Source organism: Manis pentadactyla, chromosome 2, assembly GCF_030020395.1.
Source record: "Manis pentadactyla isolate mManPen7 chromosome 2, mManPen7.hap1, whole genome shotgun sequence".
Taxonomy (NCBI): domain Eukaryota; kingdom Metazoa; phylum Chordata; class Mammalia; order Pholidota; family Manidae; genus Manis; species Manis pentadactyla.
In genome coordinates this window covers 43,358,707-43,426,427 of record NC_080020.1, presented here as the reverse complement: position 1 = coordinate 43,426,427, position 67,721 = coordinate 43,358,707, and the positions used below count along the sequence as shown (strand labels likewise).

The window sequence follows — 67,721 nt, the reverse complement described above, 5'->3', positions numbered from 1 at the left end:
CAATTTTATTTTTTTAAAAAGTCTGATCATTTGGAGTGTTCTAGATCTATTTTTCCAGTTTGAAGTATTGTGTTATAGTTTGCTTCTCCTTCATATCATTTTGAGAGGAAGCAACAGGGTTCATCAGTTCATGAAGTGGTCTTATTTTCTCTTTCTTTCATATAATAGCTTTCTGTAGCTTTAGTCTGTTTTTGCCTATTTATATCATGGAAATTAGGGGTGATTTTATATGGTTCCAAGTCAAAGGGTACCCCCTTCTGTCACTGCAGTGAAGTACAAGCTTTAATGAGTAGTTTTTGTTGTCAGTGATAGGGGAGTTGGGAGTAGAGTTCTAAGGACTCTCATTCTGGTTATTTTGTCTTATCAGGTCCCACATGTCCCCTTTTGCTTCTTTTCCACTTACTTTTCAATCTGTAATAGGATACTCAATAATAAATTGCTTATTGATTTCAATTTTTTGAGTTATATACCCATATTCCCCAACCAGCACAATTTTCCCTATTATTAAAATGTTGTACTAGTGTGGTATATTTGTTACAATTGATGAACCAATACTGACACATTATTATTAAGTAAAATCTATAATTTACATTAGAGATTACTCTTTTTGTGTTATACAGTTCTATGGGTTTTGACAAAGCATGTCATGCATCTACCAGTATAATACCATATAGAATAGTTTCACTGTCCAAAATCTCATGATCTGCCTAACTATCCCCTTTCCCTCTCCACTTTCCCCTTAAAAACTTGGCAGTCACTGATCTTTTAGTTATATCTATACCTTTACTTTTCTCAGACTATCATATATTGGAAGTCATACTATATGTAGTCTGTTAAGACTGGTTTCTTCATTCTTTGTATTTGCATACATTCAAAGCTGCTCCTTAGGGTCAGGCTTCTTATTTAGTATGCATCTACAGGCTGATTGTGTTCCACTCCAGAGACCAGGGAAGCCTATGTACACTTTCTCTGTACTCTCTCTAACTCACTCCAAGTCACCAGTAACTCCATGGAAGGAGCTTGCACACAGGTCTGGTGCCCCAGGTTTTATGGCTGCAGCATAAGAGCAAGTCCCCTGGAATGGCTGGCTCTGAAAGTCAAAGGGGCTTGCATTCACTAGTCCCACAGGACTGCAGCAAACAAAGAAGTAGTTATTAATGGGTGCAGGAACATCTTAGCCTGTGGCTATATGCCCAGTCCCACTGCAAAGGGAGTAGGCAAAAAAGTTCATCTCCTTGTTTCTCCATGGAAGGGCCCTAACTACATACTATCCCAGCTGCTGCCCAAGGGTCAGGCTTCCAATAAACCTGCATCCAGATGCTGACTGTGATTGTACCCCTTGGGACACTGACAGGTCTTGGCACACCCTCAACTGCTGGGAGCCACAGGAAAAAAGAAGGCAGTTTGGACATTCAGAAAGGTTTGAGAGACAAGCAAGAATTCAGGCTGGGCTGATGGATAGGGTTCATCTCCTACACAAGAACACTCTGTTAAGACTGGGAGAAGTGGGTTTTTAATCTAATACACAGAAACTGACACATGGAGTGAAGGAAAATGAAGAAAGGGAGGAATATGTTCCAAACCAAGGAGTTAGACAAAACTCCAGAAAGAGGTCTTAATGAAACAGACTAAGTGATTTGCCTGATTAAGAGTTCAAAAATAACAGTCATAAAGATGCTCACTGAGGTTGGGAGAGAAGTTCATGAACAAGGAAAAACTTCAACAGGGAGACAGATGATGGAAGAATATAGCAAACAAATTACAGAGCTAGAGAATACATTAACTAAACTCAAAAATTCTAGAGAGGGGTTCAACAGCAGACTAGATGAAGTGGAAAAAAATGATCAGTGAACTCAAAAACATGGCAGTGATATTCACTAAAATCAGAGGAGCAAAAGGAAAAAGCATAATGAGAAAGAATAAAATCATTTAAGGGACTCATAGGACACCGGCACATAGACCGAAGTTCACACTTTAGGGGTTTCAGGAGAAGAGTGTGATAAGGGGTTAGAAAGCTTATTCAAAGAAACAATAGCTGAAAACCTCCCCAACATGGGGAAAGAAACAGACCCCCTGATCCAGGAAGCACAGAAGATTCCAAAACCATAAACATGGAGACACACACATCAAGACACATATTAAAATTAAATTGTCCAAAGTTAAAGACAAGGAGAGACTCTTCAAAGTTGCAAGAGTAAAAACAACTTGTTATGCACAGGGGAAGTACTGTAGTACCATCAGATTTTTTAGCAGAAAACTTTGCAGGCCAGAAGGGAATGACATGATACATTGAAAGTGCTAGAAGAAAAAAATTGCCAACCAAGAATGCTCTACTCAGAAAATTTGTCCTTCAGAATGAAGGGTAGATAAGAGGTTTCAAGATAAGAAAAAGCTGAAGTGGTTTATCACCACTAAACTGGCATTATAAGAAATGTTAAAGGGAACTTCTTCAAGCTGAAATGAAAGGTTGCTAATTAGTAACAGGAAAATTTGTGAAGGTATAAATCTCATTGGTAAAGTTAAACATATAGTTTAATTCAGAATACTCTAATGTTGTAATGTTAGTGGGTAAAACACATAACTCTACTATGAAGTTAAAAGACAAAATTATCAAAATTATTTTAAAAACCTAAAGTCATAATAATGGGTACACAAGGCTAAAAAATGTAAATTGTGACATCAAAAATATAAAATGTGGGGAGGAGACAGTTAAAATGTAGAGCATCAGTATGCTTAGAAGTTAAGTAGTTATCAGCTTAAAATAGACTGCTATAAATATGTTTATGTAAGCCTTATGGCAATCACAAAGCAGAAACCTATAGTAGATACACAAAAGGGAAAAGAATCTAAGAATACCACTACAGAAAAAAATCAAATCACAAAAGAAGAAAACAAAGTGGAACAAAGGAATTACAAAACAGCCAGGCAACAATCAAATGGGAATAGTAAATCCATACATATCAATAATTATTTTAAATGTAAATGGACTACACTATCCAATCAAAAGACAGAGTGGCTGAATGGATAAAATAAAAACAAGACCCCCTATATGCTGCCTACAAGAAACTCACTTCAGCTTTAAGGACACACACAGACTGAAAGTGAAGGGATGGAAAAAGATATTCCATGCAAATGGAAACCAAAAGAAAGCAGAAATAGGTATACTTATATCAATAAAATAGACTTTAAGCCAAAGACTGAAATAAGAAACAATGAAGGTCATTATATAATAACAAAGGGGTCAATCCAATAGAAGGATAAAATTTATAAATATGTATGCATCCAACACAGGAGCACCTACATTTATAAAGTAAATATAAATTTGCTACAGGGAGAAATACAATAATAGTAAGGGATTTCATTATTCCACTATAAAAAAATGGATAGATCACCCAGACAAAAAATCAATAGCAAAACATTGGACTTAAATTGCAATGTTAGGCCAGATGTACTTGACAGACATTTAAATAACATTCCATCAAGCAATAGAAGAATACATATTCTTCAGAAGTACACATTCTCCAGGAAGATTCTGTGTTACATCACAAAACAATTCTTAATAATAAATTTAAGAAGATTGAACTCATAACAATCTTTTCCAATCATAGTGGTACAGAACAATAAATCACTTATAAAAAGAAAACTGAAAAATTCACAAATATGTGGAGATTAAATTATATGTCAGTGAACAAGTAATGGGTCAAAGAAGAAATCAAAAGAGAAAACAAAAAATATCTCAAAACAAACAAAATGGAAATATGACATACTACTTATAGGATTCAGCAAAATCCGTTTTAAGAGGGAAGTTCTAGTAATATATGCCTACATCAAACACACACACACAACTAAATAACCTAACTTTACACCTAAAGAAACTAGAGAAAGAACAAGCTAAACCCAATGTTAGAAGAAGGAAGGGAATACAAAAGGTCACTGTAGAAAAAAGAAATGAAATAAAGACTAAAAAGCAGAAAAGATCAATAAAATTAAACTGCTTATTTGAAAAGATAAACAAAATAGGCAAATGGTTCACTACTCTTACCAAAAAAAGAAGAGGAGTCAAATAAATGAAACGAGAGGCAAGAGGAATGAAAGAGGAGACATTACAAATGATACCAGAGAAATACAAATGATCAAGGAGACTACTTATGAAAATTATATGTCAACAAACTGGAAAATCTAGACAAAGTGTACAAGTTCCTGAAACATACAGCCTACCAAGATCAAATCATGAGAAACAGAAAGTCTGAACAGACCAACAACTAGTGAGGACATTGGATCAGCAATGGAAAAATTCCCAAGAAAGAAAAGTTCATAACCAGATGGTTTCACTGGTGAATTCTACCAAATATTTAAATAAGAATTAATGCCAATCCCTATCAAACTCTTCCAAAAAACAGAAGAAGAGGGAATACTTCTAAACTCATTTTATGAGGCCAGAATTACACTGATAACAAAATTAGACAGGTCACTACAAGTAAAAATTATAGCTCAATATCACAGATGAACATACATGCAAAAATCCTCAACAAAGTATTAGCAAACCAAATTCAACGGTATAGTAAAAGGAACATTACACTATGATCCAATGGGATTTATTTTCAGGGATGCAAGGATGGTTCAATATCTGCAATCAATGTACACAACATTAACAACATGTAGGATAAAAATCAAATAATCTTAAGTGCATAAAAAGCATTTGACAAAATTCAGCAGCCATTCATGATAAAAAGTCTCAATTGGATAAAGAGAACATACTTCCACATGATAAAGACCATATATGACAAGCCTACAACTAACATCATACACAACAGTGAAAATTGAAAGCTTTTCCTTGAAGCTCAGTAACAAGAAAAGGATACCCACACATACCACTTTTACTCAACAGAGAACTGGAAGTCCTACCCAGCACAATTAGACAAGAAATAGAAATGAAATGAATCCAAATTGGAAAGGAAGTGTCTCTATTTGCAAATGACATGATATTACATTTAGAAAACCTTAAAGACTCCACCAAAAAACTGTTAGAATTAATTACTGAATTCCATAAAGCTTCAAGATACAAAATCAATAAACATCTGGTGCAATTCTATGTACTACATAATGAACTACCAGAAAGAGAAATTAAGAAAACAATCCCCTTTACAATTATATCAAAAAGAATAAAATGCCTAGGGATAAATTTGACAAAGAAGGTAAAAGACCTGTACATTGAAAACTATAAGATATTGATGAAAAAAATTGGAGACACAAATAAATGGAGATATTCCATGCTGAATAATTGAAAGAATTAATATTGGTAAAATGTCCATACTACCCAAAGTAATCTACCAATTCAATGAAATCCCTATAAAATTTTTTCAAAGAAATAGAACAAACAGTCCTAAAATTTGTATGGAACCACAAAAGAATACAAATAGACAAAACAGTTTGAGAAAGAACAAACCTGGAGGCATCATGCTCCTGATTTCATAGATCAGTGGACAGAATAAAGAGCCCAGAAGTAAACCCACATACATATAGTCAATTAATTTATGAAAATGGGGCCAAGAATATACAATGAGGAAAGGACAGTCTCTTCAATAAGTGGTTTTGGGAAAACTGGACAGCCTCATGCAAAAGAATGAAACTAGACCACTGTCTTACACCATACACAAAAAATAAATTCAAAATGGAATAGAGGCCTAAATGTAAGATCAGAAACCATTAAACTCATAGAAGAAAAAAAAGTGGGTAAGCTCCTTGACATCAGTCTTAGCAATGATTTTTTTATATTTGACACCGAAAGCAAAAATCAAGTGGGAACTACATCAAACTAAGTTGTTCCAGGTGAGCTTCTACGCAGTAAAGGAAATCATCAACAAAATGAAAAGGCAACCTACTTAATGGGAAAAAATATATTTGCATGTTATATATCTGATAAGTTATTAATATACAAAAGAGATAAATAATTTATTAATGGGATTTGGGTTCTGTCAAATTCCTTTCCTGCATCTGTTATGATCATATGATTTTTCTTCTTTGGCCCACTGATGTGATGGATTAATTGATTTTTGTATATCAAACAAATCTTGCAATACTGGAATAAATTTCATTTGGCCATACTCTATAATTATTTTTTTATATTGTTGGATTCATTTGCTCATATTTTGTTGAGTATTTTTGTATTTCTGCTCATAAGAAATATTGGTCTGTAGTATTCCCTTCTTTGTCTGGTTTTGATATTGGAGATGATGTTGGCCTCACAGAATGAGTTAGGAAGTGCTCCCACTGATTCTTTTTCCTAGAGGATATGTCAGAGAGATAGTATATTTCTTCCTTCAATATTTTGTAGAATTCACCAATAAAAATATATGAACTTACTTTTCTTTTGTTTTTGAAGGCTATTTATCACTGATTCATTTTCTTTTAATAAATTTAGGTCTACTCAGATTACCCATTTATCCATATGTGGACTTTGGTAAATTGTGTCTTTCAAGGCATTAATCCATTTCACCATTTATCAAATCTGTGTGCATAGACTTGTTCATAGTATTTCTCTACAAAATTTTAATGCCCATGGGATCAGTAGTAATGGCCCCTCCTTCATTTCCAGCATTCATAATTTGTGTTTTTTTTTTTACCAGTTTCTTGTTTTTACCAGTTTCTCTATTTGTTCTTTCCAAATATCTAGCTTTTGCTTTCATTGGTTTTTGATATTGATTTCCTGTTTTCAATTTCATTCATTGTTGTTCTATTATTTATTTCTTTCTGTTTACCTTGGATTTATCTTGCTCTTCTTTTTCTAGTTTCCTATATCTTAGATTATTTAAATTTTCTTCTAATATATGCATTCAATATGACAAAATTTCCTCTATCCACTGCTTTTGCTGCATCTCATAAGTTAAATTGTTTTCATTTTCATTTAATTCAAAATATTTAACATTTTTTGAAACTTCTTCTTTGACTTGTTATTTAGAAGTGTATTGTTTAATCTCCAAATATTTGGGAATATCTTCAGTTCTTTTTCTGTTAACTGACTTCTATCTTAATTCCACTGTAGTCTGAAAGAATACTTTATATGATTTCTATTTATTTACATCTGTTAAGGTGTATTTTATAACTGAAAATATGGTCTGTTTCGATAACTGTTCATATGAGCTTAAGCATGCATTCTGCTATTGTTCTATAAATGTCAATTAGGTCCAGCTGATTGACTGATGGTGCTGTTCAGTTCAAGTATATCCTTACTGATTTTTTTTAGCTGCTGGCTATCTAATAATGATGGAGGGATGTTGATGTCTCTAACATGATAATAGATTTGTCTATTGAGGTTTTCTCAGTTTTTGTCTCACTTACTTGGTGATTAATGCATACACAATAAGGATTGTAGTATCTTCTTGGGGAACTGATCCCTTTATCATTATGTAATGGCTCTATCTCTGGTAACTCGCTTATTCTAAAGTCTACTTTGTCTGAAATTAATAGAGCTACTAAAGCTTTCTTTTGATTAGTGTTAGCACAGTATATCTTTCTCCATCCCTTTCCGTCTATCTATGCCTCTAAAGTTGGTTTCTTGTATTTATGTCTTATTTTTATTTACTCTGTCAGGCTTTTAATTGGTTTAGAACATTCACATTTAGTGTGATAGTTGGGCTAATTTCTACCATATTTGTAAATGTTTTCTATTTGTCACACTTGTCTATTTTTTCTTTTTATGTCTTCTGCTTTTCTCTGCCTTCTATGGTTTCAATGGATCATTTTATATGATTCCATTTTACCTCCTCTCTTTGCTTATTAATAACACTTTAAAAAAAATGTTACGGGTTGACTTAGAGTTTACAATATACATTTACAGTTGATCTAAGTCCACTTTCAAACATTATACTAATTCGTAGATAGTACAGACACCCTATGAGAGACTATTTTCAATTCCTCCCTCCCATTCCTTAGTTCATTGCTGTCATTCATTTTACTTAGCCATAATCTATAATCATCCAATATATTGTTCCTACTATTATTTTGAACACTGTTTTGCTAGATCAATTAAAAATTAGGAAAATAAAAGATTTATTTTACCTTCATTAACTCCTTGTCTAAATACTCTTCCTTTATGTCAATCCAAGGTTTCTTTCTATATGGTTTTTCTTCTCTTTGAAGAGCTTCTTTCAACATTTCTTCCAAGGCAGGTCTACTAGTAACAAATTCTTTCAACTTTTGTTTGTTTGTTTTTGAGAAAATATTTCATGTTCACTTTCAGAGAAAAGCTTCGTTGAGTAGAGAATTATAGGTGGGTTTGTTTTTTCCCTTTCAATACTTTAAATATTTTACTCCACTCTCTTCTTGCTTGCAGACTTTTGAAAGGAAGTCTAATATTACTCATATCTTTATTTCTTTATAGGTAAAGTTTTTTTCCCCCTCTGGTTCCTTTCAAGATTTTTAATTTCTTTCAATTTCATTTTTATAAACCTAGATTTTGGGGAGTTTATTCTGCTTGGTATTCCAGTTTGGCATTTGTCATTACTTTTAGAAAATTCTCAGTCATTATTAAAATACGAATATTAAGTACATTAAATATTAATATTAAAATATTTGTTCTGTTCCTTTTCTCCTTTTATCCTCATTCTAGTCATCTCATTACAGTCATTGCATACATTTTGTAATTGTCCCAGAATTCTTGGACATTCTGTTCTATTTGTTGTTGTTTCTCATTATTTTTTCTCTGTGCTTTTCAGCATTTCCTTTTGATTCTTTGAGTTTCCATCTCTCTGTTGACATTACCCATCTGAATGAGAAATTCTTAATTTCTATCCACTTTCTCCATTAGAGCCGTTAACTGTAATTATTTTAAATCCAGGTATGATAATTCCAAACCCATGTCTTAGCTGAGTTTGGTGCTGATGCTTACTTTGTCTGTTCACTCTGTGTCTGTCTCTTAGTATGCCTTGAATTTTTTTTTAATTGAAAGCCAAACATGGTGTATCTGATTAAAGGAACTGAGGATGGTAGGCCTTTAGTGTGAGGTTTTGTTTATCTGGTTAGGAGTTAGGATGTATTTACTGTTTGCTGTAGCCGTGGTATCAGACCTAAAAATTACTCTAGTATCCATGGTTTTGCCTTCCTTTTCCCTTCACATTCCAATCTACAAAGGGAACCTTGACCTTCCTTTTTAACTGCTCCCTGAAAGCAAAGCCTTTCAAAGATTACCATGTCATAATGCATATAATTTACATCCCTTACTTCTATTAAATGCTCTGATAAAGAAGGACTATATTTTAGTATTTTCACATTTTAGGGTAGACTTTCTCTTTCTGTTAATAAGTCCTGTTCAGTCATAAGTCTTCCACTAGCTTCTTTCTTCTCTCCTCAATGTAGTTATTCCTGGATGGCCTGTACACAGTGTAGAGATATGCAGCGGGAGCCCTGAGAGTTACACAGTAGGAGTTTGTTTATTTTTCTACCTACAAATAATTTGAAGTTTGGCACTGACTTTCTTGCAATTACAACGTATGGGTTTGTGTTTCTATTGCAGGTTTTATTTGAATTTCCCTAAGGATTAATGTTGAGCATCTTCTCATGTTCATTGGTCACCCGTATATCTTCTTTGGAGAAAAACCAATTCAAGTTTTCTGCCCATTTAAACAAAATTGGGTTGTCTTTTTGTTGAGTTGTAAGAGTTATTTATATATTCTGGATATTAAATGCCTAGCTTATACAGGATTTGCAAATATTTTTGCCATTTGGAAGATGCCTTTTTCTCTCATTCTATGGGATTTTTTTTTTTTTGCTTGATAGTGTTCTTTGATATACAAATGTTTTTACTTTTGATGAAGTCCAATTTTGTCCATTTTTTTTTCTTCTTGCATGCTTTTGATGTCGTATCTAAGAAAATTATGGACAAATCCAAGGTCATAAAGATTTACCCATTTTCTAGTAAGAGTTTTATCATTTAACACATATGTTTGTTCCATTTTGAGCTTTTACATATTATGTAATGTAAGGATCCAACATCATTCTTTTCCTTGTAGTTATCAAGTTGTCCCAACATCATTTATGGACGTGACTACCTTTTCCTCATTGAATCGTCTTGGCTCTCTTGTTGAAGATCAGTTGACCATAAATACGCAAGTTTATTTCTGAACTCTCAACTTGTATTCCATTGATCTAAATGTCTACCTTCAGGCCAGCACCACACGGTTTTATTTCTGTAGCTCTGTAGTAAGTTTTTAAACTTGGATGTGTAAATCCTTCAACTGTTTTGTTTTGACTCTTGAACTCCCTGAAATTCCATATAAATTCTAGAATCCACTTTTCTGCAAAAAAGGCTATTGGGATTTTGATAGGGATTGCATTGAATCTGTAGATGCTTTGGCGAGTATTGTCATTGTAACAATATTAAGTGTTTCAACACATGCACATGGGATGTCTTTCCACTTATTTAGGACTTCCCTAATTTCTTTTAAAAATGTTTTGTAATTTTTAGTGTGTGCAAGCTGCAGTTCCTTAGTTAAATTTATTCCTAAGTATTTCATTATTTTTGGTGCTATTTAACTGGAGTTGTTTTCTTAATTGTATTTTAGCATTGTTCCTTGCTAGTGTATAGAAATACAAAAATCTGATTTTTGCCTGTAGACCAGTATCCTGAACTAGATGGGTATCAGCTAGATCAGTATCCTGAAACTCCACTGAAATCATTAAATAGTTCTAATAATTTTGGGGACAATTATTTAATATTTTCTACATATAAAAATATTATGTCATTTGTGAATGTAGTTATCTTCACTTCTTTCTTTCAAATTTGGATGCCTTTTGTTTCTTTTTTGTCTAACTGCCATGGCTGTAACTTCCAGCACAATGTTGAATAAAAGTGGCAAGAGAAGACATCTTGTTTCTGACTTTGGGGAAAAGCTTTCAGTCTTTCACCACTAAGTACGATATTAGGTGTGAGTTTTTCATAATGCCCTTTATTGAGGAAATTCCCTTCTATTCCTTGTTTGTTGAGTGTTTTTATCATGAAACAATGTTGGATATTTTCCACATGCTTTATTCTGCAACAATTGAGATGATCATGTGTTTTTTTCCTTACATTTTCTTTATATGGTGTATATAGTGGGTTGAATAGTAGCCCACAAAAATTCACGTCTACCTGGAACCTCAGAATGTGATCTCACTTGGAAATAGGATCTTTGTAGATGTAATTAGTTAAGGATCAAGATGAGATTGTACTGGATTAGGGTGGGCCCTAAATGCAATGACTAGTGTTCTTATAATAGGAGAGGATACAGAGACAGAGAAATGAGGGATTTGAAAACAGAACAGAGACTCAAGTGATGCATCTGCAAGGGAAAAAAATGGCAAGGATTACCAGGAGCTACCAGAAATTAAGGAAGTGGAAAGGAAATTTTCTTCCTTCGCACCTTCAGGAGCATGGCCCTGCTGACACTTCGACTTTGGACTTTCAGCTTTCAGAACTTTGAGACAGTAAATTTCAATTGTTTTAAGCCATTCGGTTTGTGATAATCCATTATGGCAGTTCTTGGAAACTAATATAGTAATATTACATTGATTTTCATGTTGATCTACTCTTGCATTCCTGGGACAAATCTCAACTGGTCATGCTGTACAATCCTTTTTATATGGTGCTGGTTTGGGTTTGCTAGTATTTTATTGCAGCTTTACGCCCATATTCATAAGGGATATTGATCTGTAGTTTCTTCTCATAACTTTTTTGTCTGGCTTTGACATCAGGGTAATACCTCACAAAAAGAGTTAGGAAACTATCTCTTCTATTTTTTTTAGAGTTTGAGAAAGATTAATGTTAATTCCTCCAAATATTAAAGTTTATTAATGAAGCCATCTGGTCTATTTGATTTGAATTTGATTATTCACTCATTTTCTCTTTGTTATAGCTCTGTTCTGATTTTTAAATTTCTTCTTGAGTTAATTTTAGTAGCTTGTTTCTAGAAATTTGACAATTTTGTCTAGTGTGTCTAATTTGTTGGCATACAATTGTCAATAATATTCTCTTATAAACCTTATTTCTGTAAAGTGAGCAGTATCACCTCCAATTCCCTTTATTATTTTAATAACCTGAGTCTACTCTCATTTTTCTTTCATCACTATAGCTAAAAATTTGCCAATTTTGCTGATCATTTCAAAGAATGAACTTTTGGTTTCATTGATTCTCTTTTGTTTTTGTATTTTCTATTTCATTTATCTCTGCTATAATCTTTCTTTTCTTCTGCTAGCTTTTTTTCTTTCTCCAGTTCTTCAAAGAAAAAGTTAGGATTTTGGTTTGAAATCTTTCTCTTTCTAATGATGGCATTTATGGCTATACATTTACCTCTAGTGCTGATTTTCCTACACTCCATTTTTGTTATGCTTTCATTTTCACTTGTCTTGAATTATTTTTAAATTTCCCAAGTGATTTTTGCTTTGATTCACTGGCTATTTAAGAGTGTGTTGGTTTATTTATTTCTACATATTTGAAAATTTTCTAGATTCCTTTCTCTTACTGACTTTTAATTTCATTCCATTGTGGTGAGAGAAGATGCTTGGTCTGAGTTCAATTTTCTAAATTTATTGAAACTTGATTTGTGGCCTAACATATGTATGGTCTGTTCTGTAAAATGTCCCATGTGCACTTAAGAATGTGTATTCTGCTGTTGGTGGTGGACTTTTTTATATATATGATGCACATATATGTTAGGTCTAGTTTATAGTGTTATTCTTCTGTTTCCTTATTTCTATTTAGTTGTTTTTGCCATTATTGAAAAGATGTTGAAGTATCCAACTATTATTTTTGAATTTTCTATTTCTCCCTGCAATTTTTTTGTTTTTTGCTTCAAATATTCTTGGGTTCCGTCAGGTGTATGTTTATAATTGTTCCATCTTCTTGATGGATTGACACTTTTACCACTATGTTATATCCTTCTCAATGTGTAAATTCATGTCTTTAGGGGGCTCAAGGGATTTGGGGGCTGATCAAGGAAAATTATATGACCATGAGAGGCAGTAACATGCTGTAAGCTTTATTGGGCAGCAGTTGGACAGAGTTGTCTAAGTGAGGCATAAGACCTTCCAGAGGCTACAGGGAGGGGGCCACCATCAAGAAGGAGAGTGCAAGGGAATTCCTAGGAAGACTTACATGCCTAGGAGATGTCAGTGAGCAACATTGTGGAGTTTCTAGATCAGAGAATTCTGAGCAGCAGCAGCAGCTTAGGACCTTATAACTGCAAGGCACTCTATTATCAGGCAGCTAACAATTGTGCAGAGTATGCAAAGCAGGCAAGCTCTAAATGGCCATGAATCTGCTTGTTTGGACTATTTTACAGAATAATTGGATGTGTAAACTTTTGACACTGGTGGGTTTTTGAGCTAATGAGTCTCAGCCTACAGCAATAAACAACCTAGGAGCCAATACACAGAGGTCACCTTTGACTCACTTATACACCACTGTATTTCATGAAATTTGGAAGTTTTTGGCATAATTTTTTGAAATATACTTTTTTTGGCCCTTTCTTTTCTCTTTTTCTGGGATTCCTATTATGCATATGTTAGTATGCTTGATAGTGTCCCAAGGGACTCTTGGGCTCTGTTCATCCTTATTTTCTCTTTCTGCTCTTCAGCCTGAATAATCTCCATTGGCCAATCTCCAAGTTCAGATTCTTCTACCTGCTCAAATATGTCGTTGAACCTCTTCAGTGAGTTTCTCATCTGTTACTGTACTCTTCAACTCTAGAGTTTCTATCTGGCTCATTTTTATAATTTCTATCTCTCTATTGATAGTATCTATTGGGCATTGTTCTCATGGCTTCCTTCTGTTCTTTGTTCATAGTTTCTAGTAGCAATTTGAACATATGTAAAATTGTTGATAAAAAGTTTTTAATAAAGTCCAATATCTGGGCTTCCTCATGGACAGTTTATTAACTTTTTTCTATGTATGGGTCATACTTTCTGTTTCCTGCTTGTCCTGTAATTGTCTTGTCGAAAAATAGGTATTTTGAGTATGTGACAACTCGGAAAATCAATTTCCAGATTGCTTTTGCTGCTTCGTGTTGTTGCTATAATTTTTTAAATGACTTCTGCACCAATTTTGTATATTTTGTGTTCTTTTTTTTTTTTTTTTTTTTTTTTATAATTATTTTTTATTGAAGGGTAGTTGACACACAGTATTACATTACATTAGTTTCAGGTGTACAACACAGTGATTCAACATTTATATACATGATAATTCTAAGTACCAGCTATCACCATACCAAGTTGTTACAATATTTTGACTATATTCCTTATGCTATACATTACATCCCGGTTGCTTATTTATTTTACAATTGGAAGTGTGTACTTTTTCTTGGTTGTTGTTGTTAGGGCATCTCTCATTTTTATTGATCAAATGGTTGTTAACAACAATAAAATTCTGTATAGGGGAGTCAATGCTCAATGCACAATCATTAATCCACCCCAAGCCTAATTTTCGTCAGTCTCCAATCTTCTGAAGCATAACGAACAAGTTCTTACATGGAGAACAAATTCTTACATAGTGAATAAGTTACATGGTGAACAGTACAAGGGCAGTCATCACAGAAACTTTTGGTTTTGCTCATGCATTATGAACTATAAACAGTCAGTTCAAATATGAATACACATTTGATTTTTATACTTGATTTATATGTGGATACCACATTTCTCTCTTTATTATTTTTAATAAGATGCTGAAGTGGTAGGTAGATACAACATAAAGGTAGAAAACATAGTTTAGTGTTGTAAGAGAGCAAATGTAGATGATCAGGTGTGTGCCTGTAGACTATGTGTTAATCCAAGCTAGACAAGGGCAATAAAACATCCTTTTGTGTTCTTTTTTATATGTGGCCACTGAACTCTCTATTCCATTAGCTTAGTGGTCAGCTAGTGATTCATCAAAGATTTCCTGAAATGCCAAAACTCAGCTCATTTTTCTTGATTAACTGTTCACCTGGTTGCTGTAAGACCTTGATTATTTTCTAGAGTCCAGTGAAACTGATTCTGACAGTCCCTTTTACAGAGGAATGGATTTTTGGTGCTTCCTATCCACAATTTTTCTCTAATGTTACTCAATATTCTATGTTTATCTAAGAAAGAGGATGAAGATTTGACTTACCTACTACCTATCTATATCTGCTACATAAGGGATAAAAGGGAAAAAAAGCCACAAAACTTAAATGCTTCCCTGTAAGAGGAAGAAACAGGGATAGAAGTTAGATTTCTCTAAATATAGTTTTATAGATTTTACTTTGGATACATATTTTACATAATTATTTAAAAATATTTAAGAATTGTTACCTAAACAAACAATTCCCAGAGTTATAAACTTGCCTAGGTCTAATATTTATATGGAGAAGTTGAGATTTGAATTCAGATAGTCTAATTACACATGCTACAATATTAACTTTATGCTATATTGTGTAGTACTGAGACGTAACATAAGCAAAGCATCTAACAAATAAAAAAAACATTAGATCCCTTCCATCAACACCTTATTTGGGGAGACAAAATATAATTATCTTGCCATCTTTGTTTCAGGCCTATACAGAGCTTATTATATCTAATCAGTGAAAATGGAAAAAATCAAGGCTCTGATTATATTTGACCACAAGGCCACTGTTTGAATGATGAGGAAAAGCAATGCCTACTAGAATAGTTATGTTAGTCTTACACTTTTCTTACAAAAATAAGGTTTTGATAAACAGACTTACTATTTTTGGATACATAAAAAAACAAACACATCCCTTACCACCAACATGGACACTACACAGTACTTCAATAAAAGTACTCATCAAAGCAAATACCTCCCACTCCTATTACCTACCACCTTTCCACTCACGTCAGATGTACCCTTTTCTCTCAGAACCCCACATATTACTTTGCCAACAACTCTTGACCACTCTGCTTCTTATTTCTTAAATCCATTCAGCACTCAACATTCCCACTAATACTGCCTCAGTTTGCACCTGTATTTCCTATCTGGATTACCAGATAGCCATTCTTATTTTCTTCTGTATCCATGTATTTGTTATTATCCCCAGGTTAAAATTATTTGTTCCCTACAGCCTGCAGCTAGTTCTTTTCAAGAGATATTACTTAACATGAAATGCGTAATTTTCTTAGAGTATGTTTTTTGTAGCAAATTAAAATTAGCTTATTTGATTTATTCATAAGTGAGTGGCAATGTCTCTAGTGTTTTTACTAAAAATAAACTGAATTATTCAACCTTTTCAATTTATTCAGTTGGTTGTTTTATCAGTTATTCAGTTGCTTTCTAACACCTCCAGTGGTGACTTTTTAAAATGTGTATTTTTTCAAAATTATTCTTAAAAGACTCAAGACTCAGTAGGCATTGCCTCAGTCTCTTAAGGGTGATAAAGCAGAGGCTTGATAGATAAGGTTCTCTTGCCATCCCTTTTCAACCTTCAATCACAGTTGCTAAATTTGTTTATGGGTCTGTGTAAGTTTTTGTTGGTACAACAGCTTTTCCTAACTCAAGCTCTTCATGTCTCTTAGCTCTCTCTTCAGATTCAATTCACTATTACTGATTGTCACAAGTCCTATACCTCTATCCACTTCGAAGTCTTCAGTTTACTGAATTAGAGATGTTGCTTTATGCCTTATTCTTTGAACAGCTCTTTCTAGCAATACTCTTATTCTCTCTGTACCTTAGGAAACCTCTCAAACTATCTCAGCTTAAAAATAACCAAAATATGAAAAGCCCTCAGGCAATTTGTTTCCTTCTGTTCCTACAGCACTTTGTATTCTCTGTTATTACAACCTCTACACTTTTTCTTCATCATATACTTACCCCTGTGTCCTTGGACAAATAATCTGAGGCCTTGGTTTCCTCACCTATAAAATGAAAGGACTTAGAAGAGTGCCTGACATATTAATTTATTCAAATGTTATATATAACTATTATTACTAATAATATCACCACTACCACTATTCATCTGAAGGCTTGCTTTCTTTTGCTCCCCTACCACATAGCCCATAATAAAAACTCAACATTGTGAGGAATTGATGTACATTCTATACTATGCAATGAATATGGTCATTTATTTGTTATTATTCTCAGCTTAAAATTATTTGTTCCCTAGTGCCCTCAGCTAGTTCTTTTTACAAGAGATATTACTTAACATGAAATTTGTAATTTTCTTAGAGTATCTTTTTTGTAGCAAATTAAAATTAGAAGCTTATTTGATTTATTCATAAATGAGAGGCAATTTCCTTTTACCCAATATATTTCAATAGATTTACCTAATGTAACCCACTGTGATGGTAGACTCATGTGTCACCTTGGCTGGGCCACAGAACCTAGATGGGTAGTCAAATGTTCTGGATGTTTCTGTGAGAGTGGTTTTGGATAAGATTAACATTTAAATCTGTTGATTTTCAGTAAAGTATATTGACTTCTTTAATGTGAGTGGGCCTGTGCATGGAATTAGCTGAAGTCTTGGACAGAACAAGACTGACCTCTCCTGAGCAAGGTGGACTCTGCAGCAGCCAGCCTTTGGATTTGAGCTGTAACACTGGCTCTTCCTTGGGTCTCCACTCTGCTGGTCCACCCTGCAGATTTTGGACTTGCAAGCCTCCGTAATGACATAAGCCAAGTCTTTAAAATATCTCTCCCTCTCTCTCTCTCCATATAGACTAATATACCCATCTATAGGATATATGAAATTAAGTTATAGACCAGGCTGTAATCATTTAAAGGAAAAAACTCTTTGGGAAGTTTAGAATTAAAAATATGTTTTATATGTGCATGTATATATAAAATTATGTAAATAAGTTATACACACACAGACACACACACACACACACACGTACCAGGGAATTAAGAATCTCTGAAGTTTCTTCTTTATTCCCTTTGGTAACATCCTGTTATTTATACAGAGTAAGAAAATAGAAAGGGGGTAAATTATTGCAGTTTTATTTAAAGTTTCAAAACTACTTTTTTCATATGCTTGAGACATAAAATTTAAATCACGTGTATGAATACAAAAATGAACAGAGGTGCTTTAAACACTGAGAAAATCCAGTCACAATATGATATCATTTTTAAAACAAGATTTTTATTTTTACAATGTAATGAAAAACTAAGTACACAGGAAAATATAATAGGTCAATGGTTTCACTGTTCCCTTCTTAAATATATGGCTCTGAATGTATGTGTTAGTATCATTTAAAAAATCCATACAAAATGCAACAAATAGACTTATAATAACACTTTCCTTCAGTTAATAGTTTATTCACTGTGATTAATAGAAGCTCCATAAAGGGTAATCATTTAATGCATTATCCCAGTTAGAATCACAACCAAAGTTTAAACATTTGGTCAAAGGAGCATAAAATGCAGGGTCCTGGCATAGTGAATGGAAGGTAATAACCTAGCAGGTGGTACTTCAGGTAAAGACAATCTTATCTAAGCTCCAAAGCAACCTTTTGGGTAAGTGGTACCTTACTCTCATTAAAGAAAAGTCTTTACTGCTGAGGGCACTGGGTCTCTGGAGTTGATTTGGAGGACACGTATAGAATGGGGTGTGATTTCTTATAAGTTTCTTTTTCCAATTTCCTTGCAGCTTCTTTCCCTTCTTTAACTTCTGTTTGAAGTCTTGATTCAGCAGCTAACCTATAGGCATTAAAGCATCCACTCTGAATTCAAATGCAATTAAGAAAAATTAAAGAAGAAACAATCTTCTCTTATAATGGGCCTTTAATGAGACATGGTGAGGTGGTTTTTTTTGGTACATGAGGAAAAAAATTACAGTTGAGTCCAGTACCATTAAGAAAACTAGTCACTGCCTCTCAAAGAGTTTTTTAGTATCAGTAGACTTAGTTTTTTAAATATCTGAAGAAATACCTTCAGGGCTGATAAAGTCATGACAAAGTTTAAATTAAGAACTAAAATATAATAGGGGTGCCTATCATGATAAGCACACCTAACAAAAAATATGTAAATGCTAGAGCACTATTTTAATGTAACATGACATATAAAAGGCAAATGCAAGATAAAAATAACATGAAATCCTGGGCTGCATGAATAGTTATCTATTTGTCTCATTAGAAAAAACTAAAATAGAGTTTCAACTAGCAGAACAATAATTTAATAAAAGATAAACAGAGGAGAAATATTTTTAAAAACCTATAAAGATATTTTATAGAAAGGGCATCAATGAAATTTATAATGCATGAAGTAGTGAAGTCCTCAATAAAACCTGTTTATAGTTACAATATTATCATAGGATTGTGTGTCTAAGTTAATCATGCATAAAGCAAAAGGTTGGAAACGTCTTAAGTTAGCAGATAGAATCACACACACAAAAACACATGTTTTGTGGCATTTTATTTGTTTCTCTTTAACTAGCAAGATAAAAAAATTGCAATGTGCTACTTACTTTGAGTCAAACAAGTAGCTAAATACATAATTTTTACCAAGCAAAAAAGGCAGAAAAAGTAACGAAGACAACACAGATAGAAAGGTTTTCACTGATCAATTGTGGAAACCCTCCTCCAGAAATAAACAATGGGCAAGCACACTTACACAGTGAATTACATATATACAAGCATAACCTGTTGAATTCATTAGAAAACTTCCTAGAGAACATGTGTGTGGGAGATATCATTCATCTGAAGTTACTTTTTCCTTGAGAATATCAAGCTTTTGTTTTATGTGGCTTATAATGTTATTACATAAAAATGTAAGGAATGGAGTACTCAATTACTCCTCCTTATAATAATAGCAGCCAACATTGTGGAAATGCTCTCACACTTAATAGAGTACTACACACTTAGTAGCACTGAACATTTGGAAGAGAAATCAGATAAAATACACAAAAAGCTCTTTTACATAAGGTGGGCTATGTCTTACTATTTCAATGCAAATGCACATCAGTAAAATGTCTTATTCTGTCCCCATCCATCAAAGACTGATGTAGCCCTAGTAGCAATTTAAAGACCTCCTTTCATAGCAGATTATCCAAGCTATTTACATATCAAAATGCCTCATTTTTTAAATGTCTAAAGAAATTATTTTAAATGCATCTGTCATTCTGTTGCATAAAGACATCCTTCATCATGTTATCTTTTTTTACCTTCTCCATCTTCCTCATTCACTTTTTCCCCACTCTGTGCTGCTGTGCACATCCAGAACTTTTATCTTATTCCACTCTAGCCTCACTGTTACCTACCTTGTCCTTCCACTTACCTTCTCTTACCTCCTGACCTCTATTAATTTGTTTTTTAAGGATAAGACCCATAAAACATTAATTCCTACATATATACATGTCTGACACTTTCTCTTTTAGTCACAAACTCAAATACACAGGAACTAGAGGCTTTAAAGTTTTGGTATGAAATGAAAATGAATTACGTTTGCTATTTAAAAATATCAAAATACATACCAAAGCTCATTCTTGAAGGTTTAGAATAAACAATTTCAAAAACCACAAAAATTTAGCCTAAAAGTTTTCTGTAAGGCTGAAACTTTTTAGATTACTGGAAAGCTCTTGTAGGAGGTAAGCTAATTTTTTCAAGGCCCCTCTCGAGCCAGGGAAAAAACCATGTATTTATTCAAACCAACAAAACATCCAGTGATGTACCAGACTGTGATATTTCTGTTTCATTAAACAGAAAAGTATAACTTTTAAAAATAATTCCCTTATTCAGGAGTCCTTTCCCCTTGCAATCATTTTAGTCTTTCTTAAAGTTTTAGAAAAGTTGAAGGTAGGCAGATGAAATTGAGGAATTATACTACATGCAATACTAAGAAAATAGATAAAAAAACAGATAGCACAGTTCATGCAGCGATAGAGAAGAGATGGAGAGGTCTGCTGTTTGCCTTGAAGAAAAGAGGACACTGACCTGGGAGAGTTAGGGGTGTTTCCACTTCTTTCACTTAAGCCTTCAGAGTCAGCTGGAACTTCTGTAAGTTTCACACATTTCTTTTCCTTCATTGGCTGAATATCCATGGACAGATCTTTGTGAGGAGAGAGAATGACTCCTGGTGTATTTATAAAAACTGTCTTTTCTAACTGCAAGTTATCTTCTAAATTGCTAGGACAGGACTGTGCCTCCTCCTTCTGAGATGGTAATCTATAAACTTCTTCCCCAACAGCACATATATTGTTACAGGTGGTTATATCCACAGGCAGTACTTCACGCCTTTTTTTGACTACAGGCACTTCAATTTTCTCTGAGAATAAAAAACATTAAAAATATATCCGGTCAGTAAGTCAAAACAAAGATTCAACATAAAAAGAAAGAACCAGTTATAGCTTTTCCCTTTCTTCCATTCTTTTAAAACCAACTCCCCACCTTATTGAAATATATTGTTTCTGTCTTTTATTCTTTTTTTTCATGGACTCCATTAACTAACTTTTAAAGGTTATCTGGCTATAATTTTTTCTTTGGGAACTCAGTATGTTTGCCTCTTGGAATGAACATTTAAATTTTGTCTTCTGGTATTGTGATAAAAGTTGTATGCCTCCTACGATCTCGGTGTGGAAAAGAGGAAATATACTGTAGCTAAGAATCAAGGAATCAAGGTACAAATCCAAGTACTAGCATTTTCCAGCTGGATAACCTTGGGGAAATAGTTAACCCCTCTGAGCTTTATTTTCCTTATTTGTAAAAGGACCCATTTCACTCAAGATTGTGTGTTATAAGGATTAAATGAAAAAAGGTCAAATTCTCTGAATATTGTTATTTGTGCCTATTAATATTCAAAATCTGAGTGCTTCTACCATGGATATTTCCCCAGTTCAAATCATATTATGTATCACTGCAAACTACTGCAATAACCTACCCACAATACCTAACATAACATCATTCCATCCCCTTCGCAGATCCATAAACATAGTCACTAAATTAACTGCTCTAGTACCTTCTGCCTACCCCCCATTCCAGTGTATCTTTTATTTTCAAAATAAAAATGTTAGCAAAAGTTGGAGAAACTATGGTTGGATGTGTGGTACACTACTCTTTTTAAGTCATTATTTTTTCTTTTTCTTGCACTTCTTTGAAACCCATATCATTGCACTTCATTGAAACTACATTTCATTGCATCTTGCACTTCATTGAAACTACATTTCTTCCTATCTCTTTGCTGTGTTCAATTCATCAGACTTTTGAAATTCATAATGGATAATTCTTAATTAGGAAAGCCTATTAGAATCAGGGAAGAGAAAAAGGGTGAGAGAAAGAGAAGTTATTAAAAACAGAAACTTTTAAAAGACCTTACCATTGATGACAACTCCTGCACTATTGTTCAGACTCTAACTCTGGAGTCATTAACATAATAATGAAGAGAGAGTCTAAGACATGTGAACAGTGTAGGGGCAAACACTGGCTGAAAATCTATAACCCCAAACATGTAACAACACATTTTTTGGTCTAAAAGCTGTCACATTCTTAAACTTTTTAACATTTGGCCTTTTATTTTTAATTTGCATACAGTGAAATCACTCTTTTCAGTGTATAATATGTTCATGGCTAGGCTATTTTCTACCTTGGTGATTAGACTTCCTAGCTGTCTTCTAATATCTGTACTACTATTCTTTCTTAATAATAGAATTCCCAAGAACATAGTCAATAATGTTGTAGTAACTTTGTATGGTGGCAGATGGCAACTGGACTTACTATGGGGATTTCATAATGGATAAAAATACCAAATCATTATTATGTTCACCTGAAACTAATAGGGTATTGTATATTAATTATACTTCCAAAAAAAAAAATCCCCAAAGTTAGTTGGGAACAATACCCTGAGAAAAAGACTGCATTTCTCAGCTTTTCTTACATGCAGATGAGACCACATGACTAATTTCTGCTCAGAGAGGTCTACTGATGAACAATGCAAATAAAGCCTAAATTCTGATACTCTAACCTGTCCTGGAATGCCTCCTCCAGACTTGTATGAGGGGGAGGAATAAATACCTATCTTGTTTACATCTTCATTATTTTAATTTCCTATAAACAGTATTTACTAACATAGCTCCCAGATATCAGTTGCGTCACCAAAATCAAACTCTTTGGTATTACATAAGATACTGCAATCTTAAATGTAAAAGTCCCAAATGTCAAGGTTCTAATATAAAGAGATCCAAAAGAGTACCTATTATATTCATGCACATCCAATACCCAGTTGTCTGTGAATTTTCTATAAATTTTATAGCAGTAAATATGTTTTATGAAATATATACCCCAAATTAGTTTGTAAAGGGATTTGCATAAAGCTGTAGTAATAAAAAAATTTGATTTCTCAGAGCTTCTGACAATTTAAAAAAAGACAAAATATATGAGACATACACACCTTCAGGTTCATACTTCAGTTTTATCTCATCTAGTTTAGCTCTCAGTTTCATATTTTCACTTTGGGAAACCTGGAGGCATCTTTCATTTGCAAAAAGTTTTCGTTCAATATCCAGAGCCCGCTGGCTCTCAAATAATGCTTTCATTCTCTGTATGGATAATTCACCTTTAGTGCTTTCACTTTCTTTGCTATATAGATAAAAAAGGAGAACCAAGGGACATTAAAATAACATACAATATAAATAAGTGTAATAGTACAAACCTTTTATGTATTTGAAATCTTTGTTAAAAATGCATTTCCTTGAAGTTTTCAGAAACAAAGAAACAATAAACAAAATAATTTTTAGCAACAGCACTTTTCATAAGTTAGATAAATACCATATATCATTTATATGTGGAATCTGAGAAACAAAACAAACGAACAATCAAACAAAACAGATAAACTCATAAATGCTGGCTGCCATAGGGAAAAGGGGTGGAGGGATGGGTCAAAGAGGTTAAGGGGCAAAAAAAATTAGTGACAATGTTTGATATCTTGATCTGGGTGATGGTTATATAGTACATACTCATGTCAAAACTCACTGAGTTGTACACTAAAATTTGTGTTTTTTTGTATGTACCTCAATAAAAAATAATAGTACTTTCAAATTAAAAAAACCTCCTCAATTCTTCCAAGGAAATGGACAAAGGGGGAAAATATTTTTTCCACATTTACGCATGTATAAATGAATTCCTTTAAGTTTTAAATTATGTGATATTTTTGAAAAACTTAGATTATAAGAACATTTTTTACATTAAAGTTCCTTTCACCTACCAATCTAAAAAAAATAAACACAAAGAAGTAAAAACATTTAATTATTCGTTGAAAGTATTTTTCCTTCAATAATCAGCACTAATTATCTATTGAATAAATGTCATTTGTTGCACAAAAGTATTTTTGTTTCCTTTCTTTTCTGAAAATTTCTTTTGACAATTTAAAAACAAATATTTGAAAAATAATTATCTACAAAAAAAACAAAACAAAAAAAACACACAAATATTTGTAGTTACTGATACTATTTGTTATAAGCAAGTCAAAAAGAAGCCATCTTTCCATCCACCCAACACTTACTTTAAGTTGTCAAGCTTTATCTGAAGTAAATCTGTGTAGTAAGTGTTATCTTCCAGAGCATTAGAGTTGGCTGAAGGCTTAGATTCCATATTTTCACATAAACTCTAAAAAAAACAACAATTCTTATTATTTAAAATAAATTACAAATTAGGTTAGTAAATTTTATTTATAATAATATCAGTTACCCCATAATTGAATGTTTATTGTATGGCAGGCACTTGGGCTAAGCATTATCCCTTAACTTATTTACCTTTTGACATAGCTGTAAGAATGAGCATTCCTCTTTTAAAGATAAGGGAACTGGCTCAAGATGCATAGGCAAGTAAACTGAGAAGAGAGAATCTAAACTCACATTTCAATCCAAAGCCTATGCTTCTAACAGCACCTTTATCCTCTGGTTTCCTTCTGCTGGCTTTTAACATGGGAAAAGTAAATACTGGGTTGAGTTCTGGCCTTCATGATAAAGTCATAAATTAGAAAATTTTATGAAAAAGAGTGGAGATACATAAAGTTATTTTTGGTGCCCACTTTCTAAAATTCTGATGTAATAATCTCTGTACAATTTCTTTAGGGAAGAAAAATACAAATCTGCTTAAACACTTGTAAACAATTTTAGAGATTGCAGATTAACACCCTGACTTAAAGCCATAATTTTCAAAGCATAGCACTGAGCTCACTAGTAGGTCATATATGCCTGCCAACTGACATTCTATTCTATATGATGAGATGGGTGGTAATTCTAAGTGGGTATATGTGTGTTACAATTTACTGAGTATTACACTAAAGATATGGCACTTTGAGGTAAAACAGTAACAACAAATATGGGGGAGGCAAGTTTGACTCTACTAAAACAAGCAATAGCCAATAACATTGAAAAGCAAAAAGTAATTACAAGAAAAAAGCAATTTAAATATTGGTCAAATCTCAGTTAAAACTCTGAGTTAATTATATAATAAAGAAACTTCTTCAAGTTAAAAGTATTAATATATTGAACCCAAATTTAGCTGCATTTTTTAATGGTGTTACACATACCTTAAATTTCTCCAGATTTCTAATTTCACCTAAGAGATGCTTAATTTCACCATTCTTCTGCTCCAACATGGCAAGCAACCGTTCCTGCTGCTCAAATTCAGTTTGAGACCCTTTCATTTGTAGCAATGTGGCAATTTGTAACTAGAAAAAAAAATTTAACCGTAAACCCCAATAAAGTTGAGTAGGGAAAGGGAGATTCTGATAACCATATTTTTGGTACATTTCATATTTTGAACTATATTTCTGTGAACTAGTTTTGGAAATTAAACCAACTATTTCTAGTTTGATAATGTAATAATTTGAAAACATTTATATCAATAAGTTTAGTTACAGACATAACTTGGGCACTTATTTTGACTACTTATGAGTGATATCTGATGTCTTAACAATGATTTACACTTCTGTGAAACATAAAATTGAACTGCATGGTTATGATCTAGAAGTATCACTTAGCTGGCAAATAAGCCTGGCCAAATGCTGCAATGCTATACTCATCATATGCATTCTCATTAAGGGTCTGATGGGGTTTCTCCAAATATTAATTAGTTTCAATAGTATTAACTGGGAAAAATAATTAGCTGCTCACATGCACAAACATGAGATTCACAAACGACAAGGATGTAAAGCAAAGGCAAAAGGCAATCTAAGGCTGTAGAGGCAGTCTTCAACACAAATATAAAAAAATTTAGTTTTTAAGAGCAGCAATCAACTTACATAATTATGACTCCACCTAAACCTGGAGTTGCACAGCAATCAGAAGGAAATTAACTAGAATCTAAACCTAGCACTCCTTTCTGCTTTCAGAAATGTCTGGAGTTCTAAAAGTTATCAATTAGTTTAAAATATAGTTTTGACCAAAACAAACAATGATATGAGATTGCAGTTATGGTTACAAAGAAAACAGAGAGATGACTTCTGACATTTTTGAGGATTTACTTTTTCTTATCTCAGAATGCTGACGCATTTAGTCTAAGAAGGTTCAAAATGCTACTTGTGTCTAAAGCACACACACCAGTATGAGATATCATGGGAACATTGGGAGATTAATAGTATCAGTCCAAGAAATGCTGGAAGAAAACAAGAAGCAAATGTGAGAAAATTTACAAAGAAATAATTGCCAGAGAGCAAAGAGCCTCAGTAAACCAAGCAGCATAGTTAAAATCCTTAGAAATAAACTGTAACTGTTTATTAAGTCAGCACTTCCTTATTTGCCAAGTACTATGTAAACATTTTACTATGCTTTAACTCCACAGTAATTCTAAGAGACAGGTTCTGTCATCCCACTTTACAGATGAGATTACTGATACTCTGTAAAGTAAAAATACTTGTCCAAGGTCACATAGCTAGCAAGTCAAAATTCAGGAATAGCAAGGATTCAATCCAAGTTCTTCTAATACCAAAGCTTAATCACTGACCTTTCCTATTTGTTTGGTGTACCTCACCATCCTGAATAAAAGGCAGGAAGCCATCCAGACTTCCAGTTACCAATTAGGCATTAACAGGTCAGGGCTCAGTATTCTAGAGGCTGGTACAACACCAGAATCTTTCTTACACCAGTTTCTATGTTACCATCTGTTCGACTAAAATGATGACTAACAAACCCTTAAAATTAAAGGGCCTATATGCTTAACTTAAGGAACAGCAAGGAAAGGAAGTACAAATCTTACTCTACATAAGCCTTTAAGGGAGGACTGAAGAATGGTAAGGGAGCTAGTTTTAGCTGAAAAAGGAACCTTAGGGCTATACTTGGAAAGATATCAGGTTAACAGGAAATAAAAACTTTTTTATTTATTTTTTCCTCCACTCCATGGATTTGTACCTCTCTGGCAAGGCTAAAAAAATCAACCAATCAATGGATGCTAAATATACTACTACTATAGTTACTTTTTGTAAATAAATAGATTTTTTGCTCAATTTAAAAATACTGATTTTCTTCTATAATCAGGCAGTTCTAGAAACAACTATATAAGTACACTCCTTAAAGGAAAAGATGCTTTCTTTGACATATTTGTACATGTAATGCTGATACAAAATAGGCTTAATAAACCTTTCACAGTGACAATTCTATACCTTCATTCTTTGCATCTGTTCTCTATTAAATGCATTTTGCTTCTTTAGTGACTGGTATTTGACTTTCATACTGATAAGCTGACGTTCCATTGCTGCCCTTCGATCTTCCACCTAGAAAATATCAACATGCTTAATTACTCTTATATTATGTGAAATGCCGATTTAATCAACAGAATATTTCTAAGTACCTCTGCAAACAAAGAGTTGCCTTTACTACTGGGGTCCAAGGCTTGCTGGAGTGCCTGGTCTAACTGTACCTGAAGATCTTGATTTGCTACACGAGCTTTCTAAATTCAAAAGAAAACAATTTAGCTAATAGAGGTTAGATTAGTAAAGGAACAAGTTACTATAAATTGAAAAGATGAAATTACTGTAAACATAATACCTCTAAGGCATTATAGTATGCAACTGCTTCTTTCTCCCGCTCCTCTTTTTCTTCTTTAAGCCGGTCCACCTGGCGCAGTAGATTAGTACTAAGAAGTTCCAGTTGTTCCTGTCTGTACTGTAGTTCATTCACTTCTTCTTTGAGGGTGGTCTATTCAACAGGAATTGACAAAGAGGAAACTCTCCTGAATAATCCTTCATTTGCAGCTGTTCAGTTTATCCATCAGCAGTTTATCCAATCAAAAAAACTAATCAAAGGTTGTAAGGAGCCTAATAATAAAAACTACTAAATTTTTCAGTAGGCACCTAAATAAAACTCTAGAGACTGTCTGTCTTTCCTATGAATTTAAGGTTTTAATTTTTAATTAACCTCAGGCTGAAATGAAAAAATTTACATCCATATGCATATCAACTTCCATGGGAATAATGTCTTATATTGGGCTTTTATGACACCAACTAGGATCCGAGGAAACGTCTCTATGCCAAAAAATTACCTTCATACTTTCCATTTCAGTCAGCTCAATTTGAAGAGCCAGCATCTCTGAAGACATGCTTTCATGCACACGTTCAGACATTATCCGCATTTCCTCTGATTTACAGGAGAGGAGTTCCTTCTGGTGATCCACTTTGTGCTTCAGCTGCTTTTCACTAAGCCTAGCTTCATCTAATTCTGCTTTCAGCTTTTCTAACTAAAAAGGAAAAAAATCACAATCTTAAAACATCAAAAGGTAATCAGAATATACAGTATTCTGGTACCTACAGGTACCTTAACTGCTTTGAAAGATGGTCAAGCTGAACAAAACTATTTACTCTTTTTAACATGTCAAGTTTCAAATCTTAGAAGACCAAGACTATTAAGCTTAAAGCGAACAAACTTATACAACAGTGAAGCTTTAGGGTCAGGCCTATGTTAAACATATCTCAGTTTCATTCCTCATATTTAAAACTGGTAAATGATTTGACCTATCATCTTTGGGTTATTGTGAGGCTCTCAATTGAGACTGGATGGTTAAAACATCACCTGCCTGACACTCACTAAATGGTTTTTGTTATCAATAAAAAGCTTTTACTTGATGTCCAGGTGTATGATGATCAAGTAATTGAATTATCTTCAATAAGGTGTCAGTGTTCTTAGAATTTATCCTTGTATTTGTTTTCTATTTAAAAAATAAGAGCCTCTTAGCCTGATTTTCCTTTTTCTATTTTCATGGTGTGAAATAAAAATTTCAGCTGAATGATCTATGTTGATATATGGCCATCTTCCTGAAAAACATCACTGATTTAATCAAACTTACAGCATGATGAAACTATTATGGTTTCCTATTTGGCCAAGGCTAATCATCTTTTAACAGAGAGTGACATGCCTTGTTTTATAAACGTACAAACAATCCATACAAGTAATCAGAGTAGGTATGGATTCCTGACCACTGTGGCTACTATGTAAAGAATGAATGACATGATGGCAATGATGGAAGCAGGCTATCTGGGCAAAAGGCTATAGTAGCAGTCTAGGAGATGACAGTGATCTGGATGATAAATGTTTTGTAGGCCAAGTTCTCAGAATTTACTAATGGGTTAAATGTGAGAAATAAGTGAAAGAAAGATGTCAAATAAAACTAAATTCTTGGCACAACTGTTTTGAGAACATTAGTAGACCGAAAATACTTTTTTACACTGATTTAGTCTTTGTCCACCAAAAAGCCATCTCTATAATTGGCCTTGCCACAGACTCTGAGTATTTCCTATGTTATACATTTTTGTTCAGGTAATGAAAGCTACCACTTAAGTGAAAATAATATCCAGGAAAAAAAGAAGGAATATATCATTATCAGTCATTGATTTCTCAACTCAGATTAGTTTCAGACAAGCTGGATTATTACTTGCCAGAATGGTTAAGCAAGATGATTCTAAGTACTACATGAAAGTATATTATAATAGTTATGTTTGTTTTACTGCATATTACGAAGAAATATAATCAGCTCAAATATATAATTAAATTGATAGTAGTACTTAAAGTGAGAAAACACGTAAAAAGAGAGCCAATTTAATAAGGAATTAATTAAAAATACAGGTGCTACCAGTATGGAAAAATCTTAAAACAAAGAAAATTGGAAAACAGACTTCTGAGGAAACAGGAAAAAACTCAGACAATTTTTGGTAGAGAGGGGTCTGCATAGTATGGACTCTATACAGAAAGAAGCCATGATAAAAGTTCAGGATTCCTTAGAAGTAACCTGAAGGTATTGTATAGAAAACGGTGCCAAAAGGGAATGGACAATCACTAAAAATTATTTTGTACTTGCAAATGAAGCCAGTATAACATAACATGAGACTAAGTACAGTGACATGGGCTTTGGAATCAGAAAGCCTCAGTTCAAATCTTGACTGATAATTTTTAGCTCTATAATTTTGTCCAACCTACTCATTTGTTTAAACATTAATTTTCTCATCTGTTTTAAGAAATAATGGTACTTCTCTTTTGTAGTTGTAAGAATTAGATTGTATGTATTACTTTATCTTCAATTTAAAAAACTATAAAGCATCAATTCTAATGTACATAAATTGACCAGAAACTATTGGTTTCTTTTGTTGAATTACAAAATGTACCACTAGTTGAAGTGAAAGCTAGGGGACTAGCCTTTCTGAGAGGATATTACCATACTATGCATTATAAGCAAAGAGGTCATCTGGTCACTAAAACTCTGGATCAAATAATTTAGTTATCAAAATTAAATACCCATGAACAATGTAGGACTTAGGGGTACTGAGCCCCATGCAGTCAAAAATCTGCATATGGCTTTTGACTCCCCACAAACTTAACTAATAACCTACTGTTGACAAGAAGCCTCACAGATAAGAAAAATAGTCGACACATATTTTGCATGTTATATATATTATAAACAATATATACTGTATTCTTAATAAAGTGAGAAAAGAAAATATTTTTTCAAGTTATCAAAATTTTCAAAAATTTTCCAATATATTTATTGAAAAAAATCCACATATAAGTGGACCTGTGCACCCAACATTTACAGATTGCTGCATAAGCATGGAACATTTTTGTTGTGAAATATAGATACCCAAACCTTATTTTTTAGTTCATTCACTTCCTGTCCATGGCTTCTGCTCAACTGTTCTTCTAATTTCTCCAGGTGTATCTTTTGTTGTTGTTTAATAGCTTCACATTCAGAGCTCAAACTTTCTAACATTCGACTCTTGAGCTCTACTTCTCTCTGAAGAGTGTATTTTTCTTGTTCATAATTCTGAAAACAGATTCAATTATAATTCAATTACACAAAAATAACAAAGTCATCACATATAAGCAGTTCTTACCTTCAACTGTTTCATTAGTTTCATATGTTTGCTAAGTAATGACCACATGTTTAATCTGGAATAACATTGTAGCTAATCAGTCTTAAAAAAGCTGAGGGATATTTTGAAACTACATTCAAGTGCATGTTACCATAAGGTAATTGCTTCTATGCCCTATCAAGGAATTTAAAAATGCTCCATAGTAATCTCTGCTAGGAAAAAAAAAAGAACAAAAAAGGTTTAATAGCACTTATATTTTCCTACTGAGAATTACTTGGTTTGATGTTATCCTCTACTTGTAGCTCTTAACAAAACGAAGAAATAGTGGACTAGGTATAAAGAGAAGTACTGAATTAGCCTTTACTTTCAGGATGTAGTCATCTGAGGAATATTTACAAATGACTACCTCAATAAATACAGTGCTGAGACAAAAGGAGTATTTAAGTGTGCCTTTGCTAAGTGACAGGGAAGTTTAAAGGTAAAGACAAAAAGGGCATCAGTTCAAACTCCTTCAACAATCTTTAAAAAATATGATAAAATAAAATTAGATCAAGTAAGTGAAAAATAAAAAAATAATGGTTGCTATTAGTTACTTTTACCTGCTATATTTAAATTTTGGGATGAAAGCTTAAATATGTTACTGAACATTTACAAATAAAAGTGATTTATTCATTCTTTCAAATGTGTGCCAGACATTAGGGATACAGCAATGAATAAAAAAAACAAAACTCCCTTTCATGGAACTTATAATGTGGAGATAATTAGCACTGCAGAGAACTAAGTGAATGATGGCAACTTTATAAAACTGAGTTAAGGGAGGGCCTCTCTACCGAGGTGACGTAATAGAAGTCTAAAGCTTGAGGACTCAATCCATGACAGTAAAGAATGAACAACTCAGCTGGAGGCATGTAAAGCTCCTATGGCAATACTAGGGAAGCTAAGAACAAGGGAGAATAATTTTAAGATGAGGTCAAAAGGTTGGCAGGGGTCAGATCATACAGGGAATCAGCAAACCCAGGAGAGGAGTTCAGATTTTGTTGTAAACATCATCGGAAGCAGTTTTATGTTTATAGCAGGGCTGTGATGTGATCTTTTGTATATATTTCAATGAGTACTTGGCTGCTGTGAAAAATTAATGGTATGAATGGCAATGAAGGAAGCAGGCAACTTGGTTAGCCCACAGTACTAGTCTAGGGGAGAGATACAGTGATCTGGACTAGCACTAAGGTAGCATAGATAGATGTTTTGTAGGTCAAGCTCTTAGAGCTTCCTAACAGATTATATATGATAAGTAAGGTACAGACAGGTATTGAGTAAAACTAGATTTTTGCCTTAAGCAATTGGATGAATGTTATTACATTTACTAAGTAAGCTAAAGAAAATTGCAAGAGAATGATTGGCTAGTGGACATGGAATCAACTATTCTTTCTGTTTATGTCAAGTTTGAGATGTCTATTAGTGGGTAATTGAATCCAGAAGTCTAAATTTTAGGGGATAACTCAGGACTTGGCCATAGTGTCATGGGGCATTTAGATGTTATCTAAAGTGATGAAACAAGTGAGGTCTTTTAGGAAGAGTGCAAACAATACAAAATCTAAAATTGAGTATGTAATAAAAACAGAAATAACTTGATTTTTCACACTCAGAACAGACTGGGTCAGAAAGAATATTAGGAATTCATTTAATTCATTTCTCTTTGTTGGGGATGGGGTAAGTGGAAGCTAGGTCTAAAATCTTTAAAAAGAACAACAGTAGTATTAATAATAATTGCTAAACAACACAAATCTTCGATACCTAAGCAAACCCTTGTAAACAGAGGAGTCTACAGTCCTACCTCAGTCACGGTCATCATTTCATGACGACATTTATCCAACTGATTCTGCAGTTCATTCTGGCTCTCCACAAGCTGTAAACCATACTGTGCAGCTCTCAGTCGCTCTTCCTCAACCTCTTTGAGTTTGCATCGAAGATCTGCAATTATATCTGCCTCCATGACTTTTTTCCTATTTTTAGTCTACTGCAAATAGAGTAAATAAAAGTACTTAAGCTTAAACAAAAAACTCTATACAATATCAATGAAAGATATATGTATATGTTTACACACACACACTTAATACTACTGACATATAAAAATATAGTATTAAAAATTTTCTTCCTGACTTCTAAATGGCCAAATTTACCAATTTACCTTATTGTTCTAAGAGTGAGGTCTGATGGCTTTGTTACCTGATTTGAGACCAAATAAAAGATAGCAAAAAGGTGAATACTTTTCATTTTGCTTTTCAGAAATGCAGTATCAGAAAGCTCTTCACTTGTGCACTCAAGTTCCTTAAATGCTAAGATAAGGTGAGTCTCATAATTATGTGACTATATAGGTAACCAAGTTAAGAGAACAATGAAATAAATTAAGGAATTTTATAGTAGCATGACTGCTATTGAACATATAAAAAGGTAGCTTTGAATAAAATTCATAAGGTAAGGAAAGGACTACTACGTCCACAGTTTCTCACAATGTTAACTTTCTGAACACATTAAATGTACTTTACTGAAACAGGCTCACTAGTATTTTCCTAGTTCTTCACAAGAGGGAGTGCAAAATAAAAACCATGTTCAGAGCAATTAAAGAATACTGATCTCAGTTTAGATTTTCAAGTAAAGTCTTGACATTATATCCAAAAACATTCCACTGTAACTCAACCTCACTCATCTTTTCCATATTGGTTCCAGCCTCTTAGTTCACATTCAAACTCAGCTTTGCTTTCAAAGAGCTATTATTAAGGTGTTCCCTCATGTCTCAAGTCAACGTAATCAAGAAAAGGTATTTCTGGAATGTTTTTATGTGCTGTGCTCCATTCTGGATGAGAGTTAGCCATGTACCTATTTAAGGAAAGAATGTTCTAGGCAGAAGTGTAACACTAAGACAGAAAGGAATACAAAGAATGGACAAGATAGGGTTTAGGTCAGAAGAGATAATAGGGGAGAATAGGCAGATTCGGCCATTTTAAGAACTTTGGCTTCTGCTCTTGATGAAATGGGGAGTCACTGCAAAGTCTGAAATATAAATCTGATACATTTAAATGGATCATTTTGGCTGCTATATTGAATAGTTTGAAGGGGAGCAAGTTGGAAGTAGAAAGACCAGGTGAGACAGACAGTCACAACAGGGTGGTGACATAGGAGGTGGTAAGAAATGATAAGATTCTGTGCATATTTTGAAGGTAAAGCCAATATGATTTTCTGACAAATGGAATGTAGGATGTTTGAAAAAGAGAGGTCAAAAGTGCCTCCAAGGCTCCTGGTCTGAGCAACTAGTAGAATTGATTTGTCAACAGCTGAGGCATCAAAAATTTTGAGTGAATATTGTTTTAGAAAATCAGGTTCTTAGGTTTTGCATATGAAAAATGCCAAGTAATCAGTTGGCTATATGAGGAGGAGAGGGATAAATACAAATTTAGGAGTTATTAGCATAAATTTGGGGCTTTTGTATCACCAGAGTATGAACATAATTAAAGAGAATTGAGGACTAACTCTGTTAAGAGGTGGGAAAGAAGACAGCAAAGTACACTCAGGTATGATCAGTGAAATAGGATGAAAAATCAAGAGTTTGTGTTGTCTTGGAAGCCAATAAATAAAAGACTGAAGGAGAAAGAGGTGATCAACTCGCCAAATGCTAAGTCAAATAAGGTGAAAACTGAGAATTGGACATAGGATTTGAATTCACAGAGGTCACTGACATTGGTACCCTTAAGAGCAGTTTTGGTGGAGAGATGGGGACAAAAGCCTGAGTATAATGGGTTGGAGAGAGAACAGGAGAACAGGAGACAGCAAGTACAGCTTGGCTGCATAGGAGAATAGATAAATAGGTCAGTGCTGGCAAAGAAGTAGATTCAAGTTTTTTTGAGATAAAAAAATTTTAGAACACAATTAAGTTATTAAAATTTTATAAAAACTTACCTGAAAATAACAGCATGGTTGTATGTCATGGGACAGACTCAGGAGAAAAGAAAAACTGATGATATAAAAACCTGGAGAACTGCTAACGTGATGAATAAAGAGAAAGAGATTCAAGGTACAGGGATTGATTTTAGAAAGGAGTACAAATATTTCACTGAAAAGTAAGTAAAAGCAAAGCATAGGGGTAGAGACACGGATAAGCAGGTAAAGTAGTGAGAGTCTTCTTAAGTACCCATCTAATTGCTTTAATTTATCAGTGAGAGAGGAAGGAGGGTCTTTAACCAAGAATGAAGATGAAGAGATACAAGGTTTTAGAAGAGAAAGGAAAAAAAAAATGTATGCTATGTTATCCAGAGCTGGCATTATTGCTGTAAAACGCAATACCTTCCCAAGAACATGACGAGGCCAGCTACTAATGCTGAACTGTTAACAGTAGTTTGTATTTGCTGAGAATTTACCATTTGTTAGGCTGAGGGCTTCAAATGTATTACTTAATTCTCTTGATGGGCCTGAGTTAAGTACTATTGTCATCAGCATTTATCAAAGAAAAAACTGGAGCTAATGTCAAGACATCCCATCCTGCAATGGGATGACAAAAAATTAGCTCCCATTCACTCAGATTTGCTGGAATCCCTATTATATGTCGGGTACTGTGCTATTGCTGAGGATACAGTGGTGACATCAAAACTAGACAATATCTTTACCTTCCTCAATCTTACAGTTTATTAGTGGAAAGGTACTAAATAACTGAACTGTAAAGTTACAAGTGTGATAAGTGCAAGAGAAAGAGATATATGGTGCTATCAGAGCCTATAACATAGGGAGCTGTCCTAACCTGGGTAGTGAAATGGGGGCAGTATGAGAGAATATGGACAAGAAAAGTTTCCCTGAGGAGGTGACTTTTCTGCAGAGACCTCATAGATGAGTAAGAGTTAACCTATCAATCTGCAAAGAGAGATAGTCAGGGTCAAATAACAATTGTGTCTGATATGTGCCAGACATTGTGCTTGGTGCTTCACATACATTATTTTATTTAATCCTCTCGAGAAGCCTGTGAAATACAGGTATTTCCCCACTTTACATGTGCAAACTGAGGCAACAAAGGTTAAGTAACTTACCCAGGATTATCAGCTAGTAAGTGGCTCAGCAAGTTGGGAATCAGACTCTAGCTCCAAAGCCTGGTACTCCTGAACACTTTTCTGTATTGCTTCTGGGAAACAACAGCACGCACAAAACATTAAGGAGACTGGGAGCTCAGGGAATCAGGCTGCCTGAGTTCTAAACCCCACCTCCACTACTCACTGGCTGCAGGAACTGGGAAAACGTATTTATTGTCTTGTCATCCCTAAAACAAGAACAGTAACATCTACCTAATAGGGTTTTAACAAGACTGAACCAGCTAATAGAAGCAATTAGGGCAGAGTGTGACACGCAGCTGTCAGGGGCACGCTGTCCAACAGAAATATAATGCGAACTACGTATGTGATTTTTAATTTACAGGAACCACATTGAAATTCATTTAAATAACATTTTATTTAACCCAACACATCCCAAATATTTTAACACGTAATCATGATAAAAACTGAGACATTACTCTTTTTGTGCAGTCTTCGAAATCCAGTATTTTACATTTACAGCGTTCCTCAACTCGACCTACTACATATGGCTGGATAGTGCACATCTAGTGTCTGTTACCATTCTAGGGCTCAGGCAACGGATCCCGCCTTCCATATTGACGCAGAAGCCCCGGGGGCGTAAGATTGAGACCGGCTCGCAACTTAGTTTACAAGAACTTCTTCCGCTGAAGAAGCTGTTCCGCCCAAGGCCTCGGCAGAGACCCAGGCCCCAGGTTTTCCTTAGGCCCTGCTCTCCTCTCCCCAGAAGCCGGCCCTCCGCCGCTCCTCTCCAAGCGCACCTCCCTCCAGGTCCCTTGCCCGACCTCTCTCCTCACCCCTTTCTCTTGCTGTTGCATCCGGCGGCTCGTGCTGACAGCTCACAGCGCCCAGATTCGCGACGGTAACTCCACTTCACTGCAGAAACACCCGCCTTCCACTCAACTAGCTTTCGGGAAAGCGCCAGGGTGTTTTGAACGCAATTCCCGCGAGAACTCACACTTCTCACGAGACGTTCCGTCCTAGCCGCGCGTAAAGGAAGAAACGCCGGAGCGTCTCACTTGTCGAAAGCGCCGGTGCATTTGGAGCGCCGTGGTCGTGGCGCAAGCGTAGACGTGGCTCCCTTTCTTGTCAGTTTTTTTGAAGCATGGTTTCCTTGGTGGCTTTCCGGTGTCTGCTTTTAGTTGCCTTTTGTTTTTGTTTTTACGGCGGTACCTCGAAACACACTGTGTCCCTAGAAGGCGAGGCAATGGGGAATTCTATATTGTGCCGGCCTCTTACAACCTACCAGCTCGTGTGCGCTCTGAGAGGCTTGACCTCTGGTATGGTTCCAAGATTAGGAATCAGTGTGACAGTGCCTAAACCTAAAAGCATTAGAGGCCAGAATCACAGTTACCTTTCTGGGACAGAATGGCAATTATAATGGCGTTAACATTTGAGCATTCTCCATTTGCCAGTACAGTGTTAAATTTTACACGGACTATCTCAGTTAAGCCCGCAAACAGCCTTGTGAGGTAGGTATTGTTATCCTCTTTACTGAGGAAAACGAAGCCCTAAGAAGAAAAGTTTCTTGGCCAAGAGGTGGAACTAGAATTTGGATTTGGATTCTAGTCTGCTGCTAGAATCCAAGCTCTTGAGTTTAAGTAATTTAAGTAATGAATTTATGTTTTGTAAACCTGATGCCTATTCATTTATTGAAAATTTTAAGCAATCACAACTACTAATAGCTAACACTTAGCAAGCACTTGTGAGTCCTAGCAGCTGTAACATGGGTCATGTTGTGCTTTTGAGCCTGTGTTTTCCTGCCTACCTAAGGACTTGGCCGTAGCTACTCTCTTTTTCATTATTAGTTTTTTCTTCCTTGGTGGATCTTCCTTATCAGCAAATAAACACGACTTCCATCTCAAAAAATAATAATGACCTCCCTTGACCCCGGTCAGCCACCACCCATTTATTTACTGCCCTTGATAACAAAATTCCTGGGGAAAAAGAAGATTTAGATCCACTATTTTCATTTTCTTGACTTTTATTCTAATGCTTTTCCTACCTCAGGTTTTGGTCCCCACCAGTCAAGTGAAATGACTCTTCTCAACATCACCTGTGAGTTATATCTTGCAAAATTCATTATTTAGTCCTTACTTCTCTGTATTATGACAAAGTTGATCACTCTCATTGAGTCTAGGTTTAGGTTTTTGCTTTCTTTTCTCAATTTCCTTTGCAGACTTCCTTTTCTTACTCAGGGAGCCCAGCCTATAAAGGACTGGTCTGAGTTAGAAGACTGGCAACAATGATGCTTTCAAGTTGCTCACAATATAGCTAGCAGATGCATTTGGAGTCCCCCCACCATATTCTTCAATAAATGAAATTTCATTTTCCCTACCATTTAACGAAGATTCTTCAACTCAGGAATCAGAAAGGTGAAAACCTAGACCAATCATGACTGGCTAAAATTAGGTAATATAAACTGCATCTGAACTTAATTTTGCTCCTTTTGTTCATGAGAAGATAGACCTACACTCATTAATGTTTTTCCCAAATCTAATTTAAAAAAAATTTTTAACTATTAACTGAGCGGCAACAATGTACTAGGCATAGTGGAAGGAATTCAGAAATATGGTAATCTCCACTCCTGTCTGGAAGATTCCAACAATAGAGTACGTTATTTTTAAAAATGTAAATAACTGCAGGGGTATATATAAGTGCCACATGAATGGTATACACCCTACCAAAGGAGTTGTGTGAGGGGATAGGCCAGTTTTGTCTGGGTGTTCCTTTATTGTTTCACAGTGTAGATGGGGCTTCAGCAGGGCTGAAGGATGGCAGAGCTAAGGAGGGATGCATTCGAGGGGAGGGGATAGCATGAGCAAAATCATAGAAACTACCCATATCATAATTGAGGTCATTCTTTGCAGACTCTCTGGATAGGGTACTGCCACTAACACCACTGGATCCTAGATTTCACAAGTGAGATGAATTCTAGATGGTTCTTGCTTGTTTGGATAACTTGTTCAAGATTCACAATTCCAGATACAGATGCACATGCCCAGATGAGGTCCAAGTACCATGTGCTAAATACCACAAGTCAGGGGAGAAAAGCATTATCTGTGATTTTCAGTTTATGTAATAAGTGATGGGATTTTTTTGCCTCCTCACACAGAATAGTGGATCCACCAAGCATAGGAGGGATTTTAGATGCAGGGAAACAACAACTCTTCCCCAACCTCCATATAATTCCTACCTATTCAAAACTGGGATAGACTGTGATAGTGAACTGGTCATCATTCCTTCACTATGACTGTTACAGTGGAATTGAGATGATTGGTTTTCAGAAATGGTATAAAGAAGTGTTGCATTGTGCTGAAAAGCTGTGTATAGTATGACATGAACTTATTAAATAAGTAAGTTTGTTTTGGTACACTAAGTGAATAGTCTCTGTCCTCAAGGCATTTAGAATTTAGTGGAAGGGACGTTTACCAAACAATAAACCCTTACTTAGAGTATAGTTTAGACTTTTTTGTTCCTTCATACTGTTAAGTAGAGCTTCAAGCTAGTTATTATTTTTTTATTTTGATATTATTAATGTACAATTACTTCAACATTATGGTTACCAGACTCCCCCTATTATCAAGTCCCCCCCACGTACCCCATTACAGTCACTGTCCGTCAGTGTAGTAAGATGCTATGGAATCATTACTTCCCCATGTCCCCACCCTCCTACATTATGTGTGCTAATTGTAATGCCCCATTATCCCTCCCTTATCCCTCCTTATCCCTCCCTTATGCCTCCCTTCCCACCCATCCTCCCCAGTCCCTTTCCCTTTAGTAACTGTTAGTCCATTCTTGGGTTCTGTGAGTCTGCTGCTGTTTTGTTCCTTCAGTTTTTTCTTTGTGGTTATACACCACAGATGAGTGAAATCATTTGATACTTGTCTTTCTCCGCCTGGCTTATTTCACTGAGCATAATACCCTCTAGCTCCATCTATGTTGTTGCGAATGGTAGGATTTGTTTTCTTCTTATGGCTAAATAATATTCCCTAAAGAATCCACTCCAAAACTATTAGATCTAATATCTGAATTCAGCAAAGTTGCGGGATACAAAATTAATACACAGAAATCTGTTGCATTCCTATACACTAACAATGTACTAGCAGAAAGAGAAATCAGGAAAACAATTCCATTCACAATTGCATCAAGCTAGTTATTTTTTGAAGTCAGGCAGGAACAAATCCAGAACTCTGAGACATAGAATTTGCAAATAAAAGCTGGGTTAATTTATTAAGTTCCATGGTTCATAGAATAGGCTAGGAGATGAAGTTTTGGGAATTACATTCAAGATTATAGTAATTGAAACCTGGAGAATGGCAGAGATCAAGGAAAGAGGCTTAGAGAAAGAGAGTAAAAAGGTCTACATGCAGGGCTTTCATGACTGTTCTAATCCATGGAACATAGGGAGAAAAGGATTCAACAAAAGATGCAGAAGAACCATCTGAGAGGGTATCAGGAAATTGAATTGTCACAGTTTCTGCTGTGATAATAAAACATCAAAATGAATAATTATATCAGGCAGGCAGGTTTTGTTGTTACAAGTAATGACAATGACAGTCCATTCTGCAGTCTTTCCTGGCCCTGCTGTGTATAGCACCAGCTTTAGCTCTTTATAAGCCCTATAGCTATACTCCTTTTCCCCTGAATAGGTGTAGTCCCCTGCACCATTCAATCCCAACATTGTGGATTAACTTCCCAGCATCAGTTCCCTCCTCTTTTTCCTGTCAAAAGCATTCTGATTATTATTGAGGCAATTCATCTTTCCCTCCACTTTTAGCCATGTGGATTGTTTAAAATTGATTATGCCCTTCAGCTCTAAGGTATCCCACCAAAGTAGTTGGTTGAGAGATGGGTATGTAAGTGAATCTAAGCCAATGAAAAAATATAAGATACTCATTGGACTGACGGAAAAATGGATTTTGTTAACCCCCTCTGTACTTAAACTTTGCAGCCCAGAGCTGCCATCTTGGGTCCATGAAGCTTAAGACTGCTTTATGTAGAATCAAAAGCAGAGCTGATAGAAAGAGAGGGAGAAAAAAGAGTCCTGATCAAATTCAGCCCTACCTTAAGCTCTTCTTGAAGCTAGAGATACCCCTGAACTATTTAGTTTTTGCTCAAATGGCCCCAATTTGAGTTTTCTGTTGCTTGCAACATGAAGATTTTAAACTAATACACTCAATAATACATAGATCTGAACTTGAAAGCACTCATTAACCTGTCAAGTTCTCAATCTACATTTAGGATTTTATAAGTCTAAAACTAAAAGTTCCTAACTTTCAGAGATAGGATATAGAGGTGGCTTGTCTGAGAAAAATGCCTTGGTTGAACTAAAAGGAAGGTTTATCCTAAATGAAGGGGCCTAATGTGTAGAGGAGGATAATAAGGATCCAAGCAGCTTGTATGTAACCCTGTTCTTGGCACTGCCTCACATTACCATTATGTCCCCGTTAATCTGACTTCAGGTGATTTTAGCTCCTAAATCAATTAGAATTAAGACAGAATGTTTATATCAGTTATGGTTTTTACTTGCCAAGGAGAGTACATACTATTCTTGGTTAATTTAAGATATATATGTATATAAAAAGTTATTCTTAGTTTAAGATACAGATATACATAAAAAAAAATCAGAGTCCTAATTTTAACAATTACTCACAGAACTGTAGTTGCTAGTAAATGACTTCCTATCTACCGGTGCCCATTACTTATTTTGCTTATTCCTTTTATTTTCTGACAGTATCTCAACTAGCTGGGGCTCCATATCCAGTACAATGACCCAAGCCTACAGATATGCCAAACAGAGCATATGCGCTAGTTATGATTCATATTACTCATTTTTCTGGTCCTAAATTATTTGGTCTGACTCAAAGTGGTGGAATACGATAAAACTTAGGATCCTGTTCTTTCTCTGAGTTTGAAACTGTCACACTACTTTTCTGAGTGTGTGTGCCCATGTATGTGTCTCAATTTGATGGAAAGAAGGTGACTGCCTTAATGTTGTAATGCTTAGTTAATGTATGATATTCCTAGGTAAAACATCTTGGGAGTACCCACAGTAGAAAGGGAAATTGATTAGTCAGCAGCCCACGTATAAGCAGTTCAGTAATACTCACCTATAAACTGCCTTCTGCCTGTTGCCACTAGGTGACAGTCTTTACTAATATTTTAAGGCAGCATCTTTGTTACAGAAATTAGATTCTATTGGGAGAGATGGTTTCCTTGTTAGTCTCAAACACGTTTGTTATAAACTACACTCTTTGTCATTTGAGATCATAATTATTCCTTAATCTAGAGCACTATTCTTCTCCTTAGTTTACTCCAGGTGCAGACTGAATTGTGTCCCCCAAAATTCTTATGTTGAAGCGCTAGCCCCCAGTGTGACTGTATTTGAAGATAGAGGCTGTAGGAAGTAATTTGTGGTTAAATTCAGTCATAAGGGTAGAGCCCTAACCCAATAGGACTGGTGGCCTTATAAAAAGAGAAAGAAAGAGAGAGATCTCTTTCTCTCTGTGTACCACAGAAGAAAGGCCACATGAGCGAGCACACAGTGAGAAGATTGCATCTGCAAATAAGTCAGGAGGAGAGCCCCTACCAGGAACTGAATCAGTCTGTGCCTTGATCTTGGACTTCCCAGCCTCCAGAACTGTGAGAAATAAATTCTCTGTTGTTTAAGCAATTTGTTATTGCAGCCCAAGCCAACTTATATATTCCAGCTCATCCTTTTCACTGGAGAGGCCCTATGACTAATGGTTAAGAATCCAATACTTGTTCTGGAGTCAGCATCTGGGTTCAATTGCATGCATGCTCTGTTACTTCTTAGCTTCAGTTACCTTTTACAAACTGTTTTGCCTCTCTAAGTCTCAGTTTCCTGAAGTGCAAAATAAAATAATCAAAGTACCTAACTCAATACATTTTAATGCAATTTAAATGAACTAATACTTTAAAAACACTTAACATAATACCAGCTGTTATTAAGAATATTGTCTTAGCTCAAATATCACTCTCTCTGGGGTCATTTTTCTGGATCTTTAACCTAGGGCACATCTTCTGTGCACATTTCATAGCACCCTGTGCTTATCCTTTAGAACACTTATAATAGATTAGTATAATTTGTATAATTTATGTCTGTCTCCCTCACTAAACTACAAGCTCTTTGAGGGTAGAAAAAATCTATCTATGTTTTACTTACTATGGTTTCTCCCAGCAAGTGTCATAGTGCTTGGGACATGCTAGCTGCATTTGGTCAAGTTTGATGAATGAATGAAAAATTCAATGCATTGATTTAATGGGGAATCTATAAACCCTTTTTGAGGGATCAAAATAAAAAAACTTGTAAAATAATTACTATTCTTAATAGTGAAAAATGCTAAATTTTACTAGTTTACATGAAACAATTAAATGTCTCACAGACAGTATACCAAATATATAGTTTAGGCTATTTGATACCCTCTGATATTTTAATTGCTTCATTCACCTATAGTATGTGTCCCTCACCTGAACCAGTATTTCTTCATTGAGAACTTATGTGTTGATATAATTTCAGCCATTCAAGAATTTTAAATGGTAGTAGGGAAATTGATTTACAAAATAACCCTATCAAAGAGGCCTGTAAAGAATTCTTGACTAAAGTATATGTTCACTTTTGTGTAAATACAGACCTGCATGTATTAACTTCTCTGAAAAGAGCCACCCTTGATGAAATTAAAGTTTTAAAACTCATATTTTCCTAATAGTTTATCATGTCATGGACAGGTTTATCTATTTTCCTGCAAGACAAATCTGTTACATGCTGTCCTATTAGTTTTCCAAGATAGAAAATACTTAAAAAAATGTACAGTTTCGGTAACCTTGAAGTCCTTTATTTATGAAATAACCGATTAAAACTATGATGGCCCAAAGCACACAGTAATAAGAAATGTAAGAGAAATGATTTGTATTTAAAAGATAATTCATGTTTCCAAAGTTTTCTCAAAATATGAGGAACAAGAAAACATATTTGGGGCTTTATGTACCTTATACAGACAGCAAAAGCTCTCTTTTTCCCTATCATGATGATAAAACTATAGAGGCATATCTGATACTAGACATGATCTTTTCTTTGTATTAATCATTCCTTCACTGTTTTATTTGCCTCTCCATTATCAGGCAGGATTCCTGGGCTCTGGCTTCATCACAAATGAACCCCATCAACTCCCCCATGACACACTGCACACTGGCAGTATTTAGCTACTTTTGACAAATTGGTCAGTCTTGTGAAATACTTCTCTAAGCTGAAGTTCTGGAACTTGTCAGGTGTCCTCTCTGACAGTCATGTCTTCCTTTGGCTCTCCAATTATCCAACCAGCTGGGGTAATGCTCAATCCTCCCACAAAGAATATCTTTTTGGAAATCCAGATCAATTGGCTTTTGGCAGTAAAAAGCAAAGCTATTGCACTTTCTGTCAGATCAGGGTTGAATAATCTCTTGGGAGTGAGTAACCTCTTAAGTATTGGAGGACTAACAGTTCCAAGGATCAGTGCGCATTTAACAGTTTGTAAGAAAGATCAGAGGAATATACAGAGTCCCTTTTGACTACATTTGAATGTGGCAAATCTCAGGTTATTTTTTTCCTTCTTGTGATTTAGTCTGGATGTTCGTATCACACTCTACCCCTACAGCCATCAATCCATCAGTTTGTGCGTAGAGCAAATCTCTGTGTACAAAGAAGTATGGCTTTTGAATTACACAGGCATGTAATCTTTTTATCATGTATGATTGAAAGCTGGGAGTTATGAAAGGATATTTGGTGACTGTAATCCTCCCACCTGTAAAACTCCTGACAAAGGAATTAATAGGCATACTATAAATAGAGGCAGAGTCAGGTTCTTGAAAACTGGCATCCCATTCATAGGATTTAAATCTCACAGCTAATGGGAAAAATCAGTTTAAAAAGTAACATCAAGTCTACTCTTAAATATGGTTGGAAGTTCTGATTTCATTCCTAGTTCCCCCAAAATAAGCAGTGCTACTCTTATCCTAAGAGAGTAGCACTGCTTATTAAGTTTGTTTTGGTACTATAAGTGAATAATCTCTGTCCTCAAGGCATTTAGAATTTAGTGGGAGGGACATTTACCAAACAATAAACCCTTACTTAGAGTATAGTTTAGACTTTTTTGTTCCTCCATACTTCAGTTAAGTAGAGCTTCAAGCTAGTTATTATTTTTTTATTTTGATATTATTAATGTACAATTACTTCAACATTCTGGTTACCAGATTCCCCCTATTATCAAGTCCCCCCATGTACCCCATTACAGTCACTGTCTGTCAGCGTAGTAAGATGCTATGGAATCATTACTTCCCCATGTCCCCACCCTCCTACATTATGTGTGCTAATTGTAATGCCCCATTATCCCTCCCTTATCCCTCCTTATCCCTCCCTTATGCCTCCCTTCCCACCCATCCTCCCCAGTCCCTTTCCCTTTAGTAACTGTTAGTCCATTCTTGGGTTCTGTGAGTCTGCTGCTGTTTTGTTCCTTCAGTTTTTTCTTTGTGGTTATACACCACAGATGAGTGAAATCATTTGATACTTGTCTTTCTCTGCCTGGCTTATTTCACTGAGCATAATACCCTCTAGCTCCATCTATGTTGTTGCAAATGGTAGGATTTATTTTCTTCTTATGGCTAAATAATATTCCCTAAAGAATCCACTCCAAAACTATTAGATCTAATATCTGAATTCAGCAAAGTTGCGGGATACAAAATTAATACACAGAAATCTGTTGCATTCCTATACACTAACAATGAACTAGCAGAAAGAGAAATCAGGAAACAATTCCATTCACAATTGTATCAAGCTAGTTATTTTTTGAAGTCAGGCAGGAACAAACCCAGAACTCTGAGACATAGAATTTGCAAATAAAAGCTGGGTTAATTTATAAAGTTCCATGGTTCATAGAATAGGCTAGGAGATGAAGTTTTGGGAATTACATTCAAGATTATAGTAATTGAAACCTGGAGAATGGCAGAGAAGTGGTTTCCAAATTAGAAACACCTGAGGACTTGTACAACTCCTACTTCCCAGGCTGTATCCACCTGTAATTAAATTGGAATGTCTTGGGGTGAGTGCCAGGGATCAATAATTTTTAAAGACTCCCCAGGAGAATGCAATGTACAGCCAAGTTGAGGAACCTGGGTTAAAACAGTTAAACACCCTAACACTTCAGCTTTTCTTCACTGCCTCTTTAGCTCAATGGTTCTCAACCTGACTGTCCATTAGAATTACAGGGCCGCTTAAAAAATTCCATTCTGATTCATTTGGTCTAGGGCAGGGTGTAAGAATCAGAAACACTTAGCCATTCCTCAAGTGACCCTAATGTACAGCCATGGTGGAGAATCACTGAGGTAACTGATCATATAAATAGGTAGGATGGTGGGCCTTTTCACCTTGTTCTGGCAGTTAAGAGCTTTATACATTTTAAAATTATTATTCAGTAGCTTTGTTGAATGGATTTTTTACTTAGTTCACTAGGCTATAAAGTTGAACAATTTTTATGAATCCATTGGTAGTAGGGTTGCCCAGTAAAATACAGGACAGCCAGTTAAATTAGATTTTATCTAAACAATGAATAATTTTTTTTTACTATAGGTATGTTCATGCAATATTTGGGATGTATAATAAATGGAGATTTGCTTTTTATCTGAAATCCAGATTTAACTGGTGTCGTGTATTTTTATTTCCTAGGTCTGGCAAAACTAATTGGTGGGAGAGCATGCTCATTCATGGGAAAATAAGCAGTTGAATTCTGGTGGGGGGTAGGGGTGTCCATCCTTTTAATCTTCGGGGTTTGTGGTCTTTTAGCTCTTACCCTTCTAACTACAAAGGTGGTAAATGAAAAGGTATGAGCAGTTTTGGAATGAAAACTGCTTAAAAATCTTCCAGTGAGCCAAGAAGACCCACAGTTTCCCATTGCTTAGGGTGTCATTGGGTAACCAGCAGGAGAGGACTATAGGGGAGAGGGATGTCACTGTGCAAGAAAAGACAATATAGAAAGAGATGAAGACATGAATCCTGAATGTAAGCTCTGGTTCCAGGAATCCAAGTTCTGTGCTTTCAAAAGGAATGACATTTTGAGCCTTTTTTTGTGGCTTTCTGGTAGTTCAGATTTTTGTTCTTTGGTATTTTTTATATTGTTATTTCTTCCTAATCTATCTGAATATTAGATGCTTACTGCTCTGACTGGAGCTGAGATAGTTTCCAAGTCAAACTATTCTCATAGCATAATGTGTCTGAACTAATGAAAATATGTAAGAAGTCCCCGGCAATCTTATAAAGCCTCCTAATCTCAAGAGGCTTCCCAAGAAGTCTGGATGTCTTTTAGCTTCATCCTCTAAGGACTGTTCACCATTAGCTAATTTCTGATATTTCCTTCCTCCCCACCATCCCAAATAGGCCTTGAACTGAAAATAAAATTTGTGGCTGGGTGTATTTCTTGGCCAATATCAGGCTTTATACAAAGGGAAAAGAGTGAGGTTTCATGATAATTCCCAGAAAGCAGGTTTTGTAATAATTTTACCAAATTGGAGCCTGACATTTTGATATACAACTCTTGAGCACCCCTCATAATTTCCTTCACGGAGGACATAAGCAAAGAGGTAGTAAGTCAAATGCTCTTTTGCTGGTCCAAGTTTACTAATAGAAGGAGGTGAAACAGGTGAAGCATGTTAACTTTTACCTGTTAACTTTGATTTTTTCACTAAGCATTAGATGTTTAAAAGGGAAATATACACTGGCAGAAAGGAGACAAGACACAGGGTGATAGGAAGGGGCTGAAGGCTGGCCTGCATCATGGAACATATTTGCAAGCCAGCTGGGCCCACTTTGCACAGATGTTTTCATAGGAACAAGAGGGAGGGGCAAGTGTTCTAATGTTCCACACATTAGCGAAGCCATGGAGTATCTCTTTCCGTGATTCACCTCCTTTCTGTGACTAGAAGTGGGGGTGGGGGATCAGAGGTTTTAGGATAAACTTACTGTTTAAAGTCAGTTCAAGGAAATTACACTCATTGATAATGAGGCTTTTTCCCCCAAAATTCATTTAAAAGGAATTAATTTACTTTTCAGAATGCCAATTCTGAAAAACAAAGAGCTGCGTGTTTTTTCACCTATTGATAAAACAATCATCATCAGCTATTTTATTCATAGGTGAAGAAACATGTAGCTATTTGGAGAAAATGTTTTCAAAATTGATCCCCTTGGGGGGTGTAAATGTTGGGCTTGTTTTAGGGCAGTATAGATTAAGTTTTCCTATCCCCAGATGGTTGGCTTGGTCTCCCACTTTTTGCCTGAATGTGTCAGTGGCATGTCTGTGCAGCACGCATTCCAGAAAATGGAACAAGCCAATTTTTCTATATAAGTTGGAGATTTGAAAATTGATGGTCCACTGTTTGGCCCACAGAGTGCAGGAAAAAAAGAAACCATGAACTTTGAGCCAAAATCTAGGTTGCCAGTTTCTCCTGAAAAATCATAAGATTTGGCTATGCTGTGCCTACATTCCTCACGCCAACGGTGTTTGTAATTTCCTGGACACACGTTTTCCAGTTCACCACAGACACTGTCACTTTATCATTGGGTTTGTTCATTCTGTGAAATGGATCAGATATAATGAGACATTTATATTATCTTTATGTATGGTTTCTATGTGCATTTGAATTTGCCAGTCATGCCATTAGACAAGACTAGATTATATTATTGCTCCAATGTCGATCAAGCTAATTCTACGATTCTTCTCTTTTATAAAAATGGAGTTCTTATTGTTAGAGATTATCTGAAACTTTGCTTGGAAAGAACTTGACTATATTGCAGCTCTAAATGTCATTTCTGTCCAATTTATTATAGTCTGCTTAGAGCATGAATGAATTTATTACTAACAGAACAAGTTGATTTTCTTCTTTAGCTGTGTTTTCTTTGATGGGAATTAAAGTGACCATTTGAATAAGCTCATCCATAAATGAAAAACAGAAATTGGTAATTTGAATATTCAGAAGTGATTGCCTGTGCAGGTGAAATCTAGCAAAAAAAATGTTGTTGATTCTACCTAGTACCAGATCACTTTAACATAAGAAGGGACCTTAGGGATAAAATTTGACCCATTTATTTTACAGATAAAACTGTATTTAAGAGAGGTAAATCCACTTAATCTTAATCACGCTTTAGGTTAGTGTCAAAGCTGGGACTCAAATCTATCTCTTTTGACTTTAACCCAGGCCAGTGTTATTTTTATTACCCTTTATTGCCTGATTATATAAATATGGTTTCAGGCTTATTTCTTAGTTTTATTGTTTGTTCTAAAAGTATTATTTACAATAAAATTATTATAACATTGTTATAACTATATATTTATTTTATAATTATCAGAATTATTTATATTGGCATTATAAATCATTTCCTAGGTACTTTTTTGAAATATGATGACCCTTAGTAATGAAAAATTTATAATTCGTATTTTAATAAGAAAAGCTTCCAAACAAGAAGAAATGCTAAAAATAGTTTCTTTGCAAGACTAGATGGCTTCCCCTATTTCTTTCCTTTCATTATATGTATGTCCAAATTTTCCATAATGAATCTCTATCACCTTTATAATTGTTAGAATTTTTAGTTATATAAAAGAGACAAAGCAAATCCAGTCTAATAAAGACATGAAACATCTATGTGAAATTAAAATGTTATCACACCTCATTCACTCTTATGAGTGGGATGTAAAGACCGTTTCCTGTGACTCAAATGTACACATTCAAACAAAAAGGATTTGACACTTTCCCACAGTGAAAGAAAAATGTCTGGTGGCCATGATTGCAAGGGGCATGTGCTTAGAGCTGTGACCTGCAGCATGTTCCAGGCTGAATAACACTTAACTTTAAAATTAAAATCTAGCAGTCCCAACTTTCTCAATTATGATCCCTTAACAGTATCTGGCTACTTGACTTAGCCCAATCTTCTAGTATGGATTTTTATCTTCTTGAGAATTCTGAAAGCTAAGGAGAATTCTAATTTTGATTTATCTTTGTCTAGTGTTAGGGAACTCAAAGAAAGGAAAGTTAGCACCCAATGTCTCTCCCAGAGGGAACTGCAACAGCTGTGTGGTTACCAGGGGAAGGGTTTACTTGGATATAGAGAGAAAACGCTTCTTTATAAATAATCTGTTTTTATGGCTCCTGTTTCTGGGAAACCTGATACATACAAAGCACCTTCAAGTATTGGAGGTCAAGTTCCAACTGTGTTTTTATTAAATATTTGACTGTTTTATGTGTTGTTGTAATCGACTGTGTTTGGGACCTGGGTGATTAAGGAGCTTCTCTGTAAGAAGCTGGCCTTGCTCTCTTTACTCTTCGACCTCTCCCTCTCCTTCTCTGTATTTTGAAAATATTGTTTTAAAATAAGGCTCATTCTACTTCCTTATGCTCCTTAATTAATTTTTTTAAGAAGATGAAGCATCAGAGAACATTGCAAAGCTCAGTGTTGATTGATCAATTACTGTCGTCAGTTCTTTATGTCCCTCTGCCAAGTTCAGATGCTTGGGAGAATAGTACTGACAACTAGATTCAATGTTTTTTGTCTGTGAGGAAGGCACTATTTTACTTACTTTTCCTTTATCATGGAAGGGACACAAGCCATTTTTACAAAAGGATATTACAGGATCCCAGGGAAAATATTTTAATTCTAAATCTCAATAAAATATTGCTTCAAGTTTTTGTCTCAGCAATTAACTCTTTGAGGCACTACTCTTTTTAAACATTCTGGTGTGTTTCACTTCCTCTTTTAACTTCTAAATCAGCATTAACCACCACCACCCAACACACATACACAAACCCTATTCTGCATCTGTAGATCTTCCTGTTATAGTTGAGATGTGGCACTTCCGCTGCTGATAGAATTGGACAAAAGAGACCTCCTGGGAAGGCCCAGTGACTTCACATGACACAGACATGAAATCCCCTTCATCCTGTTTCCCTAGTAGTATTTTGATAAATTTGACATTCTCTCTTCTTCAGAGTCAGGAGTGATCAGCTATGGCTTCAGGCTGGGATGACTGAGGATCTGACACACAAGGATATGCTTCGAAGTGTCAAAGGGCACCTCATTTAGAAGGACAAGTAATTGAAAAATCTCAGGCTGCTCCATGCGTTTCTTCTCAGGTCATTCCTGGAAACAAACTTTCATAGTCAAAATTACCCCTTACTCACACTCTTCTTGCTTCTAACCTGACAATGACAAGGTATAAAACACAGTTGCAGATGTTGGTAAGGAAAATTCCAAAGGGGAACCTTACCACAGGTTTTAATTTCTTTTGAAAATCCTTAAAAATAACTTATCAAGTAATTAGTTGAAAAGGCTACTAAAGTTGGAGAATGAATTTATTCTTCATATTACCTTGCAGTTTATGAAGAACTTAGAGATACATTATATTATTTAATAAAAGAAAATGAGAGAGTTTCTCCATTAGGAAATGGGTTGTACAATTTAGTCAGATCCCTGATTGAGTAGGGGGTATTAATATGCAGCACAATGTGCACATTTGGAAGGGAGAAACCTGGACAGGCAGTGGACTGAAAGTACAAGACTGGGGAAGCACCCTGCCTTGAAAGCCCCAGCCTGCCTCTGTGGGATGGTAAGTCCTGCCGCTGAAGACAGACAAATTTTGATTCTAATCTCTGTTTTACTTCTTTATTGGGAGTAGTCTTAAGAGTGGAGGCTTTAGAGCCACATTTCGTGGATCCAAATCTTGCTTTCATTACTTTGTGCCCCTGTGAAAACTCCCCATATTTCTGTTTTCTCATCACAAAATGGAGATAATAATACCACCTGGTACATAGTTTTATGAGCATTAAATGAGATACACAGTATGATTGGAAAGGTGCTGGCACATTCTATGTCTTTAGTAAATATTAGCCACTATTATGAAATGTGTAATCTTTAAAAAGGCCAGTCCTGTGACTGCTCCCTATCTCAGTGTTCCCATGTATAGGGGAGAGGAGAGTTATTGTAAGGATTGAGAGTGTGTGTTTTATTAATCTAATTTTAACCTCTTTATTTAAAAAATTGCAAACACACACAAAAGTAGTGACTAATGTGACTTCAATTTCTGGTTCTACATGTAAGGAGCTTGGAAGTCACCACTCCATCCTAACAAGTAAAAAGCTGGACAGACTAAAAAATTAACAACTCTTTTACAGAGGGGAAGACTCCAGGCACACTGTCCTTAAAAACCTCAGGGGGACCTAGGGATGGGGGGGCCCCAAAATATTGTGGGATTTACCTTCAGTAGTTTGACCAGCTGTCCATAGTAAATATGGGAGAAAAATCCTATCATGCTTCTAGCAGTGAGAGGAGAAAGGGAACCATTTTAAAATAAAGCAGAGCACCCTGTTCTTAACAAGACCTACCCTCAGGAAAAGCTAGTTAACCAGAGCCAAACTTGGTGTATCATCAGAGCCTAACTGAGCAGGAAAAGGGAATTACCCAACTCCAGGCAGCTATCCTGTCCCACCTAAGTGGAGCGGGAAAACACTGAGAAAAACTTTTGAAGTTCACGATCCAGAGACATGGGCTCACTAAAAGACTGAGACCTGATTATAGGACTACAGAGCATTTCCCCTCTCCTGACATTTCAGCACCACATTACTAAAGGCCCATTTACAACCGAACCTTTAGCCTGGAACATTGTGTCTGTCTATCAAAGGCATACCAAAAGTAAAAACGAAAATAAAAACACAAAAAACACCTCATACAATTTGAAGAGACAGAGCAAGCTAACAAACCAGACATGGCAAGTATATTGGAATCATCATTATCAGACCTGGAATTTAAAACAGCTATAATTGATATGCTAAGAGTTCTCATGGATAAAGTAGACAGCATGCAAGAAGAGATGGGTAATGTAAATGGAAAAGATGGAAATCCAAAAAAAAAACAAAACCTGAAAGAAATTCTAGAGGGACTAATGTAAGTAATAACCCCATATGCTCATCATCAAGCATTTTACAATGATCACTTTTTGCCATTTTTATTTCAACTATTGTCCATCAAGTTTCTTCCTGGTACTTTTGGAGCAAATTACAGACATCGTAGTATTTTAACCATAAATTCTTCAGCATGGAGGTGTAGAGGTTTTCAAGATGGCCACAATTGTTCTTCTGTGTGCAATGTAACTTTGCAGTTCTTCCCATTAGGCTATGGTCTGTTTCTGGTCTTTTGAATACATGTGGCAAAAGTGATATTGTAGGGTTCCAAATCCAAAATAATCATCTAGCTGAGCCCAGTCCAACTTGCTGACCTTACAGAATCATGAGTAAATAACACTACTAAGTGGTTTATTTTGCAGCAATAAATACCTAACACAGTGATATGTTTTTAAAAGTGTCTAACACTGGTTTTCTTATATAACAAACATGCCGCTTTTACCATCCTGTCCAAGGGACTGAACTCACAAGGCCTGAGATATTTTGTAACTCTGAAGGAGAATGTCAGTGTGTTAAGGTCAGCATGGAAATAGTATTTCATAACATTTATCTTAACTAAAAGCCTTCTGTGGTTGAATTAGGTATTCTCACTTGTGGTCCAAGGAATGCTGATCCTTGGTCCAAGCATTATTGGATCACAATCTCCTTTGAAAATCTGGTAAAATCTGAAAATCTTATTCCTAGCCAAAAGAATACACATGTACACAGCCCCCCTTGGTCACACACGCAAATATACTCACACACACACACAAATAAAAGTTTGCTTAAATCGTGGAGGCTCATGGGCCAGTCAATGCATAGAACAAGTTAAGAAACTCTGACTTGGCTGAGCAGAATCTTACTTGCATCCCCATGGCTGCAGAGTCAGTTCTAACTGGCTAAGAATCTGATTATGACCATTTTCCAAGCATTCGTTTCCATTGCTATTGCTGTTCCAGGTACTGGTGAATGAGGAAGAACTGTTGATATGGGTTACTGGCTAGATTTCAGATTTAGATGCTAAAAGTTTCTAAACCAGTGTTTGGTTTAACCAGATCTCTTTCAAGGCTTTCAAAACTTTTAGCTTATTCTTCCCACTTCCATGCCAGACCTTCCTTTATGCCAAGCACTGGGCGATAGTATGCTCAGGAAGTCGGCAGCTCCCCAGCAGAACCTTTAGCTGAACCTTACCATGCTGCTGGCGCTATCTGATGTGACAGATGCTTGTACATGACTTAGCTATGCCTTTCTTTAATATTGTAGTTGACAATTTATTAGCCTTGTATGGACTGTAATTGCTTTGGTTCATATTTTACCACTGCTTGATTGTTGTCTATGCTGTTTACCACACACTTGATCTTATCAGTGTAGATGACTAGCCCTTTGGCCAGAGTCCCTGTCTTGCTAATGCATACGGTCTGGTATTCTCCAGGAATAGGCAAGGATAGAAGGGGCAAGGATATCCTGAAGACTAGAGAATCAACCCCAAACTTAGGTGACTTGAGAAATTGAATGCCTCTAAAATTGATATTAAAGTAACTTTATTATTTTTAAGAGAGATAAATGAAATGTATTGATTACTAATAAATATAATGTAGTACCCACTCTACATCACTTATCACTCCCTTTCCCCTTACTTTGCTTTATTCTTTGTAATAGCACTTACCATCTAGCATAATAATACATATTTATTTATTTTTTGCCTTCCTCCATTTTAATATAGGCTCCATTAGAACACAGACTTTGTTACATCACCAGAACAGTGGCTGCACAAAGAAGTTGCTCAGTAATTATTTTAATTGCTTTTTGAATTAATGGATGAACAGTTGAATGAGCTAATGTTAATAAACTGGCATCTCCCAAAATTCTTCCAACAATAGTGTGTAAGAATTCCCGGGAGAGGGCCTTTAAAAGATAGAACTGTCTATTCTATATCTTTAGAGACTCCAGATTCAGATGCTTAAGCTCTCCAAGTAATGCTGAAGCAAGTGGTCTTCGGAAAGAGTTTTGAAAATCTGCCTTAAGTGATTTATATCCCCTCCAAAGATATATTGTATATCAGGAACAGTTAGCAAAACAGTAGGGTCCTATCCTTTGTCTTTGGCAATTTGGGACAAATCAAAATATAATCAAATTTTTTAAATAATCAAGTAGATAATTCAGCACCTCATTCTTATTTAAAATAACTTTTTCTTTGTCCCCCCAGGCCTGCAACCCCACACACTTTTTCACTCTGTCCTTCTTTATAGGTCTTTCTGAGAACCACATTTCACAAATGCTGAAAGTTTCTCTTAACTAGATATTTTATGCTGAGAAAAATTTGGTAGCAATCATTGAGAATGCAAAAAGAAGTATTTGGAAAATTATCAGACTCACTTTCGCCACTGGGGTCTTTAATTTAAACAGCATATAGGCCAACTACTACCTGCAACAACAAAAAATCAGTTAAGCCTCAAAGGAAACAGTCAAGTAATTCATTATAAAAAAAAGCAATGTGAATGGTTAAACTATTTTTAAAGTTTTTAACTCTTTTACTGATCAGAGAAATGCAAATTAAGAGTAATGAGATTTTTCACTCGCCAGTTTGGCAAAAATTAATATCGAGTGTGGGAAATGGTGTGGAAAAGCAGGTGATCTTAGACACAAAAAGAAGCACTCCCACATGGCCTGGAGAAAGTTTTCTGAAGGGCAGCTTAGAAACAAGTATCACATTTTTTAAGTTGGACGTCTTGGTTCCAGCAATTATATATGAGGAAATATATTCTTAGGAAATTATTGGACTTGTGTCCAAAGATATCTCCAAGGATATTATTGGATGAGCCATTTATAAAATCAAATATTTAAAAACAATACTAATATCCACCAATTCAGGATTAATTAAATTACTCAATGTATTTCCATAAAATAAAAACAGCTGACATTTACTGAGCAGTTACTATTTGCCTGCCACTAAACTAAATCCATTATAGGGATTAATTCATGTAATTTTCACAACAATCCTCTGCATCGGTAACATTTTCATTTTAAAGATAAGGAAAGTGAGGCATAAAGAGGTCAACTAATTTGCCCCAAAGTTGTGCAGCTGGTAAGTGGTAGAGCTGGGGGTGACACCCAGGCAGTCTGGCTTGAGTTGTACTATTAACCCCTATGTATGGAATATAAAATAGCAGCTATACAGAAAATGGATAGGGATATATTCAGTTGAGGGAAATAGATTTCAGAAGAACCTGCCATATTTACAGAATGAATGGAGTAGAGGAAGGAAGAGTATATGTAGAATGCTTAGAAAAACATTTGAAGAGACATATACCAAATGTATTATATCAGAAGTTACTTTTAAATGATTTTCCCTTTCTTCTTTATAATTCCTTATGATCTAAATTCATGTTCAATAAGCTGATATGTCTTTTATAATCAGAGGTTTTTTTTTTATTGGACTTTTAGCCTTAATTTGTTTTGACAAATGTTTAAGCATTCCTGTTTGACTCAGTGGGTAGGTTTTCCCTACTAACATTTCCTACAAGCCAGTACCTTCCTAAATTTCAATCATTCAATAGTTTAATATTGGTTCCACATATGTGTTTTAGTGAAACCCTAAATATAACTGTCCTGGGAGTCGTAATTAAGGAGATACGTAGGGATAAAGATATAATAATGAAATGATAGATGTGGTTACTTGGTTAACCCAAGAGCCATTCAATGGATTCTACTCAACAGGCTGGAGAAGCTGCATACTCATTTTGATAGCTATCCTTGGACCTATAGTTGGCCATGTGACCCAAGAAACCAAAGTGGCTGACTGCTGCAGGAGCTTCTACAAAATACATTTTTTTTTTGGTAGAAAGACCAAACCTGTCACTGCTCCCTGTCCCCTGAGCTAGTCAGCCAGTTGTGAGAGCATGATTTTTGTAGTTGTGGCAGCCATTTTGTGAACATGAGGCTACGAGTGAGGGCAGGACCAAGAAATCGATAGTCTGATCCTAATATGTGGTGCTGCTGAACTTAAGTCAGCTGAAGCCTATCTCCAGACTTCTTGTTTATTGGATAAAGGAAACTGTATTTGTTTAAGACAATGTTAACTCTTATTAGTCACAGCCAAGCATATTCCCAATGGACACAGTACTCAAAATGCTGAGGCATTCTTCTTTCCCACATTAAAAAAAAATGTTTTCCATCTTACCTTGCAAAGAAGTACTGTTTGAATCATGTTCATGGAATCCTAGAAAACTAAAATTAGAACAAAAATTACAACAGTTAGATTAGAGTTCATCTGATTAAAGTTCTTCATTTTACATCATAAAAAAGTAGTATTTAGGGAGGAACAATTATTAGCCAAAGGTTATACTACTAGTGGTTATTTTCTATTATAAACATGTTTAGAACTTTGTATGGTGATACCTTCAGGTGGCCATTTCTGTTGACTACAAGCCATAAGTCATAAGGTATATGAAGTACAAGATGATAGACTATGAACATCCTACAACTCCTCAATAGATAATCTGCTTGACAAGAAATATGTCTGTTCCTTACCCAGAGCGTGGGAACTGCTGGCTGATGAATTTGCAGAAGATATGAATGGAAGAATGTGTGCCTGGGTATGTTGGTAGCTGTTCATCATAAGCACTTAAAGAGTCATTTTGTTGAATGATTTTGGTCACTGATAGAGGCTGAGATATGCAAGTCTGTGGCAGCCAGCACAGCAATGAACTCATTGTTCTGTCTAAAGCCCAGCTCAGTGTCTGCTGGAACATCTTTTTGGAATTTCTGTATCACTCACAACTAATTAGCCTGGGCTTGCCACCTATATTTCTAAAGCAGATTCCAGTGGTATAATATTATTTTAGAATGAAGCTTTAAAAGGAAGACAGTAGACACTGAGAGTATAATATAGAGCTCCATCCACAAGATGTCTGTTCTAATAACTTCATTTGAATTTGTACCAAGGAGATCTTTTTCTCCTGACCAAGCCATGAAATAATCAGAAAAAATCAGAATACAGCTATATCCTAAATACTTGTGCATCAGCTCTCAGCTCAAAAGTCGCCTCCAGTGGAATATTTCCTGATCCTTCAATTTGAGGAAGCCCTACAGCTGCTCTAAGACACCACTCTATATTGGTTTCTTCTAGACTCTTATTACCATCTGACCATTACTTCATTAATTGTGTTCCTTGTTCACTGTCTCTCCCCTTACTAGCATGTTAGATTAAGGGCAGTGGGACCCACTCCACAAGATGCCAGGCTCCAGAGTAGGCATTCAATAATTTACTGTTGAATGAATAAAAGGATGACTATGTTGCTCTCTCTAATTACTTTGGCTACTTAGTCAAGTCGATAAATTGCCTTTTAAGTGTAAGATGGAAGATGTATTCTCTTTTCAGTTTTGGCAATGGTACTGATTTGTGCATTAGCCAAGCATTTGTGCACCTCAGTCAGAAGAGTTATAATAAGATATAATACAAATGTGTGGGAAAATATTGGAACAATTAGAACTAGTACGGTAGTTATGATAAAATTCATATTTATGTGTGTGTGTGTGTGTGTGTGTGTGTGTGTGTATACACATGTTAGGTTTACATAACTTGCTTTAGCCTGAGAGGCCAATGGTCCAGGTTCCTGAGGAAAAGATGTAATTTTTAAAATAGTGCCAGAATTATACAGCTATTTTCATACTTCACTGCATAATATGTTAAATTAATGTTTTCACAACCTTCAACTGATTCGGTGCTCTATGCATGCATACATAATGGTCTGAGACCCTGATATAGAAAGCATTGAAACCAGGGCAGTGTTAGCCTTGCTTAGGAAACCTGCAGGGAGCTTGATTGAAGGGAAACCTAGCCATCTGCAAATGCTATATTATAAGAGCAAGATCTTGACACTGTGTCCAAGAGAGAAGAACCCATAGATAGCCTGAGGCTTCCACCCACTCTTTGGATGGAAAGTCATGTGGGATGTGGTGTAGCAAGAGCATTATTCAGCTCCAGAGAGCAACTAAGCTGCCAGCAAAATGAATTTTCAGAGTAAGATAAAACATTAATTACAGATGTCAAGATTAGAGTTTGCTTTTTCTGCAAATTCCTTGGGGTCTCTAAGCAACTTGATCTTTGAATTCCCAAGATACTAAAAATCTACAGAGAAGAGATTGTTATCTTAATGTTGCAAGAATCTCCACCTTGAGTGCTGCCAAGTAAAAACCTAGCTTAATGACACAGACTACAAGAAATATTTCTGAGCTTTTTTAAAGAGGGCTGATATTTAAAACACAGTTTAGGCTGATAATTGTAGCTGTAAAATTCTTCCAGAATTTTATGAATACACAAGGTGCCTTGCCTGAGCTTAAAGAAGCAATGGTGTAATCACCAAAATTAGATTTTAATTTTAGAAAGTCTTTCCACACACTGCTTTTTGAAAGTATTTGTCACTTTAAAAGTGTTTGTCATTTTGATAGAAAACACTCCCCAAATGAGGAATTTGGCTAATGAAAGGCAACAAGCTGAGTCTTCATATAGGTATTCATAAATGTGAAGTCTCCTCTCTTCTTTACCCTGGTTCATTAATGGTAATCACAGAGACTCTTTAGGAACGTAATACAGATTAAGTTACCAATGCCTAAAGTTTCGAATTAGATACCAATGTCAAAGCAACATCTGTTTGTTAGAAAATAATGTTGTAGTTATAGACTCTCAGACCACAGAAATACAGGTGGGTAAGAAATGTAACAAACACTTCGTTTTTTTTAAAGCACTAAACCCCATTTCAATGTCAAGCCCTCATTCTGATGAGTGGCATAAAACCTAAACTTAATGATTTATGGGTAAACTCAGTATTTCCGGTTTTAAACTCGGTAAGTTGAGAGTTTCCTTTCTCCATCCTTCCTGGATTGGCAGATAGCAACATGACATCAGGGAGATGAGCCCACTAATGGCAATTTACAAAGTCCTCTGAAGTACTTGGAAGCAATGCAAAGTTCAGCTGCTCTGCTCTGCTTTGGTGATACGTGTGATTGTCTTAAGCCCTCTTGGCCCTCTACACTTCATGCAGCCCTCTTTACCTTATTCATCCAGGCAAGTCCACTGCCTCCCATGAATCCAGGTGGGAAGTAGGGTACAAGTGCTCTCTATTATCACATCTGACATTGCATCATTTTCCTTTTTGCAGCAAATGAGACCCTTTGCTGAGAACCCCTAATCAACATTTCACCATTTTGCTGTCCTTTCTGATTCTGTCTCTTTTCTCCCACCTCAGAAAGTATGTTCATTTTGGAAAACCCAACCTTCAGAAAAGTAAGGCTAATGTAATGAACATCGTACACCTTTGTATCTAGATACACCCGTGTTAACTTTTTCTCTCATTTACTTTATCTGTCTTCTCTCTCTCACACACACACACACACACACACACACACACACATACACACACAAACACAGCACACATACTTCTTTTCTTGAATCAATGGAGAGTTAGTTGCCTTTATCATGCCGTTTTAACCCTGAAATACTTCAGCATGTATCTCCCCTCAACAAGGCATTCTTTTACCTTATCACATTTGGGGATTTAGTGTTGACACATTCTTTTACCAGTATTACTAATATACATCTGTATTAAAAAATTTCCAGTCATCCTAGCAATGTCCTTTATAGGTTATTTTTTTCCTTCTAATCTAGAATATGACGCTGCATCACTAACTACCTTTAGTCATCATGGATCTTTATTTTAACTGAGAATACCAGCTCAGAGAATTGTTATCTTGTTAGAGTGCTTAAAGGGAGAGGATGTGGAAGTGGGGAGGGAAAACTCCCTTTGTTCTGTAGGCCTAGCTCCTCATCTTTAAAACTCAAAATCCAAGAGATAAATTCTTTTGTCACTATTTGCATTTTTGCTCTTAGATGCCTATTCTGTGGGCAGTGAGTGCAGCAAAGGAAGTCTGGAGGGAGGAAAAACAATGCCAGTTAACATTGCATTACACTTCAAATTATCATCAATGTTATTACAGAAAAATGGATTTGTGTCTTTCATTAAAGTGGAGTTTTCTCCTTGGGGAGTTTCTGATAATTCCCCCAGGGTCATCTTGTTCTGCCTTATAGAACTTAGTCTCTGGAGAATGATGTTCTTCTCGCCCACCTTGCTTTTGCTCTTTTCTGATTCCCTTCCTACTGTTGTGTTGCAGTTGATGCCAGAGAGCAAATACTTTTAGTTGGCTCATTGGAGGGACATTTGGGACACTGACTAAATTTAGAAGGACAGTCATGTGGATCAGGCATGAAATCAGTGATGTTGCAGATGAAAATTTGCAGGACCCTGGTAACAAAGTGAACTGCTTTGACACAGGTCTCAGGCAGCTAAACGCATCAGTAGCAGCTTTAAGTGCAGCAAGTTAAGAGTGTCTTTGCTTTCTGATAGTCTCTGAAACTGCCTTTTGGAGGATGAGCTCATTTTATTAATTAGGGCTAATAACTTGTGAGCTTTAAATCAGTTGCAGATTTTCAACATGATGACCTGGCTACTTTTGAGAGGCTTATATTATAAAGCCAACAACTTTATGACAGTGAACTAAGGGCCTTTTGTGCTGTTCTAGGCAGTATTTTATTTGACATCAGGGGGATGTTGCACAATTACTTCACTGATGGAAACAGAAGAGTAATTGTTCAAATAATAGCATAAACAATTGAGCTCAGATTCTGGGATTTACTTAACAAACCCTCAGAACGTGGTTTGCTGCTGCCAGAGTGTGCAGGGCAAAAATAAAACAAAACAAAACTTTTGTTTGAAAGACAAGTTAGAGTCTGGGGAAAAAAATATTCACTATGCACTTATATGTTGAAAGAGTTTGTATCAGAATATACAAAGAATTCTTACAGTTCAACAATAAGAAGGCAAACAACACAATTAAAAATGGGCAAAAGATACAAACAGATACTTTGGTTAATAAGCAAACAAAAAGGTACTCAATAACATTAGTCATCAGGGAAATATGAACTACACCCACTAGAATGGGTAAAGTTAAAAAGACTGCTAAAAAGAAAACAAGTACCAAGTAGTAGCAATCCAAATGTCTACCAACCTGTAAAAACATTAGTATGTTCATACAATGGATACTACTCAGAAAAACAATAAAAAGGAATGAGGCAACAGTATGGCTAAATCTCAATTATACTGAGTAAAAAAAGCCAGGCAAAAAAGAGTACATATTGTATGATTCCTTTTATGTTAAATCCTAGAAAATACAAATAACCTATAGAGGCAAGAAACATGCCAGTGGGTTCCTGAAGATGGGGGTAGAGTGGGATATATGAAGGGGAATGGACAACACAGCAGTATGAAGGAACTTTGGGGGATGATGCGTGTGTTCAGTATCTTGATTGTGTTGAAGGTTTCACAGGTGTATAGATATGTCAAAACTCATCAGATTGTACACATGAAATATATGTAGTTGATTATATGTTAATTATACCTCAATAAAGCTGTTTTATAAAAATGAGAGCATAGACTAAGAAAATATTTGCAATGTAAAACTGAAAAAGGAATAACATCCAAAATATTAAAAATTAAAAAGTTTCCACAGATCAGTAAGGAAAAAAGGTAACCCAATAACAAACTGGACAAATATATCTAATGGGATATATACCTGACCACAGTAGCACAGAAAAAAAGAAGACAGGAGAGAGATAAATGGACTTAAGTGTTGAAACTTTCTTGGGAAGTGGCAAAGTACCCATTATATTAGATTTAAATATGTTAAGAATGAATATTATAATTTCTGGGAAAACCACTATAGGGTAATGTAATAATATTTGAGTAACCAGATATAAAGAAAGCAAATGTAATAGTAAAAATACTGTTTTTAATGCTCCCCATCCTAAGAGCTCTGAGTTTAAATCTTTCATAACCCTCTCTAACCCTGGTTCACTGTTCAAAAAAGAACAAATTTATGTATTGTTTAGGTTTTCTTACTTTTTTTTTTTTTCCTTGTTTGGGGTAGGAATTGTGTGTGTTTGTGAGTATATAATTTTAGATTTGTTTCTTCACTGTCGTTGCTTATTACCATTGTTGTTATTATTATACCTATAATAATGTGCACTGTGCTAGGGGGGAAATCGTGAAAGAAAACTTAATCTACTACTTACCCAAAACCCAGGTAGACTACTTAGCTGAGAAGGAGTTTGAAACTCATAGTTTAAATGCATGATGCATGTCTCCTGTCATTTGAAGTGCTCTGTCCTAGTGTCCTTTTCAAGCAGATAACTCGGGGTTGCCATATTTTGCTTTCAAATTTGCTATGGGGATAAAGATAGAGTCCCATCACACTTTCATGTTTAGCCTGCCTAATGTAGGCTTCTGCCCATTAGTCCTACACACCATTAGTCTTTCTAGTCTCTTTCTTGTTCAGTTGTGATTAGGAAATTGCCAGAGAGTCAGGTGAGAGATTTTAAGTTTCTACATTTTAATCCAAACTATCTCCCCAATAAATTATTATTGCTGTTTCATTAAGTTAATATCTATATATATTTATTCACATATTTACTATTGTTCTTCATTTCTTCCTAGATCTCCATACTTCTATTTGGGATAATTTCCCTTCAACTTGAATAACTTACTATATTATTTCTTTTATAGTGAGTCTGCTGATGATAGATTCTTTTAATATTTGTATGGAAGTATTTGCCTTCATTTTTAAAGAATATTTTTGTTTGGCATTGAATTATAGATTGATAGTTATTTTTTTAGTGTTCTCCAGATACACTTCCATTGTTTTCTGACTTCCATTGTTAATTTTGAGAAGTCATTATCATATTTTGTCTCTTTGTTAGTAATGCATCTTTTCTCTTTGTCTACTTTTCTCCTTTTATTTTGAAAAAATTCAAAACTAGAAAATTTGAAAAAAGAGTACAATGAAAACCTATATATACTTTACCAGTATAAACCAACTTCTAACATTTTTCCACATTTGTCTTCTTTCTGTCTCTGCCCCACATACATATGTACATATATATGTGTGTATATGCTAGACCTTTTGGACTATAGTGCAGGTGACTTCATTATTGAAGTTTGGGTTTGTAGATGGGGTTTCTTAGGACGCTGACTCTGAGGACTCTAAAACGGAGTTTATTATGAAAGATGCTTATTAAAGAGTGCCTTTGGAATCATGATCTGTGAAAGGGAGGGGAAAGGAGCAGGAACAGGAAAAAGGATGGTCTTAAACACCATTTTACTATTACTGGAATTATATATCAAAAATTTTTGAGGCTAGAGATTCTATCTTAACTGTGGGGAAGGAATCCTTATTTTCCAAAGTGTCCCTTGTCTTACAGTTACGGGGTTGCTTGAAGAAGCAAAAATCATCATAGAATTTAGATATGCAATAAAATATTCACTAATGAGCTGACTCTTTGTAGTTTTTATCCTCACTCAAAAATCCATTCCTCTTAATAGTAGAATCTGTCTTTCTGAATACTTTTCACCAACAATTCTGTCAATTTTTTTTATTGAGTCTGTAAGCATTTGGCTGAATAATATAAATATTTGAAGAATGCAACTGTATTAGTTTTCTCTTGCTACGTAAGAAATTGCCACAAACTTAGCAGCTTAAAACAATATTAATTTATTATCTCACAGTTTCTGTGGGGCAAGAGTCCTGGCATGGGCTAACTAGGTTCTCTGCTAAAAACTTACAGTATTGGTTAGGATTATGGTCTCATTTGAGGGTTGGGGGTCTTCTTTCAAGTTCACTAGTGGTTGGAAGGATTCAGTTCCTGGTGATAATAATACTAAAGTCATCATTTTCTTGCTTGCTGTCAGCAGGGACACCTCTTAGCTCCTACAGGGTACCCTCAGGTCCATGCCACATGTCCCTCCATAAGCAGTTCACACATGGCTATTTGCTTCTTCAAGACCAACAGGATAATCTGACTCCAATCTGCTATGACACAGTCTCATATAACATAACGTGATTACAAGATTGACTATTCAATAATATTTACAGTTCCTACCCACACTCAGGAGGGAATTATACAGTTTGTATACACCAGCAGGTAGGAATCTTGGGTCTATCTTAAAATTCTGTCTACTGCAGCAAGATACAATGGTAGTGATGAAAATGATATTTAGAGAATTTGATTCCTACAAAAATCATAGATTAATGAGTAGACCAGTTAACAAATGGAAACAAAACAGACAGAAATGTTAAAATTTCCAAAGGGAATAATTTGCCTATCAAGGAACTGAGAGATATCCTTGGGGAAAAAAGGGGTTAAATACCCTAGATACTTATCCCAAAAATAGTGCTCACATTGTAAGTCTTGGAATAAAGGATATTGTGTTAGGTTCCCAAAACATTTCTTAAAGATACTTTATCTCTATAAGCACAATCAAAAGGTGATTCATTCTTTATCTTAATAATTGGAAGTTATGATTAGAACTTTAATTTTATAAATTGTCAATATAAAAATGGAAGTACTTTCATTAAAAAAATCATTTTGTAAGATAAATCCCTAATCACGTTTCTTCCCCCTATTTAATATGAAATTTTGGACCCCATTTTTAGTTGATCTACTTCATGTGGCCTTAATCTGGCATCCTTTTCCCTTGATAATGAAGGCCTGACCTTAAATATGCATCATGTTTGGGGAGATACCAGCTTGGTGTATGACATCAGGAACTATCGCCATCTAGTGGTATGCCATGCAGTTGAGGACTAAACTATCATTTTTAGTATCTGTAGGTATTATTAGCTCAACTGGTTAGACTATGCATGAAACTATCCATTGAGACCTAGTCTTAGTTTTTCCTAGAGATGATACTCAAAATTATTTATAGTCACTGACAAGTCAGAATGAATGTCTTCTATAAATAACCGGTAGTGTCATTCTGGGGCATTTCAGGAAAATAGGCAAATACCACTCTGGGTTGGATGTTTCATTTCACTCTGGACCAATGTCATACTGCCTTCCTAAGCCAGTTAACTTCACAAATGATTATGTTGCTGTCACTGCAGCCAAAGGAAGAAGGTAAATTACCTGTGAAACCATATGAAAGTTCAAAGCTTAATATTTCAGCATTTAAAGACTTATGAAAACTCTGTCTACTCCTCCTACAAACCCACACACTGACCCAGATAATCTCTTTTTCAGGATGACATTCCAGAAGAGAAGAGTAAATAGCTAGGAAGAAGGTGGGACCTTTGCTCAGTCCACTTTCTGGGAAACTGTACCTGGGATACATTAAAATTACACTCAAGATGTCAAAAATCAACTAAGTTATTAATTTTTTCTTTCAAATGTGAGTGGAGAGAAAAGGAAGTCCATATTTTTCAGGACATTTAATTTTTTACAATACTGGCTGCTTAAGAAGCAAACACTTTGACTTTGAGGATGTTTTCAATGCAGTGTTAGACCAGGGCCAGGCCTAAAGATTGTGCAAGTCATGGCCCTAAAAGTGAGTGCCTTCTTCATTTTTCATGCACTAGCCACCTTACTTGCCATATCCTAATCCTGTTCTTGTGTTAGATCTGTGACCATGGACTGAGAAGTCCTACTTACCTTTTCCTTGGAAACTCGGATTGTTAAAACACTGCAGACATTCACTTGTCATGATTGTTTTCACTGTACCTATTGCTCCTTTACTTGTCTACTTATTATATTTTTAAAAGTGTATATATAATATTAATCTATGCTTGTAAAACAACTCATCAAGTGCAGAATATGGAGAGGAAGAAAGTGAAGATCTCCTTTCAGTTCTTTCTTCCATTAAATCCAATTCCTTCTCCAGAGATAATTGTTGCTGTCAGCACGTCCTTGCTCACTCTCTTCTATGTATTTATATAAATATAGGTGCATTTTCCTATATACACTTGAAATATTAATAGAATCATCCTTTACACATTGTTCTACAACCTTTTTTTTTAACCTCATAATGTATTTTGCAGTTTTCTATGGCAGGATCTACAGATGGATCCTATTTTTTTTTTAAATGCTACACAATTGTGTGGTAAAAATAAGAATCATGCTAACATATATTTAATACCTGCTATGGGTCTCAACAATGTCCTGGCTCTTTAGAGTAGTATCTCATTTAATTCCCACAATAGTCTTACAAACAAGGAAATTTGATATTCTTTTTATGTTTGAGGAAACTGAGTCACAGACAAGTTCAGCAGTTTGGCCAAGGTCACATAGCTGGTAAGCAGTGGAGCTGAGATATTAACCCAAGCACCCTGGGTCTGGAGACTTTGTTTCAATTACTACACTCTGATCGTGGTATAAACATATCATACTTTACTTAGAATTCACCTATTCCCAGACATTTACATGGCTCCAGTTTTAGATTATTAAATGATATTGTACTGAAAATCCCTGTTTATATGTCTTTGTGTGTATGTGAAATATTTCTGTGGGATAGAGCCTTAAAAATGCACTCTCT

At 35.3% G+C, this 67,721-nt stretch overlaps 1 protein-coding gene and 1 long non-coding RNA gene across 4 annotated transcripts; one reads left to right on the top strand and one right to left on the bottom strand.

Moving 5' to 3' along the window:
- Positions 1-18,057: 18,057 nt before the first annotated feature.
- On the bottom strand, positions 18,058-37,274 carry SPDL1 (spindle apparatus coiled-coil protein 1). 3 transcript variants are annotated; one of them, XM_036884796.2, is made up of 12 exons: positions 37,128-37,271; positions 33,057-33,239; positions 30,997-31,173; positions 28,405-28,599; positions 27,912-28,061; positions 27,715-27,813; positions 27,527-27,637; positions 25,457-25,597; positions 24,425-24,528; positions 23,315-23,502; positions 20,866-21,196; positions 18,058-18,634 (listed from the first exon to the last, which is right to left on the bottom strand). In XM_036884796.2, exons 2-12 carry the CDS (start codon positions 33,213-33,215, stop codon positions 18,487-18,489), a joined length of 1,803 nt encoding a protein of 600 aa, XP_036740691.2. In that variant the 5' UTR covers positions 33,216-33,239; positions 37,128-37,271; the 3' UTR covers positions 18,058-18,486. The 3 variants fall into 3 exon arrangements, with proteins under 3 accessions (XP_036740691.2, XP_057347572.1, XP_036740690.2); XM_057491589.1 differs by lacking the exon at positions 18,058-18,634 and adding an exon at positions 36,295-36,386 and having other exon boundaries at positions 18,664-21,196; positions 37,128-37,263; XM_036884795.2 differs by lacking the exon at positions 18,058-18,634 and having other exon boundaries at positions 18,665-21,196; positions 37,128-37,274.
- A 55-nt stretch (positions 37,275-37,329) lies between these two features.
- Positions 37,330-66,689, top strand: LOC118912019 (uncharacterized). The gene is made up of 3 exons (XR_005024693.2): positions 37,330-37,802; positions 38,341-38,388; positions 66,434-66,689. It is a non-coding gene; the product is annotated as an uncharacterized LOC118912019 (long non-coding RNA).
- The last annotated feature ends 1,032 nt before the right edge of the window (positions 66,690-67,721 follow it).

Excerpts from the sequence above, each read along its gene's own strand:
- SPDL1 (XM_036884795.2), bottom strand. The coding sequence starts at position 33,215 with ATGGAGGCAGATATAATTGCAGATCTTCGATGCAAACTCAAAGAGGTT. Across the intron at positions 31,174-33,056 it reads AAATGATGACCGTGACTGAG|AATTATGAACAAGAAAAATA; the intron begins GTAGGACTGTAG and ends ATCTGTTTTCAG. Across the intron at positions 27,638-27,714 it reads GCAACTCTTTGTTTGCAGAG|GTGGAAGATCGAAGGGCAGC; the intron begins GTACTTAGAAAT and ends GATATTTTCTAG.